General features: G+C 35.5%; 1 protein-coding gene across 2 annotated transcripts; it reads right to left on the reverse strand.

Annotated features, from left to right (window-relative positions):
* Positions 1-5,569: 5,569 nt before the first annotated feature.
* Positions 5,570-54,954, reverse strand: ADAD1 (adenosine deaminase domain containing 1). 2 transcript variants are annotated; one of them, XM_030311905.1, is made up of 11 exons: positions 54,783-54,954; positions 53,871-54,059; positions 50,671-50,838; positions 44,728-44,796; positions 40,384-40,509; positions 32,940-33,063; positions 30,421-30,558; positions 28,385-28,614; positions 20,071-20,308; positions 14,963-15,095; positions 5,570-5,683 (listed from the first exon to the last, which is right to left on the reverse strand). In XM_030311905.1, the coding sequence occupies exons 1-11, from the start codon at positions 54,952-54,954 to the stop codon at positions 5,570-5,572; spliced, it is 1,701 nt and encodes a 566-aa protein (XP_030167765.1). The 2 variants fall into 2 exon arrangements, with proteins under 2 accessions (XP_030167765.1, XP_030167764.1); XM_030311904.1 differs by having other exon boundaries at positions 30,421-30,591.
* Between the last annotated feature and the right edge of the window lie 17,135 nt (positions 54,955-72,089).

Raw genomic sequence — 72,089 nt, forward strand, 5'->3', positions numbered from 1 at the left:
AAATTCATGCACATTGATGAAGTCTCCCTCATCTTATAAGCAAACAAACAAACAAACAAACAAACAAACAAAAAACCAACCACAGCTATATTAGGCCCTCCATTAAGCTTCTAGAAAGAATGGAATTCAGTCACTGACTCCAAATCCGCATCTCTCATTTACTTAATTGTGGTCAATCCTTCTGCTACCAGCAAATTTTTATTACTTTACAGGGTGGTGTTTTGTGTGGTCAAAGTACTACCCACATCAAATCATCTGCAATAACTTGTTAAAATACAGATTTGGGGGCTTTTCCCAGATCTGCTCAATCAGAGTACCCTTCAGTGATGCCCCTTCTGAGCAATCAGTTTGGGGAAATGCTATTTTAGTCATCTGTAGACTCCTGGTTGCCAATTCAGCAGTATTTTTGTAGTTCTTATTCTCCTTGACCTGTAGAACACTTGAGAATGCTTATTCTATTCTTTGAAATTCCTCTTTCTGCCAACCTTACTCTTCACCCACCTGTCAAACATCTCCAAATATTGCTTCCTCTTATTTTTCCTAATGCAAAATATAAGTGTTCCTTGGGGATCTAGTCCTAATATATTTTTTATACTCCTCAAAAAGAGGCAAACACCTTTTCTCACAATTTGAAAACTGCCTCTTTGAAAGTGATTCCTAGTTTTTTACCTTTACTCCAAAACTTTCTCCAAGTCTCTTACTGTATTTCTAATTGTTGAGTATCTCCACTTTATAAACTTATTACCACCTTAAAAATATGTCAAAGCTTCAAATATTTTCAGCCAAATCAGATTCCATTCTTGACTCTATTTACATTTATAGTACTTCCAGTTTCTAGCTCAAACCCATGGTATCATTTTCAACTTGTCTATCTCCTTTGTCATATATATTCTATTTTTTGGTCCTATTTCCCCACCATTGCTTGAATTTGTCTTCCCCTTAATAACCAGTCACAACCCTGACTAGAATCATTATTACTTATTAGGCTACTGTCATGGCCTCCTGACCTTTTAGGCTCTTCTATTCTGAACAACCTAAAAAAACCTGCCACTACAATACACGTTATAATAGCAAAAGAATAGAAAACAACCCAAATGTCTATCCATATGTTTATGCAGGTATGTGATTGCATTGAAAATAAAGGATAAATGAAAAACCTAATAATTATATATATATGTGTATATATATATATATGTATATATATATATGTACATGTATATATGTGTACACATCTATTATACTTATGTGTATTTATATAAAGACAGAGGGCATACACATGCACACACACTCTCAGGAAGGAACAGGGATAAATGCTAGACGTTTCTGCATATACCATGTATTACAGATTTGTTATATTTTTATATAATAATTTTTTAAATCTCAATTTTAAATATCAAGAGCTAAATTAAATGAATAATTTGAAGTGTGTCATAGGCTGGAGGCACAACTCACATAAAGAAGTTCAAACTGGTTGTACATATCTGGTAGAATACGTCCGGAGGACAAAAACAATTTTAAATTGTTTTCAGCAATCAGGGACACCTGGGTGGCTCAGTTGGTTAAGCGTCCAGCTTTGGCTCAGGTCATGATCTTGCAGTTCGTGGGTTCAAGCCCTGCATGGAGCTCTGTGCTGACAGCTCAGAGCCTGGAGCCTGCTTCATATTCTGTGTCTCCCTCTTTCTCCGACCCTCCCCTGCTTGTGCTCTCTCAAAAATAAATAACACCAAAAAAATTTGTTTTCAGCAATCATTCTATTGATGGTAGTGATGGTATTGTTATTCTGAGACTACTATGTATGAGTTGTAGAAAAAAGTGAATAAGAAGTTATATTGCTATCAGTAGGAATCAGGATTTTGGTGTGAGAGGAAGGAGATACAAATGTAAGATTTAAGAGGTTGATTAAAAAAACTCTGTGGACCTGAATTTGAACTAAAATAATCAATAGGAACAAATAAACATATTATTTTACCTTAAATTAATGTACATATTTCTAAGGTATTTTTCTCTGAAAAGACCTTGAGGGGAAAAAAACCTCAGTATTAATAGGTACCCTTAGCATCCAGATTATAATTTCTAACCACTTTCTACAAAAAGGAAATAGAGCTCTTTAAGACAGAAATGGCCATTTCCAAGTATGGGGCAACAAATGCACAAGATGAGGCAAGAACATTCTGTTCTAAGAGAAGCTCACAAAGACTATTGGGATCATGATAAGAAGACAAAGGCACAAACATGACAAGGTTCTCACATGAGACAAGGACACTGCTCATTACTTCTGTTCACATTGTACTAGGAAATTACAGCCAGTACAAAAAAGCAAGAAAAAGACATTTGAAGTTAAAGACTGGGACAGAAGAAATACATCTGTCATTATTCACATATGACACAACTGTGTATGAAGAAAATCCAAAAGCTCTAAACAATTAGAATTAATTTAGCAAGGGTACTGGATAGAAGGCCAACATAAAAAAACAAACTAGTTTTATGTCTATATATCAGCAACAAATAGAAAATAAAATATACAAAATGATATTACTTAAAAGAGCATTAGAAATATCAATTAGAAGAAAACCACTGAGAGGTTTAGAATAGGCTTCTTTTTAAGAAATTTTTTTAAACATTTTTATTTATTTTTGAGAGACAGAGAGAGAGAGAGAGAGAGAGAGAGAGAGAGAGAGAGAGACGCAAAGCGTGAACGGGGGAGGGGCAGAGAGAGAGGGAGGCACAGCATCCAAAGCAGGCTCCAGGCTCTGAGCAGTCAGTACAGAGCCCAACGCGGGGCTCAAACCCATAAACCGTGAGATCATGACCTGAGCTGAAGTCGTACGCTCAACTGACTGAGCCTCCCAGGCACCCCTAGAATAGGCTTCTACTAACACAAGAGAATAATATCAATATGAATTTTAAGGACTGAAACCCAAATATGTAAATTCATAATGATAATGAAAAAAATTCTCATTGGTGAACTTTAAAAAATGACAGGGAACCTGCTATTTGAAAAACATAAAGACAGAGAAATAATCCAGGCTTTTTTATCAAGCACACCACAGGTAATCAGACCATTTATAAGCAAACATTTAATAACATTCCAGCTAATGAGAGAATGTGATTATCAAACTCTGCAACCCCTAACAAAATAAGGCAATGATCACTGACCGCTAATATCACAAAAATAAAAGAACCCAGACATTGTGTCTTGTGGTGAAGTACTACTTCATATGTACTACTTCGTAAGTACTACTTATGAAGTATTGTTGCTAAAACAAACAAAACAAAACAAAACAAAACAAAACAAAAAAACGAACCTCTATTTGAAAGCCTCTAGATTTAACCATTGATTTCAGGAAATAAATAAGACAGAGGAACACATTAAATAACATCATGGAGATGTAAGTAGCAAAAATGATTATGGCAAACTCCACTAAAAACAGTTTCTTCAAGGACTAAATTAAAAGAAAAAAAAGTGAGAGAAAATCTATAGATTGATATTTAACACACAAATTCCAATATAATGTAATTTTGATCTTGATTCCAACAATCTATATAACACTTATGAGATATTTAGAGAACTACTACTAATTTTTAAGGTGTTGCTAAATGGATTGTGGTTATACACATATGTGTGTATTAAAGAGTTCTCATATTTCACAGATGTGCATGAAAGTATTTTCAGATGAGAGAGAGAAACCAAGAAACAGCCTCTTACTAGAGAACAAACTGATGGTTATGGGTAGGGGAGAAGGGAGTGGTTAAATAGATGATAAGGATTAAGGAATGCACTTGCTGTGATGAGCGCCAGGTGATATATGGAAGTGATGAATTCACTATGTTGTACACCTGAAACTATATTACACTGTATGTTAACTGTAATTTAAAACTTAAAAAAAAAGAAATAATATGTCTGGTATTTGTTCTAACATAATCCAGCTTGGGGAAGTATATATGAAAGAAGATTGCTATGTTTTAATAATTATTGAAGCTGGGTGATGGGTACATGGGAGTCACTTACTATTCTATTTTCGTATGTTTAGAAATTTCCATAGTAAGTGAACATAAAAATGTTGTGGATGGTGTCTTAATGTATGTCACTTCCCTACACAAAACCCTTCAAGGGTTCCCTTCTGTCTACCCAAATCAAATCAGAACATCTGCTAGACTCAGCCCTCAACTTTCCATCCAGTGTTCTATTCTCTAGGTGCAAACACTGTAACATTTCCCATCTAATCTTTGTTTTATTATTTCCAACTGGAATATATTCTCTCTTCCATTTCAGACTTCTCACTTTTATCTATCCTTTAATGTTTACCTCAGATAACAGAACCTTAGAGCTATAAGAGGACTTAGATGCAACTAGTTTAGTAGTTTTTGAAGAATTTTTAAAATTGAAGTTTATAAGTTTGGATTTAGAAGTCTGATTTTCTTCAAGCAAAGTATCTTATATAATCATAACACAGAGTACATAAAAGAGGCAATAAGCATTGCTGCTTTTGATGTAGGGCAGTTTAGAGTCTTTTCGATCAAGCTTCTATCTCTGAACAAAGAATGACAATTACTGGTATCAACTGCAATCTTGAAAAGATATTTTTAGAATAGATAAAACAAATTAAAAAAAACCATTATCAACCTCATCAGAGATTATAAAGATCCAAGCTAGGAGGAACAGAGTGTGAGAACCAATAATGTTTAATTCATCTGTGACTGAAACTAAGAAATAGGTTGAACGATAGAACAAACTCACAATTTCACTAACGACAGATATCCTAACTCAGGTGGTAACTAAACTTTTCCTTTTGATCCAATCATATTATAAACAAATATAAATGTAAAGCTAAATAATCTTTGGTTGATTATCAGAAATCCCTACTTATCTAAATTACAAAGTATTAAATCACATTTGGATGGAATTACAGAACGCTGGAAAATGGGCACTCTTTATTTAAAGTATTTATGATGATACTATTAATCAGAATAACTAACTTATGAAGCTATTCTCTAACATGCTTAACATTTTTCTGCATGTATATGTGCAGTTTACATTCATAAACTTCTTTGATGTGAGGAATGATAGTTACTGATTTTTACTATTACACAAGCATGGTGATTAGCAAATATTAGGCACTCAAATGTTTGTTGAATTAATCAACAAATGAGCAAGGACTATTATTTGTATTCCTGTATTCTAATTTTTAATTGAAAAAGAAACAACAGGAGTGAAATACCAGGTCACAATGTTGAATATATTTGCTACATGGATAACTTTAAAACAAAAACTTAAAAGAAATAGAATTTTCTTTTAAACTATGAAAAGGGTAATGGCCATATAATGCCTGTGAAAATAAATACAAAATGGCTGCATAATTAATCAGGTAGTAATTTTTCCAAAATTAAAAAAAAAGTTAAGAACCCCAATGCTTTCATGTAAATTATTATTTTCAAGCAATCTGTGGACATTGCTTTTGCATAGACTCTGGTTTTGAAAGCTGAAATCCACCAAAAATTTTTAAATATTTTTACTAGTCAAAGACACCAAAAAATAAAAGATTTTTAATATGACAATGGATTGCCTAAATCACATACTAAATTGCTCTATACAGGGAGATTTCACAATCCAGGAGCCATAGCCATGTTGCTGTAAGTAGGATTTCAACAGAGTTTTAGCTTCTTGATAGGATCCAGACATACACTATAGAAAGAAAAAAAATTGAATTATAGGATATAGGCAGAATTTGGCTTATGAAAAGTAAGTAGCCCTAATCTTGTTTCTTTGACATTTTAAAAACTACTGAAAATGTTTTTGCATTCCTATTTTTCTCGTTATTTTTGAAACTAAACATTTTCCTTTCCAACACTCCTTAAAGACATCTTTTAAACATTTTTTTATTAAAATAATCATACTCATTACAGAAAACTTGAAAAGTAGAGAAAATATTAAAAAGAAAATAAAAACCACCTGTATTCCCCAAACTATAGATAACTACCATTATTATTTTGGTTTATTTCCTTTAATTTTTTATAAATGAACATATTGATGAACTTTTATTTTTTTTTTTTAATTTTTTTTTTCAACGTTTATTTATTTTTGGGACAGAGAGAGACAGAGCATAAACGGGGGAGGGGCAGAGAGAGAGGGAGACACAGAATCGGAAACAGGCTCCAGGCTCTGAGCCATCAGCCCAGAGCCTGACGCGGGGCTCGAACTCACGGACCGCGAGATCGTGACCTGGCTGAAGTCGGACGATTAACCGACTGTGCCACCCAGGCGCCCCTTGATGAACTTTTAAAAAAAGCTTTACTGAAGTATAATTTACATACCATAAATGGAGTCACTGCAAGTATACAGTTATGATGATTTTTTTGTAAATTTATACAGGCATGCAACCATCTTATAGTCCAGTGGTAAAACAATCCCATCATCTGCGAAAAGTTCCACTGTGCTCATTTGCAGTCAATCTGTATTCCCAGCGCCAGCCAACCATGAATCTATCTAGTTTGTATTTAAAGTTTGGGTTTTTCTAGAAATTTCATAAAACGTAATTAACACAATATGAACTCTTTTGTGTCATGCTTCTTTCAGTTACCATGTTTTCAGATTAATTCATGTTGTTTCATGTATTTACAGTTGGTTCTGTTTTATTGCTGATTAGGATTCCATAATATGGGTTTATCATATTGTATATGCATTCACAAGCTGATAAACATTTGAATGTTTCCAGTTTTTGCCTATCATGAATAATGCTGCTGTAAACATTTATGTACAAGTCTTATGTGGGTGTAAGTTTTTGTTTCTCCTGGACAGATACTAGTGGAAGTGCTGGATCACATGGTTAACTATAAGTTTCCCTTTGCAAGAAACAGTCAAAATGTTTTCCAGTGTGACTGTACTATTTTACATTCTCATTGGCAGTGTAAGAGGTCTCCAGTTTCTCTGCAACAATACCTTGTATTTATTTTGTATTTTAGTGGATGTGCTACAGTATCAAACTGTGGTCTGATTTTGCATCTCCCTAATGACCAGTGAAGCTGAGCATCTTTTATCTGTGTACTAGGCTATATTCTTTGCTATATATGCACTGGGTTGGAATGCCAGGGTGGCTCAGTCAGTTGGGCATCTGATTCTTGATTTCAGCTAGGTCATGATCCCAGGGTCGTGGGATCAAGCCCCATGTTGGGCTCTGCACTGGGCATGGAGCCTGCATAAGAGTCTCCCTCCTGGGGCGCTTGGGTGGCTCAGGTGGTTGAGCATCCACTTTTGGCTCAGGTCGCCATCTCACAGTTTAGGTTTGTGAGCTTGAGCCCAGCATTATGCTGCTGTCAGCATGAAGCCCCCTTCAGATCCTCTGTACCCCTTTCTTTCTGCCCCTCCCCTGCTTGCATGCAGTCTCTTTCAATAATAAACATTAAAAAAAAAAAAGGATCTCCCTTTCTCTCCACCGTTCTGCCACTCTCCTCTGCTTGGTCTCTAAAAAATACCCCCCAAAATTAAAAAAAAAAAAACAACTGGGTTGTTTGCCCTGTTAATACTAAGTTGTAAAGAGTTCATTGTGTATCACAGATCCAAGACCTTTCATCAGATGTATGATTTGCCAGTATTTTCTTTCACTGTATGGCTTGTATTTTCATTTTCTTAATGATGACTTTTGAAAAGCAAGTTTTTAATTCTGGAGCCCCAGAATTATGTCTTCTTTAATTACTCTCAGCAACATCATCATTCTCAGTGTACAGATCTTGCACTTACTTTGTTAAATTCACTGCTAAGTATATTTTGTATTATTTTAGATGAAACAGTTTTCCTTATTTTTTTCTAATTTTTTTTAACATTTATTTATTTTTGAGAGACCAAGAGAGACAGAGTGTGAGCAGGGGAAGGAGACACAGAATCCAAAGCAGGCGTTAGATGCTGAGCTGTCAGCACAGAGCCCAATGTGGGGCTCCAACTCATGAACCGTGAGATCATGACCTGAGCCAAAGTTGGACGGACGCTTAACCACGCAGGCGCCCCAACAGTTCTCCCAATTTTAATTTTAGAGTGTTCATTCCTAGTACAAAAATACACAGCTTATTTTTCTACACTGTCCTTATACTGTGTACTAAATTTACACATCATATAATTGTTTGTTTTGGTAGATTCCACAGGATATTTTACATACAAGATTATATCATTTACAAATAAGAACAGTTTTTCTTCTCCCTTCCAGTCTCGATGGGTTTTCTTTTTCTTGACTTGCTGCACTTGCTAGGACCTACAGAATAATGTGGAACAGAAATGATGACAGCAGACATTCTTGTTTTCTTCCATAATCTTGGGAAGGTAGGGAGAAAAGTATTCTTTCACCACTAAGCATGATGTCAATGGTAGGTTTTTAATTTGAGGAAGTTTACTTCTATTTCTTAGTGTTTCTATCATGAACATCAGCTGTTCATTTTGTCAAATACATATTGTACATCTTTTGAGGTAATTATGTGGGTTTTAAACATGAATCTACTACATCAAATAATTTTCTGATACTAAATCAACCTTGCATTCCTGGAATAAACCTCCTTTGTGATGGTGTATAATCCTTTTTATGGGTTGCTGGATTTAGTCTGCCAATATCTTAATTCTGCATTTATGTTCCTAAGAGATACTGGTTTGTAGTCTTCATTTTTTTGTGATGTTTTTATCCAGTTTCAGTATCAGGGTTATAGTGACCTCATAAAAGGAGTTGGCGAGTGTTCTCCATTTCATGAAAGAGTTTTTGTAGGATTTGTATTTTTCTTTCTTTTTTCTTTTTTTGCATATATGTTTGATAGAATTCACTCTGCTATTCTTTAGGGAAAGATTTTTTTTTTTAGTTTTTATCTTAATTCCAATTAATATACAGTGTTATATTAGTTTCAGGTGTATGATATAGCAATTCAACAATTCCATACATCGCCAAGTGCTCATGGAGACAGGTGCACTCCCTAATCCCACCACCTATTTAACCCATCCCTCACTCCAACCCCTTTGGTGACAATCAGTTTGTTCTCTATAAGAGTCTATTTCTTGGTTTGTCTCTCTTCTTAGGAAAACAATTTTAATAACTCAACTTCTTTAGTTCAATTTGGATATTCTCTTTAGTCAAGTTTTATAGTTTTTGTCTTTCTAGGAATGTGTTCATCTAATTTGTCTAATTTTTTGACAAAAGTTTGTTCATGATATTCCCTTACAATTATTTTAGCTCTTTGTGGTCTATAGTGATGACCTTTCTTTCATTACAAATTTTGATCACTTGTGTTCTCTCTTATTGGTTACTGTAAAGGATTCTCAATGTCAATTTTTTTCAATGTACCAACATTTGATTTCAGAGTTTTTCTGTTTTTTTGTTTTCTATTTCTCTGATTTCCATACTATATTATTTCTTCCCTCCTACTTTTAATTTGCTCTTCTTCTAATTTCTCAAGGTGGAAGCTCAAATAACATTTTTTTTTTACAATTCTCTTCCTTTCTAATGTAAGGATTTAAACTATAAATTTCTAACCACTTCTTTGATTTATATTCCATACATTTTATTATGTTGTATTTTCATCCAGTTCAAGATATTTAACTTGCCTTATAATTTCTTTGACTCCTGGATTATTCAGAAGTTGTTATAATTCTCAAATGTGTAACTTCTAAGATTTCATTCCATTGTTGATCTCTAATTTAATTCCAAAGTGGTAAGAACATACTTTACATGATTTTAATCCTTTTAAACTTATTGAGACTTGCTTTGTTGCCTATACTAGATAATGTCCCATGTGTACTTAAAAAGAACATATATTCTACCATTGTGTAGAGTGTTTTGTATAGGCCAGTTTGGTTGGCACTCTTATTTAAGCCTTCTACATAGTCTAATTTTTGTCTAGTTGTTCTATCAACTGCTAAAGCAGTAATATTAAAATCTCCTACTATAATTGTAGAATTATCTATTTCACCTTTCAATACTGTCAGTTTTTGCTTATATATTTTGGAGTTCTGTTGTTACTAACACATACAATTGTTATATAATTATAAATGCCATAGCTTCTATTTTTGAAGAATTATTTTGCTGTAATTCTATAGAATTCTTGGTTGCTAGGTTTTTCTTTCAGCACTTTTCACTGCATTTCACTGCATTCTGGTCTCCATTATTTCTTTTCTAACAGCTTTAAGATGTAATTCATGTATCATAAAACTCACTCTTTTAAAGTGTATGTTTCAATGACTTTCAGTACATTCACGAAGTTGTACAACCATTACCACAGATTCCAGAAATTTTTCATCACTCTAAAAAGGAATCCTATACCCATTAGTAGTCAATCCTTCTTCTCTCCTCCCCACCAGCCCCTGGAAACCACTAATCCACTGTCTCTATGAATTTGACTATTTTCATATAAATGGAATCATATTATCTGTGGCCTTTGTGTCTGGCTTCTTTCATTTAATATCATGTTTTCAAGATTGATCCATGTTGCTTATGGATGATTAAAGAGATATGCCACATTTTGTTTATCCATTCATCAGCTGATGAACATTTGGGTTGTTTCCACCTTTTGTACATTATGAACACTGCTGCTATGAACATTCATATACACGTTTTTCTGTGAATATATATTTTCAATTCTCTTACGCATATATCTAGGTGGGGAATTCCTGGGCTACATGCTAACTCTGTATTTAACTTTTTGAGGAACTGTTAAATTATTTCCCAAAGGAGCTGCATTTTACATTCCTACCAGCAATGTGTGACGATTCCAATTTCTTCACGTCCTTGCCAACACTTGCTAATTAGTGTCTTTTTTTACTATAGATATATCCTAGTATATGTAAAGCAGCAAACCACCGTGGTTTTCATTTACATTTCCCTAATGATTAATGATGCTGAACATCTTTTCATATTCTTATTGGCCATTCGTTTATCTTCTTTATAGAAATGTCTATTTAAACTTTGGTCATTTTATAGAGGAGTCATCTATTATTGAGTTGCAAGGCTTCTTTGTATATTGTAGACACAAGTCCCTTATCAGGTATATAATTCACAAATATTTCCTGCTAGTATGTAGCTTGCCCTTTCATTTTCTTAATAATTCTTGAAATGCAAAAGTTGTTATTATAATAAAGTCTAAAATACAAATTTTTTCTCTTATGGATATTTTTGGTAGATCTAAGAAAACTTTCTCTAACTTAAGAATACACATATTTTCTTCTATGTTTTCTCCTAAGAGTTTTGTAGTTTTAATTCTTACATAGATCATCCATTTTGAGTTAATTTTTGTATATAGTGTGAGGTAGAGGTCCAAGTTCATTCTTTTCCATGTAGATTTCAAGTTGTCCCAAGACTATTTGCCAAAAAGACGATTTTTTTTCCCACTGAATTATCTTGGTGCTCTTGTTAAAAATCAACTGACCATAAATGCCAGGATTTATTTCTCAACTATCAATTATATCCTATTGATCTATATGTTTATCCTTATGCCAGTATTACAGTGTCTTGATTACTGTGACTTTCTGGTAAGCTTTGAAATCAGGAAGTGTGAACTGTCAAACTCTATTCTTATTCAAGACTGTTCTGGTTATTTTAGGTTGGCCTCCATTGTTGCTAATGAGGAATCAGCCTTTAGATGTACTGCTCTTTGGTTGGCAACTTTTTTCTTTTGCGGTTTTCAAGATTTTCTCTTTGTCTTCGTCTTAAGCAGTCTGAATATGACATATCTAGATATGAATCTTTTTTAAAATTTTATTTTTAAAATCCCAATTACAGTGTTATATTAGTTTCAGGTGTGCAATATAGTGATTCAACAATTCTATACATTACTCAGTGTTCATCATTAGATAAATCTTAATCCCCTTACTTTTTCGACCCATCCCCACCCACCTTTTCTCTGGCAACCATTGGTTTGTTCTCTATATTTAAGAGTCTGTCTTTTTATTTTGTTCATTTGTCTTGCTTCATAAATTCCACATATGAGTGAAATCATATGATATTTGTCTTTCTCTGACTTATGGTTGGATTTAGAGGGCATGGATCTTTTAAAATAGTTTTTCCTTTCTTGGGAGTCTGCTGAGTTTCCTGGATCTGTTAATGTTTTTCATCCAGTTTGGGGATTTTTTCAGTAATTATTTCTTCAAATATTTTTCCCAGCCCTTTTTATTTCTTTCCCTCTGAGATTCCTAATACACATGTGTTGGTGAGCTTAATATTTTTCCACAGATCTCTGATGCTGTTTTTCATTCTTCCATTTGTTTTCATTCTTTCAAAAAAACTTTCTATTATCTTCAAAGTTTATTGATTTTTATCTGTCATCTCAAATGTACTGTTGAGCCCATCTAAATAATTTTTCATTTATTACATATTATTTCAATTCTGGAATTTTTATTTGTTGTTTTATCATTTCTATTTCTCCACTGAGATTGCCTATTTATTAATACACTTATATTTTCCATTACTTCTCCAAACATATTTATAATAGCTACTTTGAAGTTTGCTATACTCAACATTTGCTAAACTCAACAAAATCAGTTTCTATGGACTGTTATTTTTTCCCGAGTATAGGTTTCACTTTTGTGTTTTTTTTACATATCCCAGAACTTTTGGCTTAAACTTAAACTTTTTAAATAATATATTGTAGCAAATCTGGATATAGTTTTAGTTTTTCTAAAGTTTTTTTTTTAATTTACCTTGCTTAAATTGTGACATCTGTTTGCTCCATGGTGTGCAACTGCTGCTATCTCTCCCAAGTTTTTTTATTCTTATATTTGTGTTTTAGCCTGGCTTCTGAATGCTTACCCTCTATCTACATAACTTAATGATAAACAAATGATTTCAGTTGATACTGCTCAAACACCTTAAACCTACAAGGCATCTACATTCTTCTGATCAATTTGTGTGTGTGTGTGTGTGTGTGTGTGTGAGAGAGAGAGATTATGTCCACAGTTCCCCCCACCTTATCCATGGTTTTGCTTTCCCTGGTTTCAGTTACCCGTAGTTAACTGCGTTCCGGAAGCAGATGATCCTCCTTCTGAGGTATCAGGAGGTCAGTAGTAGCCTTCATGCTATGTCAGAATGCCTACATCATTCACCTTACTTCATTTCATCACATAAGCATTTTATCATTTCACAAGAAAAAGAAAGGTGAGTACAGCACAATAAAATATTTTGAGAAAGAGACCACACAACTTTTATTACAGTATATTATAATTGTTCTATTTAATATTATTGTTGTTAAACTCTTATTGTGCCTAATTTATAAAACACTTTATCACAGGTATGTATGTATAAGAAAACAACAGTATATATAGGGTTCAGTACTATCTGCCGTTTTAGGCATCCACTGGGGTTACTGGAAGTATCCCCCATGCATAAGGAGGGACTACTGAATTTAATGCCATAGCCGTTCTCTTTTACACTTTCACTCTTTACTGGGTTCTCTGGGATCTTCCCTGCACAAGTGTAGTTTCTCATTCAGCCAAGGATATATGGAGAATTTATCTCAGCTCTTCTATGACTCTTTCATTTCCAAAGCCTACCTATTAAGTTACTAGTTGGTGCATCACTTGCCCCAACCAGGACTGCAATCTTGGGCCAGAAAAATTGTTGATTTTCCTCATCTGTTTGTTACTAGGTTTGTAACTTTTAGCTGAAAAAGCCTCAAATTTTCACCCCCTGCACCAAATCAAGTCCACTCTTAAGTAGCAAATCTACTACTTCCAGTGGCATCCTCCCTCTAGTAAAAACTACGGTTTTTGCCATTCAAACTAGCAGAGGGGAGGGAGAAAGAAGAGGAACAGCTCTGGGTGAAGGCACCACAAACTCCTGTTATTCTTATCCAAAGTTCTAGCAGTTTTTCAAGAATATACACTTTCTGCTGTTTCTCTGTCTTCAATTCCCAGAGTTGTGAAAGGTGGTTTTTTGAGAATTTTGTCCAGTTTCATACTTTCTTTTATAAAAATGATCTGCAATTTCTTCTTGCCACCAAACCCAAAAATTGTGTAGATAAGCCTTTATACTTAAAAATGTGTATACATACCCACAAATCTGTAGTTATTATAATTTGTTTCACAGGTGGGGATTTATAGTGTGAGCATTAAGATATTGGTGAAATTAAGGGACTTTCATACAATACTAGATTATTAACTGAATTAGGCCATCAGAAACATTCTGTATTTAATAACTTGATGTTATTAAACTTAATGTGATGGGTATGTCATATTATGATAACATGGTTCATGTCAGACTATTCCGAATGAAAAAAGCAGATTCAAAAACATCCAGTATGAACTTAATATTTTAAAATTTATGTAAATATATATATACACACACACACACACACATATATATATGCATGACACAGGTGACAAAAACTGAAATAATGTGCTTATAACATGCAATAGCTCTTAATCTTATAAAAGATTAAGAACATTATAATTTGAATAGTAGGAATGATTACAAGTAGTATTTTTCCTTTGTATTTAAAAAAATTGGCAAATTCTCTATACGTTACATTTGTAATACTAAAAACAGAATATTTTTAAAGAGAGAAAAAGGCTCTGTGAATCACCAACCTAATCAGGTCCAAGTCACATGCTGAAATTAAAGCTATTTCACAACTTTGAAATAGGAAAATTAATTTATATGGGTATTTTAATGTATTATTTTAAAATACGTAACCTCTAAAGTTAACACAGTTAACACCTACAGAAAAAAAATTCATTACCATTTTGTTTCTCTGGATATGAAAGCAGGTTTTGACTGATATCATCAAAGTATGTACCTACCAACTAAGGTCACTACTTTAAGTGGCAACACTCATTTACACATCCAATTTCTGGCATAGTCATTTAAAAATGAATTTTACCAGTACATGGCAATACCTTAGAGTCAGGTACTATTCAACCAACTTCTGCTGTGTATCATCATCAAATTACATTTTTGTTGTCTTAAATTTGATTTCTATAATCATTTTCATTCCTTGAAGGACTTACCTTTGCTGCATGGTACGTACTAGCTTCAAGTAAATCTTCTTTTTTAGCTTCTTTGGCAAGCAGGTTAAATCGACTTAACATTGCAGCCTTACAAAGCCGACTTGCCATTGACACACCACTTTTAAATGGGGAACTAAAGTAGGAAGGAATGAAACATTCATCATTATTCAAGGATATATGTTGACACTGTAGACAGTAAAATCAACACAGAATCTACAAATATTTTTCTCAGTTATGTACAATGCAATTTACATGAAAATTGTTCTGAATATTTAATTATTTTCTGAAGCTTATTTCTTTTATTAAATTGCAGTTTTAGTTACTATAGTGTTGCATTAAAAATTAAAGAAGATGGACATTGGAGCATTTTATTGTTTGAAGCAAAATTAATCTATTTTGATCCAAATTAAAACAACGGTTTTACCAGAATTGACTGGAAAAAAGCAGAGAAATATTTTCTGGAACTGATGAAAATGTCCTGCACTTTGGAGTGATGGTTACACAGGTATATACATATATCAAAAATCATGAAACTGTGCAGTGCATTTCACTGTATGTAAATTTAACTCACTAAAAAGTAAAATATCTACACCCCTTCTCATGACCTCCCATATTTGCATATGTGCATGTAGATATATTTTTTGTTTCTAATAAAAGCGGGTCCACAGACTATGAAAGTTTTTGCTATTGTAACTCTCTCTTCGTTGTATCTTCTCGCATTAGCTGTTCTTGTGATTACAAAAATTGCCCAAATCCTTTCTTCCTCCCTGTGTTCATGATCTTTATAATGTGACTTTTCAAATTCTCCTCTCAATAACTGTGGTTAATTTCTCCTCCCCTTGAATTTGGTCTAGCTTTGTGACTTATTTTGAACAGAATAGATGATGTGTCAGTTCTGAGCCTGGGCCTCATAGGTTTGTGTTCTCATTCTCTAGGGAATCCTCTGCCAAATGAGCCAGCTAGGACTAATCTACAAGAGGTTGAGATAACATATGGACCAGAGTCCCGTCATCCCTCTAAGATCAGCCAAATTGACTTTCAATTGACTTAGAGCTAACTCCAGACGAATGAGGGAGTCTAACCAAATCCAGCTCAGGTGACCTAAAAACTTGTGAGCAGTAATAACTGGTTATTTTAAGTTTTGAGGTAGTTTTTTTTTTTTTTTTTTTAAGTTTTTTTTTTCAACGTTTACTTATTTTTGGGACAGAGAGAGACAGAGCATGAACGGGGGAGGGGCAGAGAGAGAGGGAGACACAGAATCAGAAACAGGCTCCAGGCTCCGAGCCATCAGCCCAGAGCCTGACGCGGGGCTCGAACTCACGGACCGCGAGATCGTGACCTGGCTGAAGTCGGACGCTTAACCGACTGCACCACCCAGGCGCCCCAGTTTTGAGGTAGTTTTAACCACGTTTTGAGGTAGTTTATATACAGCAGTAGTTAACGTACCCTCTGGTGTATGAAATCTGTTGTGTGATATCTTTATTAATATTTTCACCAAGATAACCTTTTGTTGTAGTTTTTTCCAATGATTCTTCAGCTTTTCAGGTATAAATGATACCATATGCAAATAAAGGTAATTTTACCTCCTTCTTTTCAATATTTTATAGCCTCTCACTTCTTTCTCTTGTCCAAATGCTTTCAGTAAAAGATTAAATAGCAGTAACAGTAAACAATAATGTCTTGTTCTGGATGTTAGTGGAAATGCTTCTGAGATTTCCTCATCAATCATGATGATACTTCTAATAAAGACACATTTTATCTTTAACAAAAGTATCAAAATATTCCTTTTTTATTATCTTTATCTAGATAGTTGAATATCTGTATTATGTGCCTTCTTAGAATTTATAGAGAGGAATATTTGGGGTATTTCCCTAGAACAATTATTATGACAAATTATTTTAATAAGAATTTCTAATGTGGTATTATTTCTATTATGTTAGTACTATCCTCAAATTCCTAGAAAAAATACCAATTGGTATTGCTGTATAAAATATATATATATTTTTAATATACTACTACATTCTGCTTCCTAATATTTTATACATAAATTTCGCTCAGATATAAAAGAAAGTTTAGCCTGTAACTTTTGTGAGGGGAGGGCATCAATCGTCTATCCTATTTAAGTACAGTGGTATACCTGCTTCATAAAAGGATTTTGAAGTTTTCTATCTTTAGATAGCATTGGAAATGTCTACTATTTAAGATTTAAAAAATTCCTCTGAACCACCGGAGAATGGTGCCTTCTTTGAGAACAGTTAGGGCATCTTCTTGATAACTTTTATTATGAAAACAGTGTTTAGATTTTTCCCTCTTCTGTACCAGTTATAGAAATAATTTTTTCCTAGAAATGTACGCATTTCACAAGATTTTCAAATATATTTACATGGTTGACCAAAGAAGTTTTTTAGGATTCTTTCAATCTTCTATTTTTGTTAATTACTCCCTTTTTGTTAAATGAGATTAATAAATGACATTTGCCAGAATCACCTTTTTATGATTACTTACAACTTGTTTGTGCTCTAGCTCTTTAATTTACATTCCTTTTATTGATTTTTTTCATTCTGCTTGATTTCCATTATTTGTTGATATAAGCATTTAAAGTACTGATTTTCTATTCAGCTTTGCTTTAGCTATATCCTACAAATTCTTACATGAAATGCTTTCAATATCCTTGTATTCTAAATATTCTGAAGTTTCATTTTACATTTCCTCTTTGAGCCAAAAGTTAAGAGTATTTTTCCCAATAAATTTCTAGTATCCTGATTTTAGTATTTATAGATTTACTATATTACAAATACTATCTACACATTGCTTCTTTTAGAATTTGAAATTTTCTTTGTGGCCTAACATAGGATGAATTTTTTTCAATATTCTACAGGTTCTTGAAAAGTAGGTATATTTTACATTTTTATGGTGCAAAGTTTCATAAGTTAAGCAAATCTATCTTTTTGTTATTAAAAACCACTATATCCTTGCTTATTGTCTATTTGCTAATGAAAGAGGTCAATTATGGTCTCAACTAGTGGTGGATCTTAATTTTTCCTCCTTTTCTGTAACTTCTGCTATATGAACCTTGATACTATGTTATTTGTTGCATAGATATCCATTAACTGTTTTTGTCTTCCTTGTAAATTATACCTTTCAGTGATAAAGTATCCTTTGCCTTACGTAATGCTTTGAGGTTGAACTATACTTTGTCTAATATTTAGATCACATCTGCTCTCTCCATTTGTAATCACCTGGCAAGGATTTAGTTACAATAAAAGAATTAGGCTCATTTTATATTTATTGATTTTAGTCTTGTTGCATTATTTTCTGTTTTCAGTAAAAGATTTTTAAATGTCTTTTATCGAAGATTTGTTTTGTTTTTATGTGTATAGTTTGTTCATAATTAACAGTGATATTACTTTTTGATGATGCAAAGCAATAGTTTAATTCACATTAGTTGAAGTAATCAACAGAATGCTTGACTGAGTTCATACCAAGAAATATTTGTATGTGGTCTTGATTTAAATCCATCTTTCACAAAGAAAGCAAGATTAAGCATTTAAACTTTTAACATTATTCATTACTTCAGTATAAACCTATGGTCACACGAAAAGAAGGGTTTTAGCTTTGCTTGACAATCAGTGGCAGGGATGTTACAAAGAAATGTCTAAAGGCATAGTGTCTAAAGACAAGGGCTTTGGAAATACAATGTCCAGATCAGAATCCCAGCTGTGTCACTTACTATTTGGATGACTTTAAACAAGATATTTAACCTACTTGACAGTTTACCTGTAAAAGAGCAACAATACAACCTAATCTACAGGGTTATTACAAGAAGGTAGTATAACATAGTACGTTAGTTCTCACATTTAAGTGTAAGTAAGTAACAGGGGCGCCTGAGTGGCTCAGTCGGTTCAGCATCCGACTTCAGTTCAGGTCATGATCTTGTGGTTCGTGAATTCAAGCCCCGTGTAGGGCTCTATGTGGACAAGCTCAGAGCCTGGAGCCTAGTTTGGATTCTGTGTCTCCCTCTCTCTCTCTGCTCTCCCTGGCTCATGCTCTGTTTCTCTCGCTCTCAAAAATAAAAAGTAAAAAAATAAAAAATTAAGTGTAAGTAGGTAATACTTGAAAACACATATCAAATATACAGATTCTTGAGCCTTAGATCCAGAAATTCAGCTTCAGTAAGAGAAAATGAATTTTTAATACAAACACATTATATGATTCCAGTGCTAATTAAAATCATGAAATGAGGTGTGCCTGGGTGGCTCAGTTGGTTAAGCATCTGACTTCAGCTTAGATAATGATCTCACAATTCATGAGTTTGAGCCTTGGGTTGGGCTCTATGCTAACAGCTCAGAGCCTGGAGCCTGCTTCGGATTCTGTGTCTCCCTCTCTCTCTGCCGCTCTCCCGCTCATGCTGTCTCTCAAAAATGAATAAATGTTTAAAAAAAATTTAAGTATTTAAAATCATGAAATGATACTTAGAAAAATATAGGTTCTGGAGACTGATTTTGAATGCTGGCTCCATTCAACTTACTATGTAACTTCAGTAAGTTATAGAACTTCTCCAGGTCTGTTTTCTCATCAGAAAAAAAAAAAATGTTTTTTTTTCTCCTTAAATTAGTATAGTCACACTCAATGATAACACACTCATTATTGTTCATAATTTAAAATTTTTTACCTAAAAAAGTTACAATAATTTTAAAAACTGTATTAAAATGTATTATTTTGCTTATATGTGCTTTTGGGAGGGACTTTGTTTTTATTATAGCATAGACAGAGGGAGATTTACTGTGAAGCTTAACTTCTGGGCCCCTTACACTTGCACTTCTAAATACAGCTGATCCTTGAACAACACAGGTTTAAACTGTATGTACAGTTTTTCTTTTTATGTACAGATTTATGTACAGATGTTCTTTTCTAATAAATACAGTATTTTCTCTTACAATTTACTTTTTCTTTTTTTTTCATTTTTATTTAAATTCCAGTTAGTTGACACAGTGTAATATTAGTTTTAGGTATACAATTTAGTGATTCATCACTTACATATAATACCCAGTACTCATCACAAGTGCCCTGCTTAATATGCGGTTTTAAAAGAAATTAGAAATGCTAACCTTTCAGTGATCTTTCCACTTAGGCCATCCACAATCTCCAAAGAAATGTCCCCCTGTGCCCAATTCAGACTCAGGGATTTATATTCCAAGTTGGTTTGAAGTGGATATGCAGAAGGTACTAAACTAACATGAGGTCTGTTGACCAAGTAAAACATTGGAAGTTTTGAAGTCAGTGCATCATCAACACGTTGCTTTATAGCAATTTCTAAACCTCTAGTATCGCTGCAATTCCCATTACCTAAAAAGTAAAAACAAAACACTCAGAAGAAGTTCAATATTAAAAGACTATACACCAAAAAAAAAAAAAAAATGGAAAGAGTCTAAAGTCTATCTTTTATCTTGCTACTTTTCCTTTCCTACTTCTCTCTTAGCACCTGTTTCCATATTCTTTACCAGAATTAGGACAAGGTATCAAGGTCATGATTTCTATTCAAAAAAGAATCTACAGAAAATACAGAAAGTAAAAAAAATTGAAATTCCAGTGAAGAGCCAGAACTGACCCAGAAAAAAAAGAAAACAAAAAACAAGCAAGCAAGCAAAGAAAAAAATCCCAGTACTTTATACAGGTTTCTGCCAAAGACAATTGACTCGTCTTGATTCCTCAGATGACAGCATGAAACCAACACCTAATACATGAGATAAATGTGGCTGAGAAATAGTTGGTGAGAGTAAGTTACTTTTCTATATCTAAGGACCACAAATTACAATTATTCTAGTACTGTAATAGTCCAGTTTCACAACACAAAGTAATTTAAGGAATGACCATTTCTGGTTAAAATTTTGACCAATATCAAAATTTTGGAGTTCTTGGTTAAAATAACTGTTGAAAGAGAGCTCAAAGAGATGCAATGTCATTAGTAAGGTATAAAATAATGGGCTGAAAACTTAAAACAGAAGTTAAACAAGTCATTCCTATTTAAAAATTAAGAATTCTAAAGTAGATCTCTTTTCTCCTTAGAGGGTCAGAGGTTCTCACAAAAGAAATTTTATAAACTACTAGATAATACTTTAGAAAAAAGTTGTTTCCGTATCACTGAAATTGTTGAGATGGATGGCTACTGGTCTTACACTCATTATGACTACTTGGAAACTAGAAAATGATGTAAAGAGAGCATGAGTTGCTTTTGTTACCCTTTTTCTAAGCATTCCTTTGTGTGTGTGTGTGTGTGTGTGTGTGTGTGTGTGTGTGTGTTTCATTTTAATTCTGGTATAGTTAACATACAGTGTTAAATTAGTTACAGGTATTTCACACAGTGATTCAACAATTCTGTGTATTACTTGGCACTCATCAAGATGTGTACTCTTTTTTTTTTTAAGTTTTTTTTTAATGTTTATTTATTTTGGGGACAGAGAGAGACAGAGCATGAATGAGGGAGGGGCAGAGAGAGAGGGAGACACAGAATCGGAAGCAGGCTCCAGGCTCTGAGCCATCAGCCCAGAGCCCGACGTGGGGCTCGAACTCACAGACCATGAGATCATGACCTGAGCTGAAGTCGGACGCTTAACCGACTGAGCCACCCAGGCGCCCCAAGATGTGTACTCTTAAAATCCCCATCACCTATTTCACTCACACTCCCTCCAATGTACCTTCTCTATAGTTAGGAGTCTGTTTTCTGGTTTGTCTTTTTTTTTTTTTTCCTGCTTCTTTGTTTCTTAAATTCCACAGGAGTAAACTCATGATATTTGTCTTTCTAGGACTTATTTTGCTTAGCCTATACCCTCTAGATCTAACCCATGTTGCTGCAAATGGCAAGATTTCATTCTTTTTAATGACTGAATAATATTCCAATGTATGTATACACCACATCTTCTTTATTCATCTACTGATAGACACTGAGCACTCCTTTGAATATTCCAAATTAAGAAATACTGACAAATGAAGTCTAGGATAAAGATATGCTGGGCACACAAAAAAAAGATGCTTGGGCATAAAATACTGGTAAGAAGGAAGGTCTGTGGTCTGTGGAATAGTCACTGTATCTATAATGGACAGAAGACATGGATTCAAAAGAAAATGTTATATATTACATACTGTGCTACAAACTAAATGTATTCCCACAAAATTAATATGTTGAAACCTAATTCCCAATGTGATGGTAGTTGGAGGTGGGCCTTTGTGAGGTGCCCTCATAAAAGAGGCTTTCACCCCTGCTACAGTATTAGGACACAGTAAGAAAACAGTCAACCATGAATCAGGAGACAGGCCCTCACCAGACAGTGAATCTGTCAGCACCATGATCCTAGAATTTCTAGCCTCCAGAAGTGTGAGAAATATATGTTTAGGTGCTTAAGACACCCAATCTGTGGTGGGTAGCCACAGAGTAGTAGCCCAAACAGAATAAGACATACTGTAATAAGATAAGGATACTATTTGTGCCCAAGGTACCAAGACATATTTAGGAAAAAAAAAAAAAAAAAAAAAAAAAAAAAAAAAAAACCCAACAACACTGCAAGTCAAATTCCATGTAAGATTCCTTAAATGCCAAATTGTTTCAACTAGATGTTTTAATAGGGTGGTATAAAAGCAATAATTTAATAGAAAAAATCAAGGATATTGATACTAGAAATTTTACTTTTCCCCCTTATATATGTATGCTTTAACTATTAACTAAATCTGAGGTGTGGTTTTGGTTCTATCTTGAAACTAAATCTTGTTCCTGGAAAAATATGGCTCTAAAATTATGTCATATAATAGGAAAAGTTTGATTTATTTAAAATCATCTAAAATAACAACAAAAAACTCGAAAGGTAAGTCAAAAAATAAATCTAATCAAAGACTGAAGCAGACCTGAATTGACAGCTTTTTTTTTTTAATTTTTATTTATTTTTGACAGAGAGAGACAGAGCATGAGTAGGGGAGGGGCAGAGAGAAGGAGACACAGAATCTGAAGCAGGCTCTAGGCTCAGAGCTGTCAGCACAGAGCCTGACATGGGGCTTGAACCCACAGACCGTGAGATCATGACCTGAGCCAAAGTCAGATACTCAACTGACTGAGCCACTCAGGCGCCCCAACTTGACAGCTTTTTATACAGAAAAGATTCTCAGAAGCATAATCTACCATAAGTGTAATGTAAATCAATAGAAATGGTTCCTGAAAACAGTGTGGAGGTTCCTCAGAAAATTAAAAATAGACCTACCCTATGACCCAGCAGTAGCACTGCTAGGAATTTACCCAAGGGATACTGGAGTACTGATGCATGGGGGCACTTGTACCCCAAGGTTATAGCAGCACTCTCAACAATAGCCAAATTGTGGAAAAAGCCTAAATGTCCATCAACTGATGAATGGATAAAGAAATTGTGGTTTATATACACAATGGAGTACTACGTGGCAATGAGAAAGAATGAAATATGGCCCTTTGTAGCAATGTGGATGGAACTGGAGAGTGTGATGCTAAGTGAAATAAGCCATACAGAGAAAAACAGATACCATATGTGTCCACTCTTATGTGGATCCTGAGAAACTTAATAGAAACCCATGGGGGAGGGGAAGGAAAAAAAAAATAGAGGTTAGAGTGGGAGAGAGCCAAAGCATAAGAGACTCTTAAAAACTGAGAACAAACTGAGGGTTGATGGGGGGGTGGGAGAGAGGGAAGGGTAGGTGATGGGCATTGAAGAGGGCATCTTTTGGGATGAGCACTGGGTGTTGTATGGAAACCAATTTGACAATAAATTACATATATTAAAAAAAAAAAAAAAGAAATGGTTCCTGAAGTAGCTAATAAAAACTGAAGCGGCATGAATAAGAATGAAGTATCTAAATCAAACATTAGAGAACTGTGCACTGGTCCTACCACATCTGGAACATTGTAATTAGTCTGAAGCATTACATTGTTACCACCACCACCCATATACCACAGAACATCTGGAGAAAACAAATCACGTTCCTGTGAAACACAAATGTGTGGCTAGAAGAAGACATAAGGCAAGAAGCATCCTGTGTGTGTATTCATAACACTCACTCTGTATTTTACACAAAGGGCACCCCTGAGGGTAACACAACAGTACACAGCACCTAGCATTTAGTAGGTGGCTCAATAAATACCTGATGAAAAAGGAATATAAAAGATTAGATTACCAGAAAGCAATAATTATCAATTCTGGATGCACATTAGAATCACTAGGGATTGGAATATTAATACCAATACTTAATTCCCATATTATTTTAAAAGCTTCCCAGATGATCATCAAATGTAACAAGAGTAAAGAATTTAAAAAAAAATATTTTTTAACTGTTCCAGGCAGAATACGTTTTAAGTAGAAAAATAAAAGCACTTTCAACAATAAAACATGCTGACTCAAACCATTTATTCATGAAACATTTACATTTGTGCTAGGGAACATAATCCAGACCAAGATGAGTGTGGCATAGCATCTGCCTTCAAGACCATCAAGTTTAAGAGACATAGCAGTGAAATTCTAGTCACTGGCTATGCTCAGACAAAGCTGTCAGAGCTCAATTTAATAAAAAAAAAGCACCAGCATGAGAAGTTATAAGACTAGGTTTGAGTCTTGGCTCTGCCAATAGGCAAACTGAATGATTTTGGGCAAGTCTTTTATTAACATTGTGAACCTCCAATCACTGATCTTTAAAAAAAAAAAAAAAAAAAAAAAAAAAGGAGTAACATAATCTCTAAGGTTATGAAATGTTTAAATCTATGTTTAAAACAGTTTCACTAGGAGGGAATCAGCAATTAGTATTCTTTATAATCCAAATGTACAATTCAAATCAGCATATGAAAAGCACTCCTGGATGGGAATACCTCTGGACAAACACTCTTGAAATGTTTAGACAGATGACCTTACCTTAACAGAATACCAAATTTGCAAAATATATCTTAAAAACCTTGAAAATATAAATCCAGCTGTTTTTAAGTACCTAAGCAAAGTGAAATTTCTTCCATATTAGTCTGGATTGCTTTCTATTCAAATAATAGTAAATGTCTTTTTAAATGCAAGTCTAAGATTTTTTCCTAAAAAAGAAAAAGAATACTACCATAAAATGATAAATATCTGAATATAAAATTTGTTTCTGTAAACTTTTTAAAATGTTAAATAAGTCTTAAAATATAATACTCTCCATTGGTAACTGATCTAGTAAATTAGGTTTTTAAGAATCAAAATAAAGAACTGTAAAAACTTTCATGAGACTTATTAAAAGAGAATGGGATGAGGTCACTATTCTCAAAGAACTAGATTTAATTAAAGGGCAGTAAATTTCAATTCTAAATACGGAGAAATTCGTTTTTAAAACAATTGGAGCTATTCAATTAATAGAAGAGATTGGTTTTAAATCCTATGCTCCACATTACTAGATGCTTTTAAACTAAGGTCAGATGATCCTTTATCAGGAATGACATAAAAAGAGTTTATTATTAAGTGAGCAGCTATACTAGACTACTAATACAGTTCAGTGAACTCAGGATTCTTTTAGCTCTCCAAATCACATTCTTTTAGTGTACGGACACTTTAAATGAGTATTTCTCAAAGAGCCATTCACATCATCTGTATAAGAATCACCCAATGGTGCTCTTTTAAAATGTATATTCCTCTGCCTCAAAACTTCCTACCTCCTCCACCAGACACAAAATAGAGATCATAAGAAGTCCAAAAATGTGCCTTTGTTACAAACTTATACAAATTAAAATCATTTAGACTATACCAGACAGAACATCAGTTAGCTTTAGATGTGTCCCACAAAGATGCCAAGAAAAGAGAGCAGAAACAATTTTACAAAGTCTTATATAGTGTTTTATCGTTACCTGGTGTTCCCCATTGCTAGGTGCAAGATGAACTCAAAATGACAAGATTTAATTTTTAAGTTCCTATCCTAAACCACTAGCTAAATTCTTTTTTTTTTTTAATTAAAAAAATGTTTTTTATTGTTTATTTATTTTTGAGACAGAGAGAGAGCATGAGCGGAGGAGGGGTAGACAGAGAGAGGGAAACACAGAATCCAAAGCAGGCTCCAGGCTCTGAGCTGTCAGCACAGAGCCCGACGTGGGGCTCAAACTCACAAGCTGTGAGATCATGACCTGAGCCAAAGTCAGACGCCCAACAGACTGAGCCACCCAGGCGCCCCAACCACTAGCTAAATTCCAAGTAATTTTACAAGAACCTATATCCATCCTTTTGAGAAACTAAATATAGTATGGAGTTATGTCATATAAATGACATATTTTAAAATACCTTCTTCATCAGAGTCAAAGAAAGCTGTGATTCTAGAGAAAGCATAGATAATTCTTAGATACTTCATAGACATTCAAAAAGAAAAAGAGCCTTTCTTAAAGGAGATTGAGGAAAGTTTAAGTGTCTGAGAGAGTATCTGACCTGACTAAAAGAAAATATTGCAAAGCACCTTGGTAACTAAATTAAATCTAAGAAATGTATCATCTATATGAATATGTATTTGGAAAAAGTAGATTTAGAAGTAAGCACTTTTGAGGGTAAGAATAGTAGGCACTGCCATATTTACCAGGGGCAATATGATTTGGAGGGTAACTTAGTAATATTTGTCAAAACTGCTAATGCATACTTCTTTGCCTGCAATTCTACTTCCAGGAATTCATCTTAGTAATATACTTTTACATGCATAAATAATAAATATAAAAAGGTCATTCACTGTAGCATTTTGGCAGTGGCAAAAAAAAAACAAACAAACCAAAAAACACCCTACAAACAACCTAAAATTACCACAACCTAAAAATGGTTAAATAAATTATGATACATTTATACAAGGAAATATTACACAGTGAGCCACGAATAATGAGGAAATTCTTTACATACTCAACATGGAAAAACTTCCAAGATACATTATTAAATGAAAAAAGATGCAAACAATATGAGCTGTTATCATCTATTCACATAAAATACAGAATAGAAAAGAAAAGAAAAGAGAAGAAAAGGGAAAGAATGTATTCATTTATTTCTATAAGCATAAACTATCTTTGGAAAAAAAACAAAAAACTAGTAACAATGAATGCCACAGAAGTAAATTGGGTGCCTGGGGCACTAGGATGGGAGGGAAGCTTTACTGAAAACCCTCCTGAATCTTTTGAATTGTGAATCAAATAATGTATTTCCTATACAAAGAAAATAAGGTTAATATTAGAAAATTAAAAAAACAGAAAATAAATAACCATTTTCCTTTTTACAATTTATTAAAGCCAAACAAAAATAGGAAGAAAATACAGAATCTTATATACACATGGAACTGAAAAAGTTTTACCTGTAAGGGAAATTTCTAAGAAATGGTATATCTAAACAAACAAACAAACAAACAAACAAAAAAAAAACAAGAAAAAAATATAAGAAATAGTACCACTAAAAACAAAAATTTTACCCATGTGAGGATCTAAAGCTTGTACATGCAACTGTTATTAAAAATGGTAAGCAAAGAAGAACCAAGTAATAGTATAATTTAAAGTGTTTCACAAGGGAATTAAAGTTTTCCAATACCTAGGGCTTTATGAAAACTATAAAACTGAGCCCCAAAACTGTTTATTGAAATAATGCCTGAAATAACCATTCAAATATAAATACAGCATTCTGTAATACCTCCCACCACAGAAAGAAGTAAATTGCTAATTCATGTTATTTATCTTGTGCTCTAGCTACTTCCTACTCATTTGACCAATTTAAATTTTTTTTTTTTTTCAACGTTTATTTATTTTGGGACAGAGAGAGACAGAGCATGAACGGGGGAGGGGCAGAGAGAGAGGGAGACACAGAATCGGAAACAGGCTCCAGGCTCTGAGCCATCAGCCCAGAGCCCGACGCGGGGCTCGAACTCACAGACCGCGAGATCGTGACCTGGCTGAAGTCGGACGCTTAACCGACTGCGCCACCCAGGCGCCCCTCATTTGACCAATTTAAAGGATCCAGATCATAACCAAATGTATGAAAAAGGGAGGAAAAAAACCAAAATGGGCACTTAATATTTTTTCTTATTTCAAGGATAACTAAAGACAAACTTTTAGATTTGAGAAGTTCAAGGAAACACCTTTTTCTAAAAGAAAAGGAAAAATAATTAAATATTGTGCAAACAAAAGTATAAGTTCAAGGTATAATGTATCTAAGGTATAATATATCTAAGTGGCTAATTTAAAATATTAATTTTTCTCCTCCTGATAAGAAAGCAGAAGTCATATTATACTAAGTATGATTATAAGCTACCATGAAATGAAAATCTCAACAAAACAGTGAATGTGTTTTTTACCTTAAATAAAGGCTCAAGAGTGCAAAAATCTGGTTTTACACTGATTAATATATTTACTTAGTAAAAGAGGTCAGGAGGTACTGAAATCCCACTCACCAACAAGTATACTGCTGATATAAACTGGCTGTATAAAGTGACTCAGCAATGCTCCCTGTACACCAAGCACTTCCCATCTTGTCAATTTGTCACTTGAAGACATACTGCTTACTCTATTAACAACATCTGCAGGACAGTAGATAGTCAGATAAATTTTTCCTTCAACAGCCACATGGAGACTCAGCTCTTCATTGGCTTCAAATGCAGATATAGAATGTGGATTAAGACGCCTGGAAAAAGAAAAGTTTTATCCCTTTAAAAAAAAACAGTGGAATATTACTCAGCCATAAAGAAGAACAAAATCTTGCCATTTGCAGCAACACAGATGGAGCTAGAGAGTATTATGCTAAGTGAAAGTCAGTCAGAAAAAGAAAAATACCAGGTGATCTCACTCAGACGTGGAATTTAAGCTCAATTAGTGTTTTAACAAAACAAATGAGCAAAGGCTAGAAAAGGTGGGGGGGGCAAACAAAGAAACAGAATGTTAACTGTAGAGAATGATGGTTACCAGAGTGTAGGTGGATGGGGGATGGAATAAATAGGTGATAGGAATTAAGAAGTGCACTTGTGATGAACACTGCATGCTGAATGGAAATTGTGAATCACTATACTGCACCCCAGAAACTAATATTACACTGGAATTTAAATTAAAACTTTAAAAAATGTTTTTAAAAAGTTGACAAAGTAAAAATCTTTATGTACTTAAGAACTGGGGGTGGGGTGCCTGGGTGGCTCAGTCGGTTGAGCATCTGACTTTGGCTTGGGTCATAATCTTGTAGTCCATGAGTTCAAACCCCACATAGGGCTCTGTGCTGACAGTTCAGAGCCTGGAGGCTGCTTCGGATTCTGTGTCTCCCTCTCTCTGCCCCTCCCCCACTAGTGCTCTATGTCTCTCTCTCTCTCTCTCTCTCTCAAAAATAAACATTAAAAAAATAAAAAAATAAAAAAAGAACGGGGGCATCTGGGTGGCTCAGTCAGTTAAGCATCTGACTCTTGATTTTGGCTCAGGTCATGATCTCACAGTTTGTGAGTTCAAGCCCACATCGGGCTCTGTGCTGACATCGTGGAGCCTACTTGGGATTCTGTCTCTCTCTCTCTGTCCCTCCCCTGCTCGCACATGCATGCTCTCTCTCAAAATAATAAATTTTATTATTTAAAATAATAGAATTTTTTTCAGACATGTTTAACTTGCCAGTGTTCATTTAATTTCACGAACAGAAATAGATGCAAAACCAAAGCAAGGTAGGAATGGAGTAACATAGTACTACAAGATTAATACCAAACATAAATTAACCATATTTAGAGCTTCTGGCAAAGATAAATTCTTTTTACTATCTTTGTGTCCCTTAAAATCAAATGAATACCTAATTTTTGTTCCTACCACAGTTCCTAAGTTATTTTCTTTCTCTGTATGAATATTTTTTTAAACTACAAAGAGAATGAAAAAAAAAATCCTGACAATTTGTGTTCAAGACCTTTTCCAATAAAATGTGTTAAAAAATGTAAAATAGTTTTTCTTGAATTTTCCCTCCAGGAATACTCCTTGCCCTTGTTTTCAAAGGTATAACTGTAAGAATTTTTAACAAAATATTAACCATTATTATCTCTATATGGTGAGACTTGAAGTGAATTTTGCTTTCTCCTTTGTGAGTGTCTTACTGTTTAAATTTCTGATGCTACCCATTCATCAAGATAATGAAGTTTTGGCCACAGATCGACCAGAAAAACAAACTGCATTTCTTGATTCTGTAATAACATGTGAAGAGTGCATAAATCCATGCTTCCCTACCGTTTATGAAGTCTTCAAACTTGAAAGGAAATTTTCAACAGCATAGAAAGAAAGTGGTAAGGTAGAGGAGATTAAGTGGAGGGGAGGGAGAAAGAATCTGTGGCCTCTAGCTAGCCACAAATAACACCTCAAGGCAGAGGGAGAACAAGGATAGATATGAAGTTACTTGTTCTATTGCTGTTATGTATTCAGAATATATGACATAGACATCCTCACTGCTTTGAAAAATAACTTCCATAATACTTACAATTGTGACTTAATCTGGGCTGACCCTTTAGGCAACTGGTTCATATAGAGATAAATGTTGACATTCTGTTTGAGAGTGAGCAGATTAGAAGCTGCCTCTGTACAAAATACTGATTTTTCCATCATAGCAGGATTTTTGCTGTAGAAGAGCAGAAGTTGTCTATAAAAGTACCTAAAATAAAGGGGTTATAACTTTATCAAGTAATAGAATTTTTAAATTATATATCTTAAGTATCATATCTACATATGTGTTGTGAGCAATGTCTCTCCCTATGTGTTGAAAGTTTTGATACCTGATAAGAACTCCTAAAATAACTTTAGTCTTATTTAATGAAGAGTTAAACTGTATGAGAACTCCTCAGCTGGAGCCCAGTCTGCCATGTGATTTGCCTTAAAGCACCATTCCTTGACTACCACTCCACTCATTTCACATTTGAGTCTGCAACTGTCATATCCTGCAAAATACACATTTCTCCACTGATTCCTCCTTTTCTCACAAGTTCTGTTCTCAGCCTCCTGCATGAGGTGTCAATATTCTGTCTTATTTCTATTTCCTCTTCCTGCCAAAACAGACAAACAACTGTGGTTCCTGTTTCTTAGCGGTTGTGAAGACAAAAACACAAGAGTACAGAACAGTACAATGAAAACCGTAAGTTATAGAAGTGAAACGATCTCCTGAAAAACTAATACTAATCAAATCAGGAGACAAATATTATTTTGCTTATTAAATAAAAAACATGATTTTAGTACTTTCTTCAGAAATAATGAAAAATTAAGCACCAGTATATAACAAGGCCAAGCATGGGAAGAAATACACATATCAGATAATTTTAAAGAGGTCAAATAATTCAATAAGCACCAATGGGGATTAGAGAACAATGAGTTACATTACCTTCACGGACTTCCCTAAAACTTATCTTTTAAGATTATAGGATTCTTTCCTTATAATTAGAGATACGTGCTTAAGTTTTTTAGACAAACTAATGTCTAAATATGTTTTCAAATACTCTAGCAGAGAAAATACCACCAACAAAAAATGAGGATGCAGAGATTAAATGCAGAATGGTGATAACTGGGGGCCCCTGGGTGGCTCAGTTGGTTAAGCGTCCTTCAGCTTAGGTCACGACCTCATGGCTTGTAGGTTTGAGCCCTGCGTGGGGCTCTGTGCTGACAGCTCAGAGCCCGGAGCCCGCTTCAGATCCTGTGTCTCCCTCTCTCTGCCCTTCTCCCACCCATGTTCTGTTTCTCTCTCTCTCCCAAAAATAAATAAACATTTTAAAAAGTTTTCTTTTTAATTAACAAAAAGGAAGCTTATAACTGGATATGCTGATCATTGGATATTGGTATGAGAATGCTGATAACTGAATGATGGAACTCATTATCCTATTCTCCCTAGTGTTTGAATATTTCCACAAAATTTTTATAAAAAGTAAGCTTAATGTCTTAATGGAACCAAAATCTGGCAGACACTGGAGAAAGTAACACATTTCTTACTTTTCATGTTTTCATATGAAGGAACTTCCAACGAGTAACCTTCCTGACTTCTCCCTCCTACCTGCTATTAACTCCTTTCACAAGGAGCAGAGTGACTGATGAGTTTGGAAGAAGAAAGTAGGCCTCCTCACCTCAGCCCTTTTCCTTCTCTCTTTTAAAAAAAATGTTTATTTATTTATTTTGAGACACAGAGAGACAGCGTGAGTTGGGGAGGGGCAGGGAGAGAGAATCGCAAGCAGGCTCTGTGCTGTTAGCACAAAGCTTGATGTGGGGTTCAATCTCACGAACCTTGAGAGCATGACCTGAGCCAAAATCAAGAGTTGGACAATAAACTGACTGAGCCATCCAAGTTCCCCTTATTTCTCTTTAAGATCTGCCAGCCTATACAAACTTATAGTTATAAAATAAATAGGTCAGGGAATGAAAATATAGCATAGGGAACAGAGTCAATAATATTGTAATAATTTTGTATGGTGACAGATGGTAACCATATTTGCTATGGTGGTGGTGGGTGCAGTGAGTGTTGCAAACTAACATGCAAATAGTGTAATACTGTACATGTCAACTATATTACAACTTAAAAAAAGAATACCTTATCTATATTCTGCTATATAGTAAACTTTGCACAGACTTCATGAATGGAAACTTATTGTTTTCTGGCAATACTTTGGGTAAATATGGCTAATTTAGGGGTGAAATATTACCAAGCCAACTTGGTCCAGATCTAAAGCTATATACTCTTAATTACTTTGATCAGTGATAAACATGTCATATTAAAAAAGTTGTAGGACTCTTAAAATGGACTCATAAGGTCTTGATAATAGAAGCCACTAAAATCCACAGATTATAGACACTGCAGTTACAGTAAGGTTTTCAAAAATGACATGGAAATAATCAGATGACCTGCATAAGGAAAAGAATGTCATATCCATGGCTCAGTGATTTGTAAATAAAGACACTGATATGTGGTTACTTTGGGCTGAAAGCATTAATGTTTGATAGCATTAAATATATTTGTCACCTTACCTAAGGAGAGACCTTCTTGCTGTAACAACAGCGTGAGTATCGTGCAACACTCTTCCATTTGGCTTAATGCACTGGCTATAATTGTATTCACCTGTGCCTATAGCTACAACTTCATGCTGTCCAGCTGAAAGGAAAAGGTTAAGAATAGTAGGTTATTTTCACCTCCATCTTACCTATGTTCAACCCCTACCTTACCATTTTAAACTTACTAAAATATATTGACCAAAGAGATGTAAAAATTACACAATTTCAATTTCAAGTAAGAGTTTGAGAGTCTTCTAAGAACTAATTTTTTAATAGTTCAATAATTTCAATTAAAAATTCAGATATTTTATGATAGTTCATCTAAACTTTTACTACAATCAACAGAATCATTAGATACCCTTAGTTTGAAAACTTCCATCTATTTCTTCTACATCTAGATTTGTTTGGCTTACTAGAGATTTCACTGGCCATTCTATTTCTGCCTTAAACAAGTTATCTACACATAGTGGCTCCTTTTTTCTTAATATATTCAAACTCTCTACAAATAAAATTATAGTTTCTGTTCTACTAAAACTGCTTTTTTAGAGAAACAAGCACCTTATGCTTTTTCTAACAGTTTTTCTCCATTTACTTTTTGCTGTACCTCATTTGAGGTTTCCTTGAAACTCTATGCTTAAATTACACAATTCTTTTTTCCTTTCACATCCTATGAGGCCTTTCTATAGCCTAGTCACAAAGCTCACTGCTCTCTTTTCTCTCGATACTCTCTTCTGAACATTGTGCTTTTTAAATCTTTTACCTCTGTTGATGATTTCAAAAAACCTCTAGTCTTAGTCTTTCAGACAAAGTTCAATTTCACATTTGCAAATACCTAAAGGACTTTCATTAATTCAACAAAAGCAGCTGAGATCCTACCAAGTTCCAGGTGCTGAGGTTGATGGTAAGAATAAAATATTGAGCAAGATATGCCCTCATGAAGCTTCTAATAGGAGAGACAGAAAAAAGACCAACCACAAACTGTGATATGTGCTTTGAGGAGAAAAAATATGGGGCAAATGTAAAGAATGATTACATTCTTATTGTAAGAAAAAGTGTGTTTCGGGAGGAGGGGGGAGAGGTTACCCTATGCAAACTAGTTGCAGAATCCCTCCCTATGAAACTGAAATTTAAGTTTCAGTATGAGGAGTGAACAACATGAGGAGGTAAAAGGTACTGGAGTTAAAAGACAGACCAGTACAGCTGCTCCAGTAAAGAGTGAAGGGAATGGCATAAGATGAGGTTAGAGAAAGAGGCATCATAAAACATGCTAAGGATTTGTGGATTTTACTCAGGAGCTGTGGTGAAGCTACTGAGGTAAGGGAGTGAAAACCGTATTGGGTTACATTTTAAGATCACTCCTTTATGTGGAAAATGCTGTATGTAGGGTCCAAGAAACTAGAGATCATGACTTAAGACTCAAATAATGAAGGGTAGTTGGAAAAAGAACAATCAGATCTGAGATAAAGTTTGGGTATACAATAGAACTTAAAGAAAAATTTTGGGTCTTAGGGAAAGCACTTAGATTTTCAGTCTGTCTTATGTCATTTACTGAGATGGAGAAAATTGGAAAAAGAAAATAAGACAAGAAAAATAAAAAGTTCCATTATCATAAACGTAGCTGCTCCAGGAAGGAGTGGATGGTGGTGGGAAAAGTGAATTATATAGAGTCAGTGTAAGTTCTGGGATGGTGATGTAAAGTTTTGAGTTATAAAGGGCAACAGGGTAGCCAAGAAGTCAGTTTCTATTGCAACTCTAACTTGACCTGCCATATTTCAGGGAGATGCTAGTTTGATAATGCAGGAAAAAGAAGGGAATAACCCAAAGAAGGTATTCATTAAAATGTGCGAGGGAATGAAACCAAAATTTAAGTGAAGGAATTGGCTTTATGAGAGAGCCTGCCTCCACTCTCACAGTAGAGAATATGAGCACAATTGCAAGGAAGTACACAGAGTTGGTGGAAGAGGATGGAAGGAAGTTTGGATTTGAAAGCTTCTTACAAACAAAATTAAAAATTATGAGGCAAGGCCAAAAACTGAAAGCAAGGATGGAAAAGAGGATGTAGGGTACTTGAGGACAAAGAAAAGTATGAAACAGCCATTCCAGGGAGTGTGTGACACACCCTACTGGAGACACAGGCTGGCTGGGCAGTGAGGAACACCAATTTGATTTTCTAATACCTTTTAAGTAGGTATTGACTGTACAAGTTATTCCAGCAACAGGTACTTAATTTTACTTAGGCTTTCCCCACCCCATATTTGCAATCATATTTCTAAAACCAGACTTATTATTCTCATTCATGCTATTCACTCAACTTCACATCAGCTTCCAGATTCCCGTGTATGTGGAAACACCATTCCCCTATGTAAACTTGAAATGTTATTTTACTCATCTCACTTCATTTATCATTTGTCACTCCATCTTATCGCATCAATTTCTAAAAAAATATTATTTTCTTTCCCTGTTCATACTTATCTCAATTCTAAGCACCTCCATCATAACCATCTAATTTATGATTCCCTAATTCAGGTACAACCTGTGTAGTATTTTTAAAAAGTTGTTGGCAATTATTGCTTAGACATCAACTTATTTTAATTATCACAAATATAAATCAATGTTTTCTTAAATACCAAGTACTTTGCCAAATAGTTTACTTACAGTATTATACCTAATCCTAATAACTCTATGAAGTAGAGATTGTTATAACTTCTACTTTTAATTAAAAGAAAACTGAAGCAGAGAGATGTTAAGTACAAAATGTGCCCAAAGTCATGTAAGTCTCAGAGCTAAGTCTGATGCTGTTTCCAACAATTATAGTACAGTATCAATCCCTGACCAAAAATCTTTCACCACTTACTATCCATATCTCATTAAATCCAACTTCTGATTGGATTTTTTTTCAATATATGAAATTTATTGTCCAATTGGTTTCCATACAACACCCAGTGCTCATCCCAAAAGATGCCCTCCTCAATACCCACCACCCACCCTCCCCTCCCTCCCACCCCCCATCAACCCTCAGTTTGTTCTGTTTTTAAGAGTCTCTTATGCTTTGACTATCTCCCACTCTAACCTCTTTTTTTTTTTTCCTTCCCCTCCCCCATGGGTTTCTGTTAAGTTTCTCAGGATCCACATAAGAGTGAAAACATATGGTATCTGTCTTTCTCTGTATGGCTTATTTCACTTAGCATCACACTCTCCAGTTCCATCCATGTTGCTACAAAGGGCCATATTTCATTCTTTCTCATTGCCCTGTAGTACTCCATTGTGTATATAAACCACAATTTCTTTACCCATTCATCAGTTGATGGACATTTAAGCTCTTTCCATAATTTGGCTACTGTTGAGAGTGCCCCTATGCATCAGTACTCCTGTATCCCTTGGGTAAATTCCTAGCAGCGCTATTGCTGGGTCATAGGGTAGGTCTATTTTTAATTTTCTGAGGAACCTCCACACTGTTTTCCAGAGTGGCTGCACCAATTTGCATTCCCACCAACAGTGCAAGAGGGTTCCCGTTTCTCCACATCCTCTCCAGCATCTATAGTCTCCTGATTTGTTCATTTTGGCCACTCTGACTGGCGTGAGGTGATATCTGAGTGTGGTTTTGATTTGTATTTCCCTGATAAGGAGCGACATTGAGCATCTTTTCATGTGCCTGTTGGCCATTTGGATGTCTTCTTTAGAGAAGTGTCTATTCATCTTTTCTGCCCATTTCTTCACTGGGTTATTGGTTTTTCGAGTGTGGAGTTTGGTGAGCTCTTTATAGATTTTGGATACTAGCCCTTTGTCCGATATGTCATTTGCAAATATCTTTTCCCATTCCGTTGGTTGCCTTTTAGTTTTGTTGGTTGTTTCCTTTGCTGTGCAGAAGCTTTTTATCTTCATAAGGTCCCAGTAATTCATTTTTGCTTTTAATTCCCTTGCCTTTGGGGATGTGTCGAGTAAGAGATTGCTACGGCTGAGGCCAGAGAGGTCTTTTCCTGCTTTCTCCTCTAGGGTTTTGATGGTTTCCTGTCTCACATTCAGGTCCTTTATCCATTTTGAGTTTATTTTTGTGAATGGTGTGAGAAAGTGGTCTAGTTTCAACCTTCTGCATGTTGCTATCCAGTTCTCCCAGCACCATTTGTTAAAGAGATGTCTTTTTTCCATTGGATGTTCTTTCCTGCTTTGTCAAAGATGAGTTGGCCATACGTTTCGTGGGTCTAGTTCTGGGGTTTCTATTCTATTCCATTGGTCTATGTGTCTGTTTTTGTGCCCATACCATGTTGTCTTGATGATTACAGCTTTGGAGTAGAGGCTAAAGTCTGGGATTGTGATGCCTCCTGCTTTGGTCTTCTTTTTCAAAATTCCTTTGGCTATTCGGGGCCTTTTGTGGTTCCATATGAATTTTAGGATTGCTTGTTCTAGTTTCGAGAAGAATGCTGGTGCAATTTTGATTGGGATTGCATTGAATGTGTAGATAGCTTGGGTAGTATTGACATTTTGACAATATTTATTCTTCCAATCCATGAGCAGGGAATGTCTTTCCATTTCTTTATATCTTCTTCAATTACCTTCATAAGCTTTCTGTAGTTTTCAGCATACAGATCTTTTACATCTTTGGTTAGATTTATTCCTAGGTATTTTATGCTTCTTGGTGCAATTGTGAATGGGATCAGTTTCTTTATTTGTGTTTCTGTTGCTTCATTGTTAGTGTATAAGAATGCAACTGATTTCTGTACATTGATTTTGTATCCTGCAACTTTGCTGAATTCATGTATCAGTTCTAGCAGACTTTTGGTGGAGTCTATCGGATTTTCCATGTATAATATCATGTCATCTGCAAAAAATGAAAGCTTGACTTCATCTTTGCCAATTTTGATGCCTTTGATTTCCTTTTGTTGTCTGATTGCTGATGCTAGAACTTCCAACACTATGTTAAACAACAGCGGTGAGAGTGGGCATCCTTGTCGTGTTCCTAATCTCAGGGAAAAAGCTCTCAGTTTTTCCCCGTTGAGGATGATTTTAGCTGTGGGCTTTTCATAAATGGCTTTTATGATATTTAAGTATGTTCCTTCTATCCCGACTTTCTCAAGGGTTTTTATAAAGAAAGGGTGCTGAATTTTGTCAAAGGCCTTTTCTGCATCGATTGACAGGATCATATGGTTCTTATCTTTTCTTTTATTAATGTGATGTATCACGTTGATTGATTTGCGAATGTTGAACCAGCCCTGCATCCCAGGAATGAATCCCACTTGATCATGGTGAGTAATTCTTTTTATATGCTGTTGAATTCGATTTGCTAGTATCTTATTGAGAATTTTTACATCCATATTCATCAGGGATATTGGCCTGTAGTTCTCTTTTTTTACTGGGTCTCTGTCTGGTTTAGGAATCAAAGTAATACTGGCTTCATAGAATGAGTCTGGAAGTTTTCCTTGGCTTTCTATTTCTTGGAATAGCTTGAGAAGGATAGGTATTATTTCTGCTTTAAACGTCTGGTAGAACTCCTCTGGGAAGCCATGTGGTCCTGGACTCTTATTTGTTGGGAGATTTTTGATAACTGATTCAATTTCTTCGCTGGTTATGGGTCTGTTCAAGCTTTCTATTTCCTCCTGATTGAGTTTTGGAAGCATGTGGGTGTTTAGGAATTTGTCCATTTCTTCCAGGTTGTCCAATTTGTTGGCATATAATTTTTCATAGTATTCCCTGATAATTGTTTGTATCTCTGAGGGATTGGTTGTAATAATTCCATTTTCATTCATGATTTTATCTATTTGGGTCATCTCCCTTTTCTTTTAGAGAAGCCTGGCTAGAGGTTTGTCAATTTTGTTTATTTTTTCAAAAAACCAACTCTTGGTTTCGTTGATCTGCTCTACAGTTTTTTTAGATTCTATATTGTTTATTTCTGCTCTGATCTTTATTATTTATCTTCTTCTGCTGGGTTTAGGCTGCCTTTGCTGTTCTGCTTCTATTTCCTTTAGGTGTGCTGTTAGGTTTTGTATTTGGGCTTTTTCTTGTTTCTTGAGATAGGCCTGGATTGCGATGTATTTTCCTCTCAGGACTGCCTTCGCTGCATCCCAAAGCGTTTGGATTGTTGTATTTTCATTTTCGTTTGTTTCCTGATTGGATTTTAAATGACTCCAGAGGCACCTGTGTGGCTCAGTCGGTTAAGTGTCTAAGTTTGGCTCAGGTCATGATCTCACAGTTCATGGGTTCGAGCCCCACATGGGGTTCTGTGCTGACAGCTTGAAGCCTGGAGCCTGCTTCAGATTCTGTCTCCCTCTCTCTCTGCCCCTTCCCCACTCATACTCTGTCTCTCTTTCTCCTTCAAAATAAATATCAAAAAATTTTTTTAAATAAATAAATAAATGACTCCATAATCTGGTAACATCTTATCAACCTAACAACATTTTGTATTACTCCTGTGTGTGTGCGCGCATGCACATGTGTGCATATACGTTATGTATATGTATATATGTATATCTCTTCCACACTAGTAATAAATTTCTTACATTGTTCCATAAAAAGTTTTCTCACTGCTGCTTTCTTCCCTCATATCTTTCTCCAAAAGTGTCTTCTTTTCCTCTATTTAAATAAGCCTTATTAATCCTTAAAGTTTCAGCTTAAGTCCCACTTGTTCCCAAAGATTTTAACTCTATCAGGTTTCTATTGTCTATGAATTTTTCATACATCTTTTGATCATAGAAAATAATTAACTTTTATCATCTTAGACTTTCATAACAGTATATATATCTTCTCTCCCCATTTAAATTATAAAAACTCCTTAAGACCAGGAACCAAACCTCAAATTTGTTTTATATCATCTATAATCTCTTAACTGAAATAAATATAGAATTTAAATACTTTTAATGATCAACATAGAACATTAAAGGGTAAATAAAAGATAAAATGTAGTTGGAATCATCATAATATCCACAAGAAAAACCAGAAGTTCATGATTTTCCATAGTAATCTTTTCTTACTTTAAAATGAAAATTTGGTCATTTATTATATAGAGTCTTTCTCTTTGTCATAATGGAAATTAGAATTCAGTCTGGTAGTGGTTCTAACAGAGTTATTGTTTAAAATGTTAGGCAGTTTACCATTCTGCAGTTCTCTATTAGTTTCTGGTCAGTATATTTTAACTTTGAGAGCCTTTGTGTTTAATGATATACACCCACTATGTATGTAAGCGATGAACCATGGGAAGCTACCCCAAAACTCAAGAGCACACTTTACACCCTATATGTTAGCCAATTTGGGAATAAATTATATTTAAAAAAATGATACACACCCACTAGAAAAGGCCACTTCAAATCAATGCAATACCACTGTAAAAAGGGTCAAAGTTATTTAATTAAAATACTACTATATACATCTTAAAATTAGGATATTTAATAGCTTTTCTACAAAGCAACACATCCCATGTATTTGGACTTACCTCTTTCAATTATAAAAGCAGCCAATGAATTGCTACATTTCAGATATTCTGAATGATTAGATATTAGTTGATTAAATGTTTCTTTAACAATTTGTGATATCTTTCCACGCTGAATATGTCTCTCTTCTGGAAAAAAAAAATCAAATGGAGTATGAATTTGAAGAACACCGTGCTTTCTTGCAGAGGCCTCTATTATTCCAATTACAACCTTAACAATTGAGTTTGTAACTTATAGACGTGTAAGCAAATTATAACTTACATCATGACTGATATTTTAAAGCATTCCATTCCAAATAAAACACGTTATTGAGCTTTATAGAAAATTTCTCTTAATGTCTTCATATTACACACTAGAGAGTTACTGATCTATATTTGTTGAAATATTCAAAAGTCCTATAAGACACACTTCTTTGTTGTATAGGATTATTCTACATTGCCAGACAACCAACATCTCACTGAAAGCCAGTAGTCTTCCCTCATCATCATCGTGATAATTGAAATACATTCCTTAGTATTTGCCCCACTGAGAACCACTGAAAAACACGGAGGACTTAGACCCTTGATATAGTTCCATGTTCCTACTAAAAAGTCCTAAACTTTGAAAGGGGATAAAGACAGTGTTAAGTAACCAGGATTACCACAGAACAGTTTATAATCAAGAATATACATCAGAAGTTACCCATGGATTTTTTTTTAAAACATGACAGAGGGATACCTGGGTGGCTCAACTGCTTAAGCGTCCAACTTTAGTTCAGGCCATGATCTCATGGTTCATAAGCTCGAGCCCCACAATATGGTTCTCTACTCTTAGTGTGGAGACCACTTCATATTCTCTCTCTGCCTCTCCCCTGCTCCCTCTCTCTCTCAAATAAAAATATTTAAAAAAATTTTTAAAAACATGACAGAACTTAAGATTCTGGGGTAGGGCCTGGCCATTTGTTGCTTTGTGTATCCCTACTGAAGGACCCTTGTTTTAGAGAATGAGAGGTTGCAGAATCACCTGATACCATACAGTGTTTCTCAAAGTTTAGTTGTAAGACACTGACAGTTCCTCATGTTTCATGATGGCTGCTAAGCAGTCTACCAAGTAGTCTGTAGCCCATTTCATATTTTCAGAGGAAAAAAAGCAATGAAAGAACTTTTCTATCATGCATTATGTATATATCAAATGAATAATTGATTATAATTTTCATAGAAATTCTTTTGACCTGCTCAATAATAAATTACATTAAAAGCACACAAGTAATAAAAATTTGATGTTGGTCTCAGCTAACATTCTGCTAACCGGATACAACACATTGTAGTTAGGTCATTTGCATGCTTTTGTTTATATTTGTTAATATTTAATTTTTCTGTTAATACTGTTAATGCTATTTTATTGGCCAAAATAAATTCCAAATTCACATTATCAAGAAGAATGAGAACAATCATAAAATTAATCACAAAATGAAGCTCTGAGAGAAAAAAGAATAAAGTAATGGCTGTATTCTTTTATCTCATCGCAAAGCATACAATGTGGAGATAAAAATTATTATAATCGCATGCTAGCATACATTTACCTAAAATTGGTAAAAACCATCAATGTGTGGTGTATAAATTAGTTTTTGGTCCTTATGCAGTAAAAATATAAATGAGAAATTCTCAGCATCTTGGCTCTGCTTATCACCAAAAACTCATCATACAGAAGCAGTATTCATTTAAGGATATTTTAAAATTTTACTTTTTTTTTTTAACTGAAACAGCAATATAAAGATATACATTCAGAGGTTCCCTCACCAAATGTGGGCACTATTTTAGTTCTTAACAGACATTTTTAGAATCTATAAACATATATCACTTCAAAATATAAAAACTGGGACATGCTGAAATGCACCCTTTGCATTTACTTGGTCTTGGCCATCACTCAAGGATAGACATAGTAACTACCACATCCTTCCTAATGGATTTATAGAATAAATGTACTATAATTTGTTTAATTATACCACATGTAGTTAGCAATTATTTTGTATTACGATATGGAGTAGAAAACCACACTGCAATTAGTACTGCTAGAGTAAGAATCGTGTATGGGGCAAGAGAATGTTTTGCTACCCATTAAAAGATTGCACCTAAGTATCATAAAGAACACTTGAGTCTTAACAATGTATCAGTAATCCTCTTGATCTTAATTCAGTGTTGAAGGAAATAATATTGTGAATATAATCAAATCTTAGGTACTAAATTGTATCTCTTAGTACCATGCATGTAAAAAAATAAGTAGTATCATTTTCCTTATACATGTGTTCCAGCTATTGAGGAAATAAAATGATTTCACAAATTACTGCAAATGAAGAATGAGATAAGAACATGACACACATAATGCCAAGTAACACCATTTCTTTGATTTCAAGTTGCCAATTTCAAGTGTCATGTGTTTTTAGTATCATGTGTAACCTGAACTTATCTTCAAAGCCAAAATATCATTTTTTTTAACATTTGTTCATTTTTGAGAGACAGAGAGTGAGCAGGGGAGGAGCAGAGAGGGAGGGAGACACAAAATCTGAAGCAGGCTCCAGGCTCTGAGCTGTCAGCAGAGTTTGATGTAGGGCTTGAACTCACAAACCGTGAGATCATGACCTAAGCTGAAGTCGGATGCTCAACAGACTGAGCCACCCAGGTGTCTCCCAAAATATCACTGTTTTTAATGAAGATATGGTCCAGTCAGAGATATGGCAGAGCAAACAGGCTGTGAAATAGTGGTATCTTCTATAACTGGCATAGCAGAATCTGTTTCGGAAATTATTGTGAGTCTCAAATCTTTTTTCTTCAAAGGCAATAACATCCAACTCCTGTGTTTGAAGGATGATGTTTGCTCTCCTTTTTTCTGACACTTGACTCCTGTCTGAGCCTACTAAAGCTGACCCTAATCTTGTATTTCTTTAAACATACTGTTAACATATGTTCTTTCTTCCCCACAGACTGATCTGTTTTCTCAGGGTAATCATAATCTGTGTTATTTGTCAATCATTGACCAGAGATTCTACCCCACTATTCATAAAATTGCCCACAGAGGCTGAAAAGACAGACCAGAGCCCTTTCCCATATTAAGAGATGACTATTGCTGGATTGATCCCTCACTTCCCTTCTCTTCATCAATTCTTATGACTGTTAGATCAAGTGACTATATTAAGCTGTTGGTAGACTTTGCCATTTGAATGTGCCTACTTTCCCTGGTCTGGTCCTTTTACTGCAAACAAACTCATAAATGTGCAGGGTCTTTCTCTGTTTTAGAGAAAGAGATATAACAATAACAATGAGAAAAAAAAAGACAACAGAAAACAAGTTTGACTAAGCATAAAACCCATTTTTCAAATCCTAATCTGCAGACATAGAAAAGAGAAACGTAGGCTCTTTCTCATTTTAATTCTATAAATACTCTAAACTTTGAAGTCTGAAATGTTACCACTATGTAGGCAATGAAGAAGTAAAGAGTAATTTCCTGACTTTCAGAGGATTCATAAACCAATGATGGGAAAAGTATACAATAACTACCATACAGTATTGAATATGACAAAGTATTATAATAAAACGTTACTATTTAGGAAGCATCTACTGGCACTGCTTTAAGTATTTTACATATATGATTACACGGAATCCTCGCAATTACCCTATAAGGTAATTATTATTATGGACATTTTACAAATGGAAAAATTAAGGTGCATGGAGAAGTAGTTGATCTTTGGTCATGTAATTAGTAACTGCAATTGCAGTCATAGTTTTCCTGAGCTTGTGTGACAAATAACTGCGATTAAGAAACTGATTATTTAAAATGAATGCCCAACCATAAAGCACTACCAGAAAGCTGTTGGTTTTCATTAATGACAAGCCTACAAAAGAAAAGCATTCTCAAAAGAGAAGATATATGAAATTGATGAACCATCTCCTCATATGAAAAAAGCCATTTCTTCAATTTTTCCTCTCCATTCCTCATTTCTCATTTTTAGCACAATATAGAAGGAAATTCTTCTCCTTGTAGAAGTCTGATAGGTTTGAATGATAAAATACTAATGTATTTTCATACCTAAACTATCTTAAAGTTTATTTTGAGATAGAGCTCATGTGTGGGAGAGGCAGAGAGAGAAGGGAGAGAGAATCCCAAGCAGGCTACGTGCTGTCAGCGTGGAGCCCGATGTCAGGCTTGAACTCATGAACCGTCAGATCATGACCTGAGCTGAAATCAAGAGTCAGACACTTAACTGACTGAGCCACCCAGGCACCCCACCTGAGCATATTTTAATTATATGTTGTTATAACTTTTTATTGGGCTCCCTTCTAAAAAATTATCATTATGAAGGACTTTCTTACCATAATGTATTTTTGAGACATAGACTGGTTCTGGTGAAACAACAGGTTCTGCAGGGATAGGAGGAGGACCTGTAAATAAAATAAAAATGTAAAGAAACGTGAAGCTTCCATGTTCCAAAAAGCAGGTACCTTACTATTATGTAACACACATATTAGATTATTATCTAAAAATGATTATTTTTTCTGTATAGTTCTGCCAACTCTAGGCCATCAAATCTCTATTAGCTCAGCCTTAGTAAATGTCCTGCCTTACTGAAATTATACAAACACATTTCTGGATTTCCTAATTTATCAGCACAAGCATAACTGCTACTATATAGTTGGTGTTGTAATAGATGCAACGTTCTGAAAAACATTTAAAATTAAACCTTGTTTTAGATGCCCATTAACAATTCTCTATTTACAGTAATACTATGCAAAATACTTAAAATTATTATCCTATCAAAAATTTAATATGTGAGAATTATCATTTTTCCTAGGGGGATACTTCATTCAAAGTTTTCAAAGCTGTTAGTCTCATTCTTTGCAATGGCTTTCCAATTTGTTTCCCAAGTTAGGGAATCTAGGAAAAACAAAGCAAAAAAGAACACTAAACCAAAGAAACAAAAAAAGATCATAGAAGTTTAAATGAAGAGGCTCCAGGAGCAAAGGTTCAAGATATTAGATCTCTCAAGAATCATTCATAAAGACAAAGGAAGCAAAAAAGCTGCTCCTCTGGACTTAATTTTGACTAAGATGAAATACTGGCCAAATACATACAAGTTAGCAAGGAAAGATTGGCAATGTCATCTTGTTAGTTAAGCAAAGGCTAACTATAGGTATATACACTCTGGACTTTAGAAAAGCAGAACCTTAAAAACTCAAAGAAAGATGATTTTTTTCCATTTACTAGTGCACTAGGCACAAGTGGAGTGAAAAACACAGATATTAAATCCTATTTATCAAGCACAAATAATTTCAATAAAGAAAATGTGACTGTACCAGTTGCACTGGATCTTAAGAGGCACTGTATAAATAAGCAAAATAGTCTTGAAAAAGAACAAAGGTGGAAGACTCACACTTCCCTATATCAAAACTTAATACAAAGTGACAGTAAATAAAAGCAGTATGGTAATGGCATAAAGACATACAGACCAATGGAACAGGGAATGCAGAAATAAATTCTCACTTCTTTTGTCAAATGATTCTTGACAAGGGTGCCAGTATCATTCAAAAACAGAAAAGGCAATCTTTTCAATGATGCTAGAAAAACTGGATATTCACATGCAAAAGATTAAAGATGGACACCTACCTAACACTACATACAGAAGTTAAGTCAGTATGGATCAAAGACCCAAACATAAGGGCAAAAGCCATGAAGCTCTTAGAAGAAAACAAAGAGAAAAGCTTGATGATGACACTGGATTTGGCAATAATTCCCTGAATATGACCCTAAAATTACAGGCAATAAAAACCTGGGATTTTATCAAAATTAAATACTTTTGTGAATCAAAAACCACTAATAACAGAGTAAAATGTAAATCACAAAAAGGGAGAAAACATAGGTACCTCACATATCTGATAAGGCATTGACATCCAGAATATACAGCAGTCCTCCCCTTATCTGAGGTGATTAGTTCCACTGCAAATAATACTGAACCCTATATATATATATATATATATACACACACACACACACACACACACTGTTTTTAATATGTATGTAATACGCACATCCTTGTGATAAAGTTTAATTTATAAACTAGAAAAAATAATAGTAAGAAATTAATAATAGAATATACATACTGTAATAAGAATTATGTGAATATAGTCCTCTCTCTCAAAATATCTTATTGTACTGTACTCACCTTTCTTGCAACGGGAGATGATAAAATGTGATGAGATGAAGTAAAGTGAATGACACAGGCATTGTGATGTAGTGTTAGACTACTATTGACCTTCTGATGACATGTCAGAAGAAGAATCATCTGCTTCCAGACCACAGTTGACCACAGGTAAGTGAAGCCACAGAAAGTGAAACTGTGAATAAGAAGGGAACTACTGGATAGAGGACTCCTAAAACTCAACAAAAAGACAAATGACCCAATTCAAAAATGGGCAAAAGAATGGAGTATGACATATCTCTGAAGAAGATGTACAAGTGGCACATGAAAAATGCTCACCATCACCAGTCAGTAAGAAAATGCAAATCAAAGTCACAATGAGATGCCACATCACACCCAAAAGGATGGCTACTATTTAAAAAACCCAGAACATAACAAGCATTGGTGAGGATGTGGAAAAACTGGAACCTTTCCACACTGTAGGCAGGAATGTCAAATAGTGCAGCCATTATAAAGAACAGTACAGCAGCTCTTAAAAATTTAAATATAAAATTATCATATGACCTAGCAGTTCCACTTCTGGGTATAAATCCCAAAGAATTGGAACCAGAATGTCAAAGAGATATTCGTACACCTATGTTCATAGCAGCATTAGTCACAATAGCCAAATTTGAGGCAACCCAAGTATGTATCAACTGATGAATGGATAAACAAAATGTGGTATATACATACAAGAGAATATTATTCAGCCTTAAAAAGGAAGGAAATTTTGATACATGCTACAATAAAAACTTTGAGGACATAATGATAAGTGAAAGAAGCCAGCAATGAAAGACAAATACTGTATGATTCCATTTGAGGTACTCAGAAAAATTCACATAGAAAATAGAATGGTAATTGCCATGAGCTTGGTGTGGAGTGGGGGTGGGGAAGGAATGAGTAATTTTTTAATGGGTATAGAATTTCAGTTTTTCAAGATGAAAAGAGCTCTGGATATTGGATACACAACAAAGTGAATATATTTAACACAAAAGTGTACACTTAAAACAATTACGATACTAAAATTTATATTTTATATATATGCAGTACAAAATTTTATTTTACCACACTAAAAACCTCAATTTTTTAAAAAAGCAGTATTGAAATAAGCTAAACTTAGAACCAGATTCTTAAATCATTGTATAAAAAGTATTAAGATTTTCAAAACCTAACAGAGTATTATTAATAACACTGTCCTTGAAAAAACTTAGAGCGACATTATACAGTTAATTAACAATTATGATTATACTTAAAAAACACCATGTACAAAATATGAAAGAAGCAATATGTGGAAAATAATTTTTTTGAGCTCAGAATTTTGAAAAAATTAAAAATATGGTTTTTAAGTGTTTAGGACATTTTAAAGAAAATGTAACTCATTGTAAAGAAAAAGGTGACTTAATTAAATTTTTACCAGGCTCTGTGACCACAGAAAATACATTATTAAAAACTTTTAGTCATAATTAAGGCACTATTGGCACTTTTTGAGAAAACAATGGTATTGAAAATAAAAGTGGTACCAGTGGAGATGGGAAAATGTTTTAATTTTCACAAAAAAGGGAAAAGATATTTAAAAACTAAAAATCATATCCCACCAGGCAAAACATTTGCTAGCCCTAAATAAGCATTTTGAAGTATTTATCATTAGAAGCCAACCATAAACATTTTCTGATGATTAAGTTAGACGCTTGGGAAATTGTGTAGATAGATTTTAACTTAATTTCAACAAAGCATTTTACATCTTAGCTCCCTGAGAGTAGAGGACAGGTCTTATGTAATTCTAGATCCTCAGCACCTACCACAGGCCCTGGAACATAGTACATCCTGAAAACATTTATTGATTTATTCATTCTGCTGCATGCTCCTATTGGAAGGAAACTGGGAAAATATTGCTGGGGACGTACCTAGATGGGCTGATAGCTGATAAAATAATCACATATAAAGGATTTCAATAAATAAACTGAAAGAATGTCTTAAGAATATTATTTGTCACAGGTTCTACATTTTACATTAATTTGTTAAAGACTCTGGAAAGGCAAAGGCATATCTATAAAAAAATAAATCTAAATAAATCACTTGTCACACTAAGCTCTAGGTGAGTAAAATTTGTTCACTCAGGGCATAAAGCAGTGTGAGAATGGATAAATGAATGATGGACAAAAACGAATACTAGTAAAGATGACAAAATTATCAAATGATAAAATCAGAACTCAAAATTATCAAAAGTGATTTCATATTAGGAAGGAATTTCTAGGTTAAAATCAGTACCTTCTAAATATTTAAAAGAAAAAAAGTCAAAACATTATCCACAGGACAAAAGGAAAAAAAATGCATAACATGGCATCAGACATTCATAATAAGTGCAAATGTTAAATCTTTTTATTGAAATATTTATTGACTAGGTCAAAAAATCTAATTTTATGCACAAAAGAAAATCATTAAAAACAAAACAACAGGATAAAGACACTGGACCAATACAAAATTTAACAAAGTATCAATCTGAGAATTTCAAAAAATTCAAGACCAAAACATATATAACATAAAATATACAAGATAAAAAAGTTATTTTATATTGAATTAAAAAAATATACACTGTAACAACATGAAATCACTGCATCACTGGTCTATAGGTCAAATAACATGTAAAAATGAAAGCATTTCAATAAAATCAGGATAATGACATTTATAGTGCCAGCATGTATAAGACATATACCAGAATCATCATAACTAGCCCTTTAATTAATAAACCTGAAAAATAGTGAAGAGAAAATAATGTGAAAATTAACAAAGTACGTTCTTAAGTACTTAATAAATCCAAAGTATTACAAACTATTTGAAAACAATGAAAAAACCACACATCAAAACTCACAAGATGTGGCAAAATAAATCATTTTTAATTATTAGTTTTAAACAACAAAAATAAAGATACATGAAAGAAGAGTTGAACATAGAACAAAAAGTTTAAGTATTAAGAAAGACAAAATGAATAGACTAAAAACAAACCAAAAAAAAGCCCAGTAGTAAAATAAAGTGATGATTTGTATTTAAAAAGAATGAGTTTATGACCACTGTTTAAATCAGATTTTTCTTTTTTTAAAGTTATCATTTACAGATGAACCAAAATGTAATCTACCGTTAAATGAGCAAAAATTGCTCACTATGACAAAATTTGCTTACTATGCTAGCATATATAACATGGTAACATATTCCTCAAATTGATTATTAGTAATAAAAGCTACCATCATTTTATTACAAATTATTCACTAAACACTAGGTAGGGGCTTTGCATACATTACTTAGTTAATTCTAATAACAGCATAGGAGGTAGTTACTATTGGTGTCCCCACTTTTTATGTTTTTTTTATTTTTTATTTATTTATTTTTTTAATGTCCTCCCTTTTTAAATGATGAAGCTAGCATTTAGAGGGCAAATAACTTGTCTGTTCAGAGTCAATATTCCAACTTCAGCAATTAATTCTGGAATTTACACTTAACCTATTTGCTGTGTTACTTTAGGCCATTATTTTCTCCAATAACTCTACCATCACTGAATTTAATATAAGCCAACTTCACAAAAATTGCATTTAAAAAGCATAATAAGCGCATAATAAGAATCCAATGAACTACAGAGAAAATCAAGTTTCTGGATATGAAGCTCTTGAGAATCTGACAAATTATCAAATAATTCAGCCAACATGTTCATATAATTTGGTGCTGAAATTTACAAGAGTATTTTTTTCTTTTATAAAATCTTTGTATTCTTTCCTTTGCTATTATTTTTATTTTGTTTTTCATTCAAGTATAATTAATATACAGCATTACATTAATTTCAGGTGTATGATATAGTGATTCAACAATTCTATATGTTTGTTACGCAGTACTCATCACAATGGGTGTACTCAATCCCCTATACAGGAGCATTTTAACTAATATTAAATATATCAGCAATCAGCAATGGAAGAAAATAAATTCTGCCATTTCTCTCCTGTAGTTGCCAAATAATTCTTCATTAACAAATCCTTCGGTGATTCCTTCTGGAAAAAGATTAATTTTACAAACATTTATAATCAAGAGTATTTACCTGATGTTTCTAACATTCTTGGCTCAGGTTCATCCAATTGTAGAAGCTCATCAAGAGCTAATTTTGCTGCATTGGATCTAGCCTCCTTTTTATTTTGTCCCAGTCCAGTCTTATATTGAATACCATCCACCACAGCACAAAAAGCAAAATATGGTCCCATAACGTTACCTTGAAAAAGAAGTCAGAATGAATGCTGCAACAATTCATAATATGTTCTTGCAAATGACATTTTATAAAGAAAAATATCCTAGTACAAACACTGTGGAAAACTATCTTGGCCTATTAGTTTTGTGTTTTATTTTATTTTATTTATTACAGCCAATGCAGGTTAAATATTTTTTTTATGTTCTTTATTTTTGAGAGATAGAGAGAGAGAGTGTGCAAAGGAGAGAGCATGCAAAGCAGAGGGACAGGCAGAGAGAGAGGGAGACACAGAATCCGAAGCAGGCTCCAGGCTCTGAGCTGTCAGCACAGAGCCTGATGTGGGGCTCAAACCCATGGACAGTGAGATTGTGGCCTGAGCTGAAGTCGGACGCTTAACCAACTGAGATGCCCAGGTGCCCCACAGCCAATGCAGGTTAAAAGCAAAGCTGGATGAACCCCTGAACCAGTTCTGAGGAATTCATCAGGCAGCCAGGTTAGCTCCAAATTCAGCATGAACAGTAGGGCCAGCTTTAGAGTATAGATCATACATGGAGGGACAGGGTCTTGTATAAAGAAATACCTGGCAATAGCAAGCACCCAAATATCTACTGAATGACCAACAAGAGGTAAAATGTGGAGCCTCTGGCAACATCTCTCTTCTCCCACCTTCTGAGTACTCTGATACTCTTGTAAGCCCCAGAACAAAAATATCCCTTTGAAGAAATCCTGTGAACCAATCAAGGTGTCATGGTAAGCAATTCAAACCACCATAACTTTAAAGGCAAGTGGAGGGGAGAGAATTCACGAGGAAAACCAAAACAAACAACAGTTTTATACTGAATGTCCAGTCATCCAAAATTCCTAGAAGGATTAGTTTTACACAATTACTTTTACCTAGTTTTCATATTTGCCTAATGAAAACTGAAGTGGAATCATCTAAATTTATAGGCCAAAGATTTTTCCAGTTCAAGTTTTACTTGTTGGTATTCAGACTTTAGAAGTTCTCTAGTTAATGCAAGTCTCTACTCGTTATGGATGGCTAGGTACAGCGTCACTCCACATAAGCCTCATCATCACTGTTATTATTACTTCCTTACATATTACACTAACTTCTGGGTTTCCATATATATCAAAGTTTTACAAGTAACTCCTGACTGCATTTGAGTAAATTGCTTTCCTCCCACCATCTATGACTTCAGTTTCCCAAATTCCTTCATTATGATCACCTAGGTTCCCGTCCCAACTTACTAAACCTTGTAATATTTTGTATATTTATTTAACAAGGGTGAGATTATTATGTGTGAGATATGACCCATCAAATTTGTGAATAAGACCTCTGTGTCAGAGTACTGAGCCTTTAAGCTTCATCCCATCATGCTTCAGGTTCTCAAACTTTAGTATGTATCTAAATCACCTGTAGAGTTGTTAAAATATACTCTGGTGTCATTACTAAACCTACTCATTCAGATTATTCAACTAGTAGTATACACATAAAGTAAATATCATTACTTATCAATGGGTTGTAGTTGTGAGCAGCTTTTACTAAGTTCAATGAAGATTTGCCCTCACATTTTTTTTCTTACTATGACCAACAGCTTACATTTACCAAGAGCATTCTGAGAAGAATGGAGGGAAATACAACTAGTGACACAAAAATAAAGTCCACAGTACCAATCATGAAGTAATCCCACCTACAGTGACTAGACCTTGGAAAACTCCCACCCACGATATTAAGACTCTATTTTTGTCACATGTTTACCAGTTATTTGATTCAAAACAACAGACTGGAAACTTGACTTCACTATGACAATCTTTGCTAAAATCTCAAAAACTTTAAATCCTTTTGCAAAGATACCTTGAGACCCATGTTGGCAAAAGTTAGTATCAGTAAGAGAAAATTTAAAAACCAAGCTACTTAATAATGTGTTTTTATATACAAATACCCACACATATGTGTACACATATATATATATATATTTAAGGATTGTGTTTCTTTGACTCATACTTTTAGCCTGTCAATACCTGTTAAGAGCATTTATTTTCTTAAAAAAATTTTTTTTACATTTATTCATTTTTGAGAGACAGAGAGAGACAGAGCATGAGTGGGGAAGGGGCAGAGAGAGAGGGAGACACAGAATCTGAAGCAGGCTCCAGGCTCTGACCTGCCAGCACAGAGCCGGACATGGGGCTTGAACTCATGAACTGCGAGACCATGACCTGAGCCGAAGTCAGACACTCAACCAACTGAGCCACCCAGGCACCCCAAGAGCATTTATTTTCTTATCCCTCTACTTTCCGAAAGTTCTATCTAATCATTGGTCATAAGGTAAAGAGATCAGAGGCTGCTGTTTGCATTTTATTTGATCTTTACTCCTGCAGCCTTCCACAGGCACAATGTGGTAAAAGACCCTTCTGGTTGGGAGGTGGTTTAAGCGAGAACGGAGAAAATAGTCACACACATCTGCAGAAAGGGTATCCATCATATACTATTTTCGATATACTATCCAAGTCCTAGTTTCACTTTTAGAAGTGAAATTCAGAATTTCATTTGAATTTCAGTTCATTTCACTTGAATTTCACTAACGGGATTTCAGTTCAACTAGCCACACACAAAAAATTAAAATTCAGTGATTAGAAAAATTTTGTACATGTATGTTATTTGCAGAAAAGTATGAATATAAAAATTTCTGAAGTATATCTGTCAAAACATACTAGTTACCTAACCCCAACATTACATGAATATAGAAAATAACCAAATTTAGTACCACTTGTACTCTCTGCTTTAAAAAAAAAATGTTTTAACAACATTTTTGAGAGACAGAGCACGAACAGGGGAGGTGTGGAGAAAGAGGGAATATAGAATCTGAAGCAGGCTCTAGGCTCTGAGCTGTCAGCACAGAGCCCAACATGGGGCTCAAACCCATGAACTATGAGATCATGACCTGAGCTGAAGTTGGACACTTAATCCACTGAGCCATCTAGGCACCCATTTGCTATGCTTTTCATAGGAAAGTATTTTCCAGTACTGCAATAACCAGATACAACTTTCCACTTGCCTGTTGTTACTGTTTCCTTAAGGTCAAGGTGAACTCGTTGCATTTGTGCAAATTGGTGCAAAGCTGACACAGGATTTATCTCTCCACGTTTGTATTTCATTATAAATTCCTTGGGTATTTTTTTTGGAGGAAGGACAGGATTTGAAGTAGATGAAAGACCTTTGGAAAGCAATGGTTCTGGAAAATTACCTAAAAATAAATGTTTACAGTGGTCAGTTCTGTAAAATAATAAAAAAAGTAAAAGCACTAAATCCTCCCCTAAAATGGAAGATTGTCCCTGATATATCTAATTGTTTTTCATTACAGGTAAGTTTCTACTAAAAAATTTTGGCACACATGACAAGTGCAACCTGTTGAAGCAAATACCTTTTGGAGTACTCAAACTATTCGCAAAGAAGTACTATCATTGTCATAACATTAAGTGAGGTCAAGGTTTTCAGAGGCTCTCAAAAGTCATTTTTTTACACATGATGTCACTAAGACCTAGACTGAGTACATAGTCCTGGGACTAAGACAAGTTTGTTTCCCATTCACTGTTTTATATTACTTTTCACTTCGAATTCAATTGACTTTAGGTGTTTGTCCCTGCTTTATACTTAATCTCAGTGATATATGGAATAGAAACCAGTGTAAGTTCAGTCTCTTCCCTGAGGGGGCTAACACAACTGCACCTCAAAAAAGCAAGACACCCTTTAAGTGGTTAAATAGTAAAATAATTAATTGCATAGCAAGGGGAAAGATTTCTACAGGCCTCCTTCAGTGTTCAGAGTCAAATCTGAGTTCCAGATGGGACACAGCCGCTGGTAAATGGATATATAGTCAGGGAACATTTAAACTGCAGGCTCAACAATACTTACTGGCCATCCCAGATTCTTAACTCAGACATTATTGCAAATGAAAAAGAAGTCATACCCGTCACTTGCGTAACCTTGGATGCCATATTCGACAGGCTGTAACTTTCTGAAGAATATCCTGTGGGTGTAGCTACCGTCTGGGCTGATGGCTGAACTGGCAAGTTCTTTTTCAGCATCTGAGCAAAGCTAGGGACCCGGGAACTCTGAAACCAGGCATTGTTGCCAGACATTTTCTCGCCTATAAATCATACGAAAATTGGCAGAAAACAAAAAAAGTACTAGATAAAAATAATCTGAAATTAAAAATTATATTCCCATAAATGGCTTGAACACACACGACATAGAACTAAATCTCGTTAACTTATGTCATGACTGCTTTGTAACTAGAGTTTTAACAGGCACGGGATTCGTCCCCCCTACAGCCCTTCCCTAAGTGCTGCTACAAAAGGGTAACGAAGAGTCAAAACAGTTGGCCAGAAAAGCCCTTACATCTACCCGGGGGTCAGAGAAAAACAGAAAAGAAAACAGAAAAACATAAGACTCTCAAAGGCCGATTCCAGCCCAACTCACACCCACCAAAATTGTCCTTCCTGCCCTGCAGGTCGGAGACCTAGCGACAGGCCGGGGGCTCGCCAGCCGCAGCTGCCACCGCCGTTGCTTCCTCCTCCCGGTTTGACCTCGGGCTTCAAGGCTCACGAGGCCAGAATTGCATCTTTCAAAAGCTGCCTGGTGGCGTCCCAGCAGTACGTGGACTAACACCCCACAACCCTCTTCATCCAATCACCAACCGTCTGCGGGGCTGTGCTCCCGCCCCCGCGCTCACGCCTGCGCCAGCGCCATGGCAGTGCCCTCTGGGCTGTGCGGCCTGCGTCAACAAACGGAGAGACGTAGGGCGTCACACGTTCGACGTCCTGTGATGCCGACTTTGTTCTCTCTGAGCGTGGGTACCCAGACCCCCCTAAGGGGCCCTCACTGCCACGGAAGTCAGGTAAAGCTGCGCAGCCAGGCCTTTCTACCGTCGTACCCAATGCCCTCCACACACCTGGTGCTACCATTTTCATGAAGCACTGTGTTAGAGCCGGGGTGCTTGGGGGTGTCTCTGGGGTACCAATGTGTGGATGGTTTCAAAGAAACTTTTCGTTTTATCTCTGGTTATGCTGAGAAGGCCCCTGTGGACAAGGATTGGCCTCAACAGTGCCTTTACTGTTTACAGGAAAAAAAAAACAAAACAAAACTTTGGACTTTGCATTAGTTTCACTGCTGGTACCAAACAATGAACAATCATGAAAACAGGTGGGGACATTGAAAGCTAATGGCTGTAGTATCTGAGTGATAAACCCATTGTGGGTGTTTTCTTCAATTCTTTGCACTCGTGAAGGTTGAAGGAGACCCTAATGGAGGTGTTAGCTGACAGATGGTAAATTAAATAAATTTACCCATGAAGGCAATTTGTTTTTTAATCTATATACATTATGGTGTTGTAGATAGGATTTTGATGTATGCTAAGTCCATTTTGGCCCAAATCCAAGGGAGCTGATTTTTTTTTTTTTAGTAAAATAACCTTAAAAGAATCGCCTTGTAAAGACTCAAGCCCTCCCCTCTTTCCTAAGGAGAATATTAAGACCACACTATACCTGTGACTACTTACTTAATTTACCTTCTGGCTAATTCCTGGCTTTATTTTTCTTTAGTAAATTACCAATCGAGTTTGGCATGTAACGCAGAAGGAATTGAAGAATTGAGTGATAGCATTATTACAATATATAAATGCTCCCCTACGTTTTTTATATAGGCAAGATTTCTCAAGGGTTAAATCATTTTAAAAGAAAAAGAATAGAATTGATGGTATTCTACCTCATTATAGCAAGGAGTAATATCCGTCCACAAATACGTGGGCTAATTGGAAGAAAAAAAAACACCTTAATTCCTCTTATAAGTAATGCATTTTCAGTAAAGGTATATTTTTCTCTAGTGATTACCAAAATGTATTGATATGTCGCTTTGATCAAATGCCCATTAATAATTGTAATGATAATTCAAAGCAGAATTCTTTTTCCTTAACATTTAGAGACTTTTGCTTACAGGAAATTAAAAAATTCAAATGGTGTTGCCAAGAAGTATGATAGGGATGAATAAAACTTCTGAGTACAAAAACATGTAATTACATTAGGATCAAATTTGAGGAGGGACATGGAATGGAAATAGAAGGCCAAGAAGTTAAAGGAATACATAAAAATTACTCTTAAAGTGTATATAAATAATATTTTATTTTGAAATAATTTTAGATTTACAGAAGAATTGTAAAGATAACACAGAGTTTCCTTATACTCTTCCATTCAGTTTTTCTTATTGTCAACATTATTATTTTTTTTAATGTTTACTTACTTTTGAGAGAGAGGGCAAGCAGGAGAGGGGGCAGAGATAGAGAGGGAAACAAAGAATCCCAAGCAGGCTCCAGGCTCCAAGCTGTCAGCACAGAGCTCAACACAGGCTTGAACTCACAGACCGTGAGATCATGACCTGAGCCCGAAGTCAGTCGCTTAAACTGAGCCACCAGGTGCCCCTCCTTATTGTTAACATTATATGTAACAATAGCACAATTTTCTAACCTAAGAAATTGGTATTAATACAACACTACTAACTATACTATACACTTCATTAGGATTTCACTAGTTTTTCAATTAATGTCCATTTTCTGTTCCGTGATTCAATCCAGGATATTACATTGCACTTAGTGGTCCCGTCTTAGTCTTCTGTGGCCTGTGATAGTTTTCAGTTTTTGCTTTTTTTCATGACCTTGACACTTTTGAAGAGTAGTGATTGAATACTTTGTAGAATGGCCCTAAATTTGGGTTTGCCTAATGTTTTCTCATGGTTATGCAAGAGTTAAGAGTATTTGGGGAGATGACTACATAGGTGAAGTTCACTTCTCGTAGCATATTTGGGAGTACATGATGTTAGCAGCTATTGCTGATATTAACTTTGATGACTTGGTTAAGGTTGTGTCTCCAGTTTCTCTTCTGTAAAGTTACCATTTTTCTTTTCTGTACTCTTTGTTAGAAGGATTCCATCCCAGAGAGAGGAGTATCACAGAATTTGTGGACATATATTAAAACCACCATATTAATAAACATTTTGAAGGAGATATTTTGAAGTTATGCAAATATCTTGTTTCACCCTGGAGTTTCACTAATTTTCATTCATCTTTGGATCTTGCCTCAAGCAGTTATCACTGTGGTGTTTTTTTTTTTTAAATATGCTTTCTCAGTTAAATTTCCTTTTTATTGAGATACTATTGACATAAATTAGTTTCAGGTGTACAGTGTAATGATTTGTTATCTGTATATACTATGAATTGATCACCACAATAAGACGATTTAAAATCCATCCCCCAAATCTTTTTTCTTTTTTTGTGGTAAAAACTTTTGAGATATACTTTGATATACTTTCTTAGCAACTTTTAGTGTATTTCAGAGATGTAGCAGGTTTAGTTCTAGACCACTGTGATAATGCAAATGTCACAATACAGAAAGTCAAATGAGTTTTTTGGTTTCCAGTGCATATAAAAGTAATGTTAATACTATACTGTAGTCTATTAAATGTGCAATAGCAATATGTCTAAAAACACAATGTACAAACTTAACTTAAAAATACTTTGTTGCTAAAAAAAATGCTACCATCATCTGAGTAGTAATCTTTTTGCTGGTGGAGAGTTTTGCATTGATATTGATAGCTGCTGACTGATCAGGATGGCCTTGCTGAAGGTTGAGTGGATGTGGCAATTTCTTTAAGATAACAATGAATTTGGTGCATCAATACTTTTCTTTTCACTGATGATTTTTCTGTAGTACAGAATGCTATTTGGTAGCATTTTACTCACATGCCTTTCAGATTTAGAATCAATCCTTCTCAAACCCTACTGCTGCTTTATCAACTTAGTTTATGTAATATTTTAAGCCTTTTGTTGTCATTTCAACACTCTTTACAATATCTTCACCAGGTGTAGATTCCTTCTCAAGAAGCTACTTTCTTTGTTCATCCATTAGAAGCAGCTCCTCATCCATTCATATTTTATCGTTAGATTGCAGCAATTCAATCACACCTTTAGTTTCTACCTCTAATTGTAGTTTTCTTGCTATTTTTACCATGTCTGCAATCACTTCCTCCTCTGAAGTCTTGAACCCATCAAAGTCATCCATGAAAGTTGGAAGCAACTTCTTCTAAACTCCTGTTTATGTTGATGTTTTGACCTCTTATGAATCATGGATGTTCTTAATGGCATCTAGAACGGTGAATCCTTTCTAAAAGGTTTTCCGTTTATTTTGCCCATATCCATCAGAAGAATCATATCTACGGCCGCTATAGCCTTAAAAATTAAGTCTTCTTAATAAGACTTGAAAGTGAAAATTAATCTTTGATCCATGGGGTGCAAAATAGATGTTGTGTTAGCAAGAATGAAGGTAACATTAATTTTATTATATATCTCCATAAGAGCTCTTGGGTGATCAAGTGCATTGTCAATTGAGCTTAAAATATTCAGTAAACCATGTTATAAACAGACGTGCTGTCATCCAGGCTTTGTTGTTTCTTTGATAGAACATGAGCAGAGTAGAGTTAGAACAGTTCTTAAGGACCCTTTTCAAAATGGCAAATGAGCATGGGCTTCAATTTATAATCACCAGCTGCATTAGCTGTTAAGAATGTCAGCTTCTCCTTTGAAGCCAGGCATTGAGTTCTCTCTAGCTCTGAAAGTCCTAGATAACATCTTCTTCCAACAGCAGGCTGTTTTGTCTACATTGAAGATCTGTTGTTTAGTGTAGCCATCTTCATTAATTATCTTAGCTAGGTTTTCTGGATAACTTGCTGCTGTTTCAACTTGTACGTTTATGTTATGAAAATGGCTTCTTTCCTTAATGAAACAACCTCTGCTAGCTTCAGACTTTTCTTCTGCATCTTACTCACATCTCTCAGCCTTCATAGAATTGAAGAGAGTGAGGACCTTGCTCTGGATTAGGCTTTGGCTTAAGGGAGTGCCGTGGCTGCTTTGATCTTCTATCCAGACCACTGAAATTTTCTCCATATCAGCAATAAGGCTGCTTCACTTTGTTATCATTTGTATGTTCCCTAGAATAGCACTTTTAATTTCCTTCAAGAACTTCTCCTTTGCATTCACAAATTGAATGTTTGGTGCCAGAGGCCTAGCTTTCAGCCGGTCTCCAGTTCCAACACTTCCTCACCAAACGTAATCATTTCTAGCTTTTGATTTAAAGTGAGAGACAAAAACTCTGCCTCTCACTTGAACACTTAGAGGCGATTTTAGTGTTATTAATTGTCCTAGTTTTTTTTTTAATTAAAAAAAATGTTTTTTTAACGCTTATTTATTTTTGAGACAGAGAGAGACAGAGCATGAACAGTGGAGGGGCAGAGAGAGAGGGAGACACAGAATGTGAAACAGGCTCCAGGCTCTGAGCAGTCAGCACAGAGCCCAACGTGGGGCTCAAACTCACTGACCGCGAGATCATGACCTGAGCTGAAGTCTGACGCTTAACCGACCGAGCCACCCAGGCGCCCCTAATTGTCCTAGTTTAAAGATTGTTTTGTCTCAGGGAATTAGGAGGCCCAAGGAGAGAGAATGGAATTGCTGGTTGGTGGAACAGTCAGAACGTACACAACATTTATCAATTAAGTCTGTGTTATATGGGTGCAGTTTTTGGCACCCCAAAACAATTACAACAGTAATATCAAAGAGCACTGATAACAGATCACCATAACAAATGTAGTAATAATTGAAAAGTTTGAAATATTGTGAAAATTACCAAAATGTGACACAGAGGAAGTGAGCGAATGCTTTTGGAAAAATGGAACCAATAGATTTGCTTGACTTAGGGTTGCCACAAACCTTTAATTTATAAAAAAAAATGCAATTATCTGCAAAGTGAGATAAAGCAAAAACACAGTAGAATGAGTTATGTTTTTATACAATACAGTGTTGCTAACTATGGTCACCATGGTCTCTACATTACATCCTCAGGACTTATAACTGAAAGATTGTACCTTTTGATCCCCACACCCCTGGCCACAGGCAATGACCAATCTCTTCTATCTATGAGTCTGTTTTGTTTTTTTTTTTAATTCCAAACTTATGTGAGATCATACAGTATTTGTGTTTCCCTATCTGACTTTATTTCACTTAGCATAATGCCCTTAAGATCTATGCATCTTGTCCCAAATGGCAAAATTTTATTTTTTCTTTTTCTTTTTTTTAATTTAAATTTTAGTTAATATACAGTGCAATATTGGTTTCAGAACTATAATTCATTGATTCATCACTTACATACAACAAGTGCTTATCACAACAAGTGCCTTCCTTAATTCCCATCATCCATCTAGCCCAGCTCCCACCCACCTCCCTTCATCAACCCTCAGTTTGTTCTCTATCATTAAGAGTCTTGTGTGGTTTGTTTCCCTTTCTTCTCTCCACCCCCCCCCCCAACTTCCCTTATGTTCATTTGTCTTCTCTAATTCCATATATGAGTGAAATCATATGATACTTGTCTTTTTCTGATTCAAATATTTTGTTTAGTGTAATACATTCTAGCTATTTCCACATCATTGCAAATGGCAAGACTTCAATTTTTTTGATGGCTGAGTAGTATTCCATAATATATACACACCACATCTTCTTTTTCCATTCATCATTGGATGGACATTTAGGCTTTCTCCATAGTTTGTTTGACTGTTGTTGATAACGCTGCTATAAACATTGAGGTGCATGTACCCCTTTGAATCTGTACTTTTGTGTCCTTTGGGTAAATACCTAAGTATTTAATTGCTGGATCATAGGGTGAAATTGCTGGATTCAAGGGTAGTTCTATTTTTAGTTTTTTTGAGGAACCTCCATGCTGTTCTCCATAATGGCTGCACCAATTTGCATTCCCATTCAGCACATTGAATGTTTCCTGCTACTCCCTTCTGGCCTCTGAAGTTTCAGTGGACAGGTTTGCTCCTAACCATATGTGTCTACCCTTGTAGGTTAAGGACCTTTTGTCTTTAGCTGCTTTCAGAATTCTCTCTTTATCTTTGTATTTTGGAAGTTTCACTATGATATGTCTTGGTGTTGACCTGTTTTTGTTGATTTTGAGGGTGGGGTTCTCTGTGCCTGTTGGACTTGAATGCCTGTTTCCTTCCCCAGATTAGGGAAGTTCTGTGCTAAAGTTTGTTCAAATAAACCATTTGCCCCTTTTTCCTGCTCTTCTTCTGGGACTTCAATGATATGGATATTATTTTGCCTTATGGAACCACTGAGTTCCATAAGTCTCCTTTTGTGATGTAACCATTTCCTTTCCCTTTTCATTTCAGCGTCATTATTTTCCATCATTTTATCTTCTGTATAGCCTTTTATCTCCTCTGCTTTTGTAACTCTCATTGTGACTGTATCCAGTCAGTTTGGCTTCTCAGTTATAACATTTTGTAATTTCAGCCTTACTAGTTTTTAGGTCTTTGATCTCTGTAGCAAGGGTTTCTCTGGTGTCTTCTATGCTTTTTCAAGCCCAGCTAGTAGTCTTATGACTATTGTTCTAAATTCTTGTTCACATTTATTGCTTATATCTGTTTTGAGCAAATCCCTGGCTGAGATTTCTTTTTGACCTTTCTTTTGGGGAGAATTCCTCCATCTTGTCATTTTGGCTAAGTTTCTGTGTTTTGCAAGTTTTAAAAGGTTGTTATGTTTCCTGCACCTGAGAGTAATGCTATATTAAAAAGGAGTCATACAGGGTGCCTGGGTGGCTCAGTTGGTTAAACATCTGACTTTGGTTCAGGTCATGATCTCGTGGTTCATGAGTTTGAGCCCTGCATTGGGCTGTCAATGCAGAGTCTGCTTTGGATCCTCTGTCCCCTTCTCTCTGCCCCTACCCTGCTTGTTCTCCCTGTCTCTCTCCCTCCCTCTCCCCTTCTCCCTTTGTTCCTCCTTCTCTCTCTCCCAAAAATAAATAAAAATTTTTGAAAAATTTTTTAAAAAGGGGGTCATACACTGTCTAGGGCCTGGCACTCCAGGAAGTGTTTCTGGTGTATACTGTGTGCATGCCCTCTTGCTGTTGTGTTTTGGCTGCTCTTTCTCACTGGTTAGTCCTCTGCAGAGCTTCTCCTTGCTTGCAGTGGTGGAGTGCTTGAAACTTTAACTAGGTGTGCTTTGATATTTTTGTTAAAATAAGCCTTGAACCTGCCAAGCTGTCTCCCTCTAACTGTGGAGATCCTTTTGCCAGTCTTTAGATTGATTTCCTGGGTGTTCCAAGGGATCTGACCTCAATACATCTGTGTTTTAGGGACAAGGAAAGCCCAGGGTCCTCCTTCTATGTCATCTTAACTTCTCCTCCTCAAGATTTTATTTTTTATAGATGAATAGTTTTCTGTTGTGTGTGTGCATGTGTGTATCACATCATCTTTAACCATCTAATTAAAAAATTTTTTTAATGTTTGTTTACTTTTGAGAGAGAGAGAGACAGAGCGCAAGCAGAGGAGGGGCAGAGAGAAAGGGAAACACAGAATCTGAAGCAAGCTCCAGGCTCTGAGCCATCAGCACAGAGCCGCACACGGGGCTTGAAAGCATGACCTGCAAGATCATGACCTGAGCCAAAGTCAGAAGCTTAACAACTGAGCCACCCAGGTGCCCTTCATCTTTATCCATTTATATATTGATGGAACTTTAGGTTGCTTCCTATCATGGCTATTGTAAATAATGCAGTGAACATGGGGGTGCAGATATCTCTTTGAGTTAGTCTTCATTTCCTCAAGCTTAATATCCATGTTGGTTCACAAGCTCCGATGTGTTGGTGTGGGAGCTTTCCGGGTGTAATCTGAAACTGATTCTCATACACAGAGGACAGGGAGAGACTAAAGACAGAGGTAGGTCATTCCAGGTTGGTAGATGGCAAGTTTTAATAAGCAAAAGGAACTAATATATAAGGCTTATCTTGGGTGACAACAAGATGAGTAGATTTCTGCACTCACCTGTCAAATTTAAAAGTTTATATAGAGGCATTAACTGGGCTTAATTGAATATATCATCCAGATGAACTCAGCACCCTACTCAGAATTACTGTCTCAAGTCTGTGTCATTGGGGCAGCTTCTGGGAGTTGAGAAGGCAAGTGGAACCTATATTCCAAGCACAGGGAAGGAGGTAAGAATCTTTAATGGCCTACGTCTAGCTCACAGGTCAACCAGTGATCATGTCTTGATGACCTCCAACATTCCACCCCCTATGATCAACTCTGACTGTCTCATATACCTCCCTCTTTCACAATTTGCCTTGTTGGGCCAGCAAGGGGTTTCACTAGCATGGAGGTGGCTCCTTTGGTGGCTATCTGACTGCATTGGAGGCAAATGCCACAGCAACAGTATGGATAAATTTAAGGGAAAACACAGATTAAGACAATGATTCTTAAAATCGGTGACAACTTTTCTACTAAGACCCCGTGATCCAGACCACTGACTTATGTCCCCTAGTCTGGAGATCAGATCACTCAGAGAATTCATTTGTGTCCTCATATGATTAAATATAGATGATATGTTAGCATGTTCATCAGGTGTGAAAACATAACATTTTGCTTGCATAGTGGTACAGGTGCCTCCTTGCAAGGCAGTAGTAATGTCCAAGGCCATTCTATTTTGGAGGATGGCTTTTCTCATTAGAGACATTTTAGTATTCAGTCAGGCCAGGCTTTGTTGGCTATCATTCAGGGTTTGCTTTGTGAATTTAGTAAGGGTTTCTGTGTATGCTATAATGTCCTCTAAGCCAATAGAAGGAACAAAGACAGTGGCCAAATGACCATACTTGTGGAAAAACATTACGTGCTCACCTGGCTTTGAGGAGAGGGATGTTGGAAGCTTCAGAAACTTGACTGGATTGTACATACTATACATTTTGGCTGGGTATCAGGCAAGAGGAGATGGTCTGGGGATAGGATATACAAGACCAGGACTCCCATATTCCCTCTTCCAATCATGCATGTTCCAGGCCAGGTTGAGTGCATTTTAACTGGTCCAGCTTATAGTAAGACAAAGTTTCCTCTCACTCAGGGGTGTGAAGTAACTAACCCCAACCAGAAGGACATTCCAATGTAAATTTCAATAGATAACTCCTTTTTTAGGCTTGATAGAGTTTGTTGTTCTCAGCAGCACAGCATATTGATCCATAGTGAGAGGTGAGGGCAATGGCTGTTTCCTGAGACTTCCATACCTTTATGATATTGGGTGCCTTGGCAGAGGTACCTAGTCCTGCACATGGAACAATAGGCCCTACTAGTTAATCATTCAAAGGTAATAAAGTCTGGAGGCAGTACTTTCATCTACTTGGCCAAGGTGGGTTTACCTGGTAGGAATTTTATCTGCTGTTTTAATATTACATTTTTTCTTTCTACCAATCCTGCTGCATGTGGATTATAGGGGAGATGGAACCTGTGTTCAATGTCATGTTCTTTTGCCCAGTCTTGCAAATCATGACTTTTGACATATGACCCCCAGATGAATATCTAGTTGATGAGGGTATCTATACATGGTATTTAACTTTCTTAATCCCCTAATGGTGGTAAACTGGTTTGCATAGTGATAGGGGAAAGCTTGTGTTAGGTCAAATGCAGTGTCCACATAAACCGAGGCATGTTTAGAACCCTCACTCAGAGTGAGGGAGCCAATGTAATCAGTCTGCCAGTCCCTTGTTGGTGGGGAACTCTGGTGGATGGCTCCAGACTCCTTTGGCAGTTGCCTTAGGCATTGTTTACAACACACAGGACATGTTGTTACTGTGTTAACCAATTTACTGTATTTCAAGGCAGTATCCTTGGAATCGGGGATCCTTGGAATATGTCCTCCCACCTGGGCACTGTGATAGTCACACTTTCTGTGTACCCAATCTGCTGTGTCTACTGAACGATCAGTTGCTAGGGCTCATATCTGAACCAGGGCATCAGCTTCTTGATTGTCAGGGGGTTGTCAGTACCTTATGAGCTGGGACATGGAATGCCTCACGCTGTTGCAAATGAACCCAGGTGTCCCCCCCCCCCCCCCCCCCACACATCCTGAACCCAAAAGGGCCCACTCATGATTTATCCACCTCTCGGTGTTCCATTGTCCAAGCCCTAGGGTTAATCTCTTTAAAGTGGCCCAACTGTATCCAGAGGGTTAATGGCAAGGGCTCATGAATAATCACCAGTCAAACCACTCTGAGTTTAGCCCATTGGTTGATGCATTGGCTGCTGTGGGAGAGACTGTCCTTGGAGGAGTGCTATGAACACTGCTAGGAACAGTTGCTCTATGGGGGTGTATGGGGGTTTTGCCCCCTTTTAGAGCTGGGACTAAAATCCTAAGGGTACTCTCTTCTTTGTCTCTGCTACAGGGCCTGACCCATAACTTGAGAAGTCTCAGACACATCTAACTCGGACGGTAGCCCTGCTGGGGAGATGCCCAGAGTTCAAAGGGAACTTTGCTCTGATCTCTACTCCCATACATGCCCACACCCAACTTTTTTAACCAGCTGTTATAAAGGATGGGGACACTGTGCTAGGTAAGGATTAAAAGTCGTCCAAAATCCCTATAAAGGCTGTATCTCTTTCATATTCTTTGGGGTTGGATACACTGGCACCTTATGAATCGTAGCTTTTGGGACAGTGCATCTTACCTGACCAAATGATTTCCCAAAACTTACAGCAGTGTCTGGTCCTTGAATTTTTGTGGGTCCACTGCCCATTCTCTCCTCTGCAGATGTTTCAGCAAAGCCTGCAGAGTATCCTGCAGCAGAGGCAAACATTCATGTTAACATTATATCATCAATGTGACGGGCTTATTTTACTGATATGGGGGAGGCGAACAGGGATGGGTCTGGGGCTACCATTGAATGACATATTGTTGGGTTATGCAGGTAACATTGGGGAAGCACTCAAAGGGCTCCTTATTGTCCTTCTCAGATAAAGGCAAATTGATCTTAGTTATCAGAAACTTGTCAAAGTCTCCCATGAATCTCCTTGAAGATGGAGCACTTTTGCAAGAACACTTTTAACAAAGCAACTAAGTAAAGCAGTAACTATCTGTAAATGACAGAAGACTTAAAAATGGCCATGGTTAGAGATCAGGCGAAAGCTCAGTATAATGCTGTTGACAAGGGAATTTTCTGTGACATACATTTTAAAATTATGAGTGGTAACATTGTACCAGGACATACCAGATTTTTAGGAATTTCATGCAAATACACAATAAGTTTAGCATCACTTATTTGGTAATGATTCTTATGAGATTTGATGTATACAATGTTAAATACTTGTAAAAAACTTAGCTCTTTTAATAGAGAAGACTCAGCTTTCTTAAGCAATTAAAGACCTGATAAAGACAAAACAATCTTTGCTTTCTAGGCAGATTACATTAAAGGTAAAGAAAAACTTTTGTTTACAATTTCTTATTAAGAGCAGGCAATAACCTAAGAAAATTTTTTTCTTTTAACAGAAAACCAAAATCTAACTTTGCACTAATGCACTTTTGATATTAAAATTTTCATTTTATCCTACTACAGCTTAAAGTCCAGAATTGTGATGCCTCCAGCTTTGCTTTTCTTTTTCAACATTACTTTGGCTATTTAGGGTCTTTGTGGTTCCATACAAATTTTATGATTGTTTGTTCTAGCTCTGTGAAGAATGCTGATGTTATTTTCTTTAAACAAATTTTTTAAATGTTTGTTTATTTTTCAGAGAGAGAGAGTGTGTGAGCAGAGTAGGGGCAGAGAGAGAGGGAGACACAGAATCCGAAGCAGCCTGTCAGCACAGAGCGTGATGCGGGGCTTGAACTCACGAACCATGAGATCATGACCTGAGCCAAAGTCAGTCTCCTAACCAACTGAGCCACCCAGGCGCCCCAAATACTGATTTTATTTGGATAGGGATTGCATTGAATGCATAGATTTTTTAATGTACACAAATTCATATATATATATATACACACACATATATATATATACATATATATATGAGTTTGTATTCATATATATATGTATATATATATGTGTGTGTGTATATATATATATATATACACACACACATATATATATATATATACACATATATATATATATATATATATATATATATATATATATAAAGATACAGACACAAGCAGAAACCCCATAGTTTTCATCTGTAACTCTAGTCATGAATCAGGTACCCTCTCACATGGCTAAAGTTTTTTTTTTTGTTTGTTTTTTTTTTTTTTTTTTGGTATTTGTGATCTTATGGAGGCTGTGGACTAGATTTTTGGGCAAGGGAACTTCTACAGCAGTCTGTTTTAAAAAGCAGCCCCTCCCATACCCTACTTTTTTTCCTTCAGTTTCTGTGGGCAATGTTTCAGTTAATCTGCGGTGTTTACATTTCAACAATTTGATAAAATTTATGAAGGACGGGAAATAATGCAAGTTTTCTAGAAATTTTGGGGTAATAAGTATTTAAAAATTTTTTTTTAATGTTTATTTTTAAGAGAGAGAGAGAGACAGAACATGAGCAGGGGAGGGGCAGAGAGAGGGAGACACAGAATCTAAAGCAGACTCTAGGCTCTGAGGCTCTGAGGCTCTGAGCTATCAGCACAGAGCCTGACACGGGGCTTGAACTTACAAACCGTGAGATCATGACCTGAGCCAAAGTTGGACCCTTAACCGACAGAACCACCCAGGCACCCCTTGGGGTAATTAACTGTTTAAAATTTTACTCTGTATTATGGGTTGGACAACATAGTGTATTTTGTCTGTTTCACTGTCAGTCACCACAAATTCCTCTTCATGCTGATCACTTTCCCAGAGATTCCAGCTCCTAGTGTGCAGGCTTTGTCACAAGTACCTGGATCTTAAGCTGAGGTCTCTTGTGCTCTTCTAGCTTTGCAAACAAGACACTAAGTTCTCTCATTTATTATCCTGTTCTCCTACCTTGTCTGCCAGCCCCAAAACTGGCAGAGTAGTGGGTACTCACATGTTCTTCAATAAGCTCAGCTCTTGTAACTTTCAAACTCAAGATTCAGCCTCTAGCTGGGCATCAATAACTACCCACAGTAGAGACCAGTGCATTGTGGTAGCCATTTATTTCCTTTTTTTTGCCAGAGTGCAATATGTGCAGTTCCTCACACAAGCCCATTAAAAACAGCCAACATTTTGGGCTATTCCTATATTCACATGACAGTCCACAGATATCTGACATATGGTCCATCCCTCCCCTCATAGAAGAGGATAGCCAACTCAGGATTTCCTCCATGGATGCCTCATTCCGAAAACCCATTTCAGTCTTCTGGCTGGCTAACCAGTCAAACTGGTCCCCATACACGAAGGGCAGGGAGAGAGCAAAGAGTCAAGTCATTCTAGGTTGGTAGATGGCAATTTTAAAAAGCAAAGGGAACTTACATATAAGGCTTATCTTAGGTGGTGACAAGATGAGTGGATCTCTTCACCTACAAGTTTTATAGAGACACTAATTGGGTTTAGTCACATACACTATCCAGATGATCTCAGCCCCACCTCACTATCTCAAGGCTGTATCTTTGGGGCAGGTTCTGGGAGTGGGGAAGGCAAGTGGGATTCATACTCCGGGACAAGAGAGGGAGTGAGGAACCTCTGATTGCCCGGGTCTAGCTCATGGGTCAAGAAGCCATCATGTCTTCTTGATGACTTCCCCAACAACCCAGAAGTGGAATGCTGGATTATATGTTGATTCTATTTTTAATTTTTTGAGGAACCTCCATACTGTTTAATAGTGGCTGCACAAATTTACATTCCCATCAGTAGTGCACAGGTGTTCCCTTTCCTCCATATTCTTGCTAATACTTGCTATTTGTCTTTTTGCTAATAGCCATTCTGTCACCTATAAAGTGATATCTCACTGTGCTTTTGATTTGCATTTCCCTGATGATTAGTAATGTTGAGCACCTTTTCACATATCTCTTGTCCAACCATTCATCTTCTATGGAAAAACTTCTATTCAGATCCTCTGCCCATTTTTTAATCAGATTGATGTTTTGTTTTGTTTTGTTATTGAGTTGTATTCTATATATATTTTTGTATATTAGCTAACCCTTGGCTGATATATGATTTGCAAGTATTTCCAACATTCTATAGGTTGCCTTTTCATTTTGTTCATAGTTTCCTTGGCTTTGTAGAACCTTTTTAGTTTGATGTTGTCCCACTTGCTTATTTTTTTATTTTCAATTTTAATTAAAATTTTTTAAAAATTGTATTTAAATCAACATTAGTTAACATATAGTATAATAATGGTTTCGGGAGTAGAATTTAATGATTCATCACTTACATATAGCACCCAGTGCTCATCCAACAAGTGCCCTCCTTAATGTCCATTACCCATTTAGCCCATCCCCCCACCTACCTCCCTTACAGCAACTCTCAGTTTGTTCTCTATATTTAAGAGTCTCTTATGGTTTGCCTCCCTCTCTGTTTTTATCTTATTTTTCCTTCTCTTCCCCTACATTCATCTGTTTTGTTTCTTAAATTCCACATATCAGTGAAGTCATACGATCTTTATCTTTCTCTGACTGACTTATTTTGCCTAGCATAATACACTCTAGTTGTATGCAGGTTGTTTTTGCTTTTGTTACCTTTGCTTCTGGTGTCAAATCCAAAAAAAAATCATTGTCTGGATATTTTACTCTGTCAAGTCCATTCATGATAAAAACCTTCAACAAAGTTGGTTGTGGGAATACCTCAACATGATAAAAGCCATCAATGAAAAACCCACAGCTAATAATCATCCTAAATGGGGAACTGAGCTTTTCCTCTATGGTCAGGAACAAGACAGGGATGTCTGTTCTCACCACTGTTATTAACATAATACTAGAAATCCTAGCCACAGCACTCATACAACAGAAAGAAATAAAAAACATCCAAATCAGCAAGGAAGAAGTCAAACTTTCACTATTTGCAGGTGACATGATACTGTATATAGAAACCTGAAAGTCTCCACCCCAAAACTGCTAGAACTGATAGTTTCAGGATACAAAATCAATGTACAGAAATCTGTTGCATTTCTCTACACCAATAATGAAGCAGCAGAAAGAGAATTTAAGGAATCAGTCACATTTACAATCGCACCAAAAACAATGATACCTAGGAATAAATCTAACCAAAGAGTTGAAAGACCTGTACTCTGAAAACTATAAAATGCTAATTAAAGAAATTAAAGATGACACAAAAAAATGGAAAAGCATTCCATGCTCATGGATTGAAAGTACAAAAATTGTTAAAATGTCTATACTACCCAAAGCAGTCTACACATTTAATGCAATCCCTATCAAACTACTACCAGCATATTTCACAGAGCTAGAAAAAAACTAAAATTTATATGGAACCACAAAAGACCCCAAATTGTCAAAGCAACCTTGAAAAAGAAAAGCTGGAGGCATCACAATTCTGGCTGTCAAGTTATATTACACAGCTGTAATGATCAAAACAGTACGGTACTGGCACAAAAATAAACACACAGATCAATAGAACAGAATAGAAAACCCAGAAATGAACCCACAACTATATGGTCAATTAAACTTCAACAAAACAGGAAAGAATATACAATGGAAAAAAGTTGGTCTCTTCAACAAACAGTGTTGGGAAAACTGGAAGGCAATAGGCAAAAGAATGAAACTGGACTACTTTCTTACACCATACAGAAAAATAAGTTCAAAATGTATTAAAGACCTGAATGTGAGACCTGACTACAAAAAATTCTAGAGAAGAACACAGGCAGTAAACTGACATTGGCTGTAGCAACTTCTCACTAGACACATCACTGGAGGCAAGGGAAACAAAAGCAAAAATGAACTGTTGGGACCTCATCAAGATAAAAATCTTGTGCACAGTAAAGGAAACCATCAACAAAACTAAAAGGCAACCTACAGAATGGGAGAAGATATTTGCAAATAACATGTCTCACAAAGGGTTAGTATCCAAAATCTATAAAGAACTTCTACAACTTGACACCCAAGACACAATGGTCCAATTAAAATATGGGCAGAAGACATGAATAGACATTTTCCAAAGAAGACATATAGAAGACCAACAGACATATGAAGAGATGCTCAACATCACTAATCCTCAGGGAAATACAAATCAAAACTACAGTGAGCTATCACCTCATACCTATCGTAATGGCTAAAATCAACAACCCAAGAAACAACTAGTGTTGGCGAGGAAGTGGAGAGAGGGGAACACTCTTGCACTGCTGGTAGGAATGCAAACTGGTGCAGCCACTCTAGAAAGCAGTATGGAGTTTCCTCAAAAAGTTAAAAATAAAACTGCCCTATGACCCAGCAATTGCCCTATTAGGTATTTACGTAGAGAATACA

The sequence above is a fragment of the Lynx canadensis genome, chromosome B1 (genome assembly GCF_007474595.2).
Source record: "Lynx canadensis isolate LIC74 chromosome B1, mLynCan4.pri.v2, whole genome shotgun sequence".
NCBI classification, from domain to species: Eukaryota; Metazoa; Chordata; class Mammalia; order Carnivora; family Felidae; genus Lynx; species Lynx canadensis.

Excerpts from the sequence above, each read along its gene's own strand:
- ADAD1 (XM_030311904.1), bottom strand. The coding sequence starts at position 54,954 with ATGTCTGGCAACAATGCCTGGTTTCAGAGTTCCCGGGTCCCTAGCTTT. Across the intron at positions 50,839-53,870 it reads TAAGGAAACAGTAACAACAG|GTAACGTTATGGGACCATAT; the intron begins GCAAGTGGAAAG and ends TTCTTTTTCAAG. Across the intron at positions 28,615-30,420 it reads GCCCAGATTAAGTCACAATT|GCGTCTTAATCCACATTCTA; the intron begins GTAAGTATTATG and ends TTCTTTTTCCAG.